The sequence below is a fragment of the Lucilia cuprina genome, chromosome 4, assembly GCF_022045245.1.
Source record: "Lucilia cuprina isolate Lc7/37 chromosome 4, ASM2204524v1, whole genome shotgun sequence".
Taxonomy (NCBI): domain Eukaryota; kingdom Metazoa; phylum Arthropoda; class Insecta; order Diptera; family Calliphoridae; genus Lucilia; species Lucilia cuprina.
The window spans coordinates 14,040,897-14,107,620 of NC_060952.1; the positions used below are offsets into that span (position 1 = coordinate 14,040,897).

The following is a 66,724-nucleotide window of genomic DNA, read 5'->3' on the forward strand; positions in this document are numbered from 1 at the left end:
GTTTAAACATACATACAAAAGTTTACTTGGACCTTGTATTTGTTTATTTACATTAGAGAGAGAGAAAGGAAACAACTACTATCATGTGTAATGATTTGATATTTGTACACAAACACAAACTAAAGTACACTTATTGTTAATATTGGCCACACATCTGTACATGTATATGTATGTAGATGAAACCTTAAAATTCGGTTATGTAAATAGAATAATGAGTGGAAGTTTAAGTTTAATATGACCAAGTAAGCATGTAGTATGTTTTGTCTGCTTAATACTGACACATTTACAGATGTTTTAGTTTTCCCGATAATAGAACAATATATGTACATATATGTATACATTTCGATTGAACATTTACTAGATAACCAAATTATTTTAATTTACATTTGATTTAAGTATAATGTACTCGTTTGTGCCTGTGAGTGTAAAATAATAATTTTAAGGCGTTGATAGTGTTATGTATTTGAGGCTGTTTTACAGATATATGCGTGTTGTATCAATGATGGTTGCCACAAAAATTACAACAATGCATGTTTTATGTTATAATGTAAGCAATTGAAAAATTCTGAGACTGTCTTTACTTTTGTCCAAATAACTTGAATTTTGGATTGCACCATCTTTATAGTAAATAAGCTTTTTGATAATTTTACAGAAAAATCGTTAGTTTTTAAACGTTTTACACAGAAATATTCCATGTAAATATTGAATTTTTGCTGTGGGGTACCATACAGTCCACCATAACCGACTATACTTTACTACTTGTTTTAATTTAAAGTTCAAAATAGTAAATTAAAATATCAAGAAAAACTACAATAATTCTATTTCAACGTCTAACAACTCTCAATTTTGTAATCCTTTAGTTTAATTTATTATCATTTCTCAATTTTTTAAACTATTTATACCCCAACACTATCGCAAATTTCTAATAATTAATGAAACATACATATGTATACATACACATTTCCCAAACTCCCACAAATCAAGTTTGACAGCTAAGCATTTTCATCTTCAATGCCTTCATTTGTTCAAAATGTTCTCATTTGTAGTTAGGAATATGTCTATGTGACAAATACAACTATCATTCTAGATTGATTCTATGACTAACAAGTACAAAACATTTCACTCAGTACACATTTCGCGTACGTTTATGTATTGAACAATAATTTTCTTTGACATTTACAATACATTTGGGACATTTTTTGTACGACATAGCAAAATAGAAAATATTTCACTGGAGTTTTCCTCTCTATTGTTTTTTTTTTCAAACATTTAAGTGTTTTCTATGTACTAGTTTCAATTTCATTGCATTTGACCAAAATGAGACTTACTTCATAATGAATGGTTTGAACAATATAAGAATAGAGAAAAGAAAATGGAATGTACTATGATGACATTCTATTATCTATCAACTATCGTTTGCAACTTTTGTCCACAATTTTTGGAGTAAAATTGGTAAAGTCATTGATAATATGTTTAACACCTTCATCAGGGGGTATTTTTTTATGCTCGTTAGCTAATATTTCAATACATACATATGTATGTAGAAGTTGTTTATTTTTGAATATGTATGAATATATTTCGAATCATGTATTGCATTTGTATTGCTCACTTCTATTTTGTAATTGAGACTAGCAATTTGGGGATAATAGAGATCAGATCATTTAATTAACTTTTGAAATTACAAGGTTTTGTTGATTAAAGTTGAAGTTCTTTAACATTTTGTGTTGTATTTTTCTTTTCCCACACAATAGTTTCAGTTATATGTAAATATGTGTATGTATTTAACATCACAAAATACTGCACATACTTATATACATATATGTCAATGTGTATATTTGAATACATATGTATATGTTAAAAGTACATATTTTTACATTCATATGTACATATACACATATTAAATTAGTGTGGAAATTACTTCCTGAGAATGGCTCAGATGTAATGAATTTGAAATAAAAAAACGGACATCCCTTCTGTGAGAAACCTGTGTAAAAATCATAACTTCATCTCTTTTTCAGTACTTCCATGGAATAAATTCTTTTCTTTTTCGTTTTTTGGTCAAATTTGAGCACATTCATTTATTTTCTCAGGACAATTATTTATGGGCGTAAGAATCATATAACGCTCATTCATTACTTATACTTATGCACTTTTGGACGGTTTAAGTCATTTTTAACAATTAAAAAAAATGCTTAAGAATTAAATTTATGGAAATATATAGAGAATTCCGATCGAAGTCTGATTAAATGGACGGACTGAAATGGTTAAATCTGAGTACATGGTAAACTTTAATGTAGATGTATATCAACGTTTTTATGATTTACTAATATCACTACAAATGCATAACATCCTCCTTATTTGATAAAAATTTATTCGTTAAATACTAATTTTTTTAACATTCCACATAACATTTCCCTTTAATTTTATCTTTACTATAAATTTTTGCTTAATTTTTTCTTCATACAAATATTTGATTTTCACTCTTAAAAAAATGTTTGATTCATTTTATTTTCTCTTTATAGAAAATTTTCGATTAATTATTTTTAAAGAAAATTTCGCTTTAATTTTACTTTATATATTTTTAATTATAATTTCGATTAACTGTCTCTGAACCGAAAATTTTCGATTAATATTCTCTTTATAGAAAATGTTTGATTAATTTATTTTTAAAGACAATTTTCTATTATTTTTTATAGAAAATTTTCTCTTTATAGAGAATTTTCTCTTTGTAGAAAACTTTCGATTAACTTCCTCTTTATAGACAATTTTTGTAAAATTTTTTTCTGTATAGAAAATTTTCCATAAATTTTGTCTTTCTAAAATATTTCCATATTTTTTTTATAAAAAATATTTGAAAATATATATCAACTCATCAAAAATGATATTCCTTAAATTTGCAATTTTAAACAAAAATATATATTTCTTTAAACACATACATACATACGAAAATTCTACCTAGCGTTAGTTATGGAAAATTGTGTTAAAAAACAATAGCAAATAGCGTTTAACTGAATTGTTTACTTGTTGTCATAAAGTTTCAAAAATGTACAAAACTTTCAGTGCTAAAGAGTGTAAGAAAATGTTTCTATTTAAAGTTTTTTGTTTTATTTTTATTTAATTTTTTGTTTATTCTACTGCTGGTTTAAGTGAATGGTTGAAAAATAATAAAAAAATAGAAACAACACTTGTAAATTCTTTCCATTTAATAATATTAATATCAAGTTGAATGCATTTAAACAGGTTTAAGTATATAAACTTTCGTTTAGTTTTTCACCACGTTAGATGCATAACATCGTTAATAAACATGTTTTTTTATAAAATGGAATAATATGCCTTCGTAGATTTTTACTAGGCATAAATTTTGTAAAAATAAACACCATACCATCGAATAGGTCCAAAAGCTTAGTCTTTATGGAAATCCTTTTCTAGGCTAGTTATATGAGTCTTGGCTTTTAAGTCATATTTTATTTTATTGTTTTGTTTGCTGCCATTTCTCATATAATTTTTTGTAAGATTTCTTTGAAAACATCTTTGATACTTTGTTATTACAACTTGAAAGTTTTGACACCTTTTTCTTATTTCTATTTTTCTGATTGTTTTGTTTCTATTTAAGTAAAAGTTGAAAATGTTGTTTATCCCGGCTTAAGTGTCTAGAAACGAATAGAAAACATCAACAATAGTTTTAGTGTTAGTCGTTGCAGTTGTAGTTTTAGTTGTTTTTGTGTTTCGCTCCAGCAATACAAAAGTGTTGTTGTCATTATTTCTGTATTTATTATATTTTGCTGCTGTATTTTGTTTTTTTTTCCAGTTGCCAACATTGTTTATAGTTAAAAAAAAGAATAAAAAGTAAAAAGTTTTTGTTAAAGCGCATTTGTTGTTATCGCCTTTTAAACGCTTGAATTGTCCCCGACATCGTTGATGTTGTTGTGTACTTCGTTCGCGAAGACATAAAAACAGAAGATGAAGAAGGTATAGAAACATTGTTTTAGACTCATCTTGTAGTGGTAATGGTTATTTGGAGTTTTTAACTGCGTTGCCGATCGTTTTGTTTTAGTTGTTGTCCTTTCTGCTCGTGTATACTATCAATTATGAAAACAGTATACATTTACATTGGGTTAAATGAACCGATCTTAATCATTTTCAATAGGCAATAGGGACAATAGAAGATCATTTATCTAATTTCATTGAATTATCTTTAAAATTGTGGTTTGATTACAAGGAACGGAGGAACGGGTAAGTTCAAGGTTGTTGTTTAAGGATGTGAAGTTCTAAAATTTTTCCTGGGTAATAAAAAATTTAAACTGGAGTTGGGTGTCATATATTTAGCCGATTATTTTTTGAGAAAAATCAAAAAAGCACGAACCAGATGATATACGTCCAATGAAGAAAAACTGCGTTTTTAATATATTAGTTGTTCATTTCGTGATCCTGTGTCCTTTTTAAAGGACTTCAAAATTTTAAAAAGTGCAGTAAAAAATATTAAAAAATACTTCTAGTAATTAAATAATGCCAAATTTCATGTCAAGCGAACAAGAAGAGTTGTAAAATATTTTGCGTTGAGAGTATTTAAAATAATTGTTTAAAAATACACCATTTAAAACTTTGAAGTGCTTAAAAAAGGACACAGGATCATGACATGAAAAGCTAATATATTAAAAACGCAGTTTTTCTTCATTAAATTTATAGTTTCAGACGTATATCATCTATCTCCCGGTTCGTGTCAAACGAATTTTATCTCATTTCTTCAGACGTTGTAATCATTAAAAATTTCTATAAAAAACATAAATAATTGTTTTAAAGTAGATCAAAACAGCATTCTTTTTTGACACACATAATCTACAGTAGTTTCAAAATATTATTAGACCCTATATAAGAAATAGATGTTTGGGGTATATTTTTAAAATTGTTATTGAAATGAAAATATTTTTACTCCCACCCAGTTGATATTATATTGCTCTCACCATGATTTTAGTGAAAATTTTCTATTCATATTGTTACACTACCTCATTCATGTCTCTTTCTTTTCATGTTGCAAATATTTTTGTTGAAATTTTAGTTATTGTTGCTATCGTTGCCTATGTTGTAGTTGTTGTTCTTGTGTAAATGACATTTATGTACGCTTTGAAATTTCACTTAAGTGGATTTATGAAGATTGCACTTTTGTAATTGAATTTAGAACAGAAAGAGAGATACGAGTGAGAATGTGGAAAAACAAAGGATAAATGGACACAAAATATTATTATACATATTTGGTGCTGGAAGTGTTGTTGTTTTATTACTTTCATACTGAAACTTATTGTAAAAATTTTAAAGTTGTAAACAAATACAGACAAAAAATTCGTTCAGAAGTTTTCAAATAAATAGTTATTTTTTTAATATCTCTTAAAAGGTAAAGTAGTTTTCGTTGTAAACAAACGAATAAAAGTAACTTTTATTTGTAAGATGTTTACTTGGAAATCCTTAAAATTTAATTATATTTGTGATACTTCTTAGTATTTTTGAAAATAAATTTTGTATTATGTTGTCATAGCAACAGAAAGGTTGACAATGATGTTGATCCTTTAAATGTCTTATTTATGTACTATATTAAAACACCATTACAAAAACGACATGTTAAAAAGTAATTGTGACAAATAAGTAAAGCACAAAAATAAGATTTTTGTTTTGATGTTATGTAAGACATACTTGAGTTATTAATCAGAAAGTGAGATATATAAAAAAATAAGATAAAATTATTCCTGTTATGAACAGTTTTTTAATTACTTTCTATTTTAACACTAAACTAGGAATTTTAAATTTAAACTCTAATTTTTTTATAACTAAGATTTTAAAAATTAAAAAAAAAAAATATTAAATTATCTCAAGCCTATTTAATGAATAGAAAATACTTGATGCCAAAAAATAATAAACATTTTATATTTTGATGTTGAGCAAAATTTTAGCATACCAATAACTAATTAGTTAAAGTACTTTGGCTACAGTGCCAAATAATAATCATTATGGAAACAGCTGAAGAATGATAACGGCGTCAAAATATGTTGGTGTTAGAGTGTTCCGAGGAAAAGTATCTAGAAATACTTTTAAATCGATCTATCGATGAAATGAACATGAAAAAATGAACATATATTTTTTTTGAAATGGTCTCTAGTTCCTTACCAGCGATTTAAAATTTAAAATTAAAATTTTTTACGATTGTGCAGATGTTTGTAAAGCACAAAAATATTGGTTCTGCATCCACCTTAAGGAATACCGATACACTCAGAATCACTCCCAGACGATTAAGACATTTAAAATTGGGTAAATAATATGATTTTTTTTTACCAAAGCAGAGAGACTCCAAAAACATTTTTTAAGTATTAAAAAAAATCGGAAAATTTGAGACCCATTTCGAAAAGATTTTGAATTAGGTTCTTAAAAAAATATTGTTTATTGTTCTCATTCTTAGTACATTAATATGCATCATTGGTGAGATATTCCTAAAAAAAAGTAGTAAACGAGACACCCTAATATTTATGTATGTATGTGGTACTAAAAACAAAAACAGTATTACCTGTATAGAAAACTACATAAATTTTGTTAAACTCTACTCTAGTACGATTTTTAAAATTTCCATAAAGCGTCGAACTAAAATAGTGCCAAAACGAAAAAAGGAACAAAAATATGCAAAAAAAGATTACAATTGATAGAATTAATGAATAAAGTAAAGTTGAACGTATAAAACAGACATAAATGAGTCTCTGATGAATTTTAACATTTTGCTGGCGTTGCTGTGCTGTGTGCCATGCTTCCTCATTGAAACATTTCGACTAAGTCTAATTAACGTGGAATGAGCCAATGTAAGATCTGAAAATAACTGCAATAGGAAGTTCCTATTGCATTGTTTAAATAATTGGTTGTGTCATCAGGTGAGAATAATGGCTGGTAAATAGCAGAAAATGTAGAATGTGTTTCAAATTCAAATCTTATACAAGAAAAAAAAAACAGTTTAAAGAACATCATCAGAACAATTAGCAGCAGTTAAGTGAACAATGTTCTTAAAATGAGGTTGCTTGTTTCATTCTTCTTCAATAATATAAAGTAAATACTAGAAAATTGTAATCAGCTTAAGAAAAATGAGATTAAGTGGTAAAGAAATTAGTTAAATGTTAATTTGATTTTTGTTTTATAATTAAATATTTGTGTGTTTGTGTTTTTTTGGGATAATTAAACCTTCATTCTTTAATTATGTATTTGAATAAATTCATTAAATAAACATTTGCCACAGTGACATCGAGTAGTTATTTAATATCGTGGCATATTTTTAGGCATGTTATCAGTAAAAATTAAATGTGCAGATGTGTTTTAATGGCAATCGTTGGTGGTATCGTTTTTATCAAAGACTCTTTAAGTTTTTATATTTATTTAATACTTTAAATTATAATAGATGGCGCTTAATAGTATGTTTTTACAGTTGTGGTAAAAGAATACGATCATGTCGAAAATGTGTTAAAAAAAAATATTGAAAGTAGTTCCAACTAAGTTCTTTTTTTCTCAATAACTTACTTTATAATTTCTACTTTCTAACACAGTGGCAAAGTGGTACAATAAAGCAACTAAGTATAGATGTTGTGATTAATACAGCAGGCTAATAAACATGAGTACTAAGTTCGCATCCTTGTCGGCTTTTTTAATACCAACATATTTGTATAAAACAATATATAATTTTCACAGCAAATATAAAATGACGCTTTCATGATGTTGACTGGAAGGTAAAGAAAATTTGTTTGTAATACTTATATATTGCTCACAAATTATGTTAAATAACAAAAAATTCTCTACTAAATTTTAAGATTATAAAATCAAAACATTTTTTAAATTAGTTTTAATTAATGAACAATAATATTTCATATTTTACACCTGCATGAACAATTTACATAACCAAATAAAGAGATACCAAATTTAAAGATAAAAAACATTTTAACACTTTTATTTGTTTACTTACTTGTGTATATGTTATTATAACATCTGCATTTAACTATGTGTGTATGTTCGTACATACATATAAAACTGATACAATAATTGGTTAAAGATTAAAAATACCAAAAAAGTATACTTAAAATATTTAATTAAATTCAATGAACACTTTAGTGGTATCAAATTGTTTAAACACTTAAATAAAAACTTACGAATACTACATAATATTAAAAATTTAAGTGATTCACAATTATGTTGGCATTCTTGTTGTTATTATTGTTACTTATATAGATTGTTTGTAATTAAATTTAATTGTTTTGTATTGTTTGTTGTTGTTCGTTCATAAATGTTTGTTTGTCTAACGGATTTGTAAATGTAAATGCTGTAGATCTTAAATGTTTAACTTGACACTTTGCAATGGCTCGTGCTTTCTTACCACTCACACTTTCAATGTATACCCAGCAAAACATATGTACAGACATTGAAAAGAAATAAGTTTGTTGAAATTTTTATTATTATTATTATTATTTGTAAACCAAATATCTCTATTCATTTTGGTTCACAAATAGATTTTTATCGGATTTGTTCTGACGTTTGTGACACCCAAAAGTATTAGTCCTACCTACATTGGTCCTTAAAGTATACCAATAGGCTCAGAATCACTTTCTGTGTATCTGCTCACATAATATGGCTTTTGAGCTCACAATTATGTGAAATGTTCTAGCATGTCAACAAAAAAACGCCACTTAAAACTAAATTTTATAAAAGTCTTAATTAAGGCAAAAAAAAAAAAATCAAATTAAATGCATAATAATTTAAAAATAAAAATTATTATATTGTCGACCGTGCCCGAGTATGCATTCATACTTGTTTTTAGCATACATTCGGTTCATTTCGGATTTTTTTAGAATTTACGTTTTTCGGACCAAGAATGGTGAAATTTATGTTAATTTTGCTGCGATTCGTTTAAAATTACGAAATTTTTTGACCCATTTGAAAAGACAACTAAAAACGTTTTGGATCAATCGTATTGAGAGCAAGAATTTCAATAAACTTCAAACAAGTGGTCGATAGGACATCTTAATATATACGCATATATTACAATTATGATTATATGTAAGTCATTATTAGAGCAATTGAAAAGGAAGTGGATGATACATTGGTCCTTAAAGTATAGTAAGAATGTAAGTATATACGACTCATTACGAAAATTTTGCTGGATATATGTATATGTTCATACATACATATGTCTGTACATAAACAATATATACAAAAATAAAGAGTAGTTTTAGATTGATAGTATATCCAAGAAGTATTATGACAATTCTCCTTTAAAATTTCTCCTTAAAATTTTGAAAATATTGAAATAAAACCCATAAATTATACAAAAAATATATAAAATTGGGCTAGGTTGATAATATGATACTCTACACTTGTAGTGAATTTATTTAAAATGTGATTTGTAAAATATGTATTTTAAAATTAACTTGAATTACGATATTTATATAATATAAATAGTTATTTATTGATAAAATAAAATATGGAAATATGGACCTATTTCTTCGGGAGCTAGTTTAAATAATAACCTGATTTCAATCATTGTCCTTTGGTCATAAGGTTAGGTTATCACAGGTAGCCGATTTCGGCTTTATTTCGGCTAATTGAGTATTTGACAATCCGGATAGATCACCAAAATAGACCAATCTAAGCATCTGAAAACGGGTCTCCGCCAAAGCAGGACAATCGTAGTAATAGTCTCTTCATCATCCTTGTTTTGACAACTGCTAATCTTTAAACGGGAGACCAATGCGTTTAGCATGGTTACCAAATTTACAATGACCAGTGATGACCGACATCAGCCCACTTAGCTGCAGGTCTTTGGAGACCAAGAAGATATTTAGACCTGTGTGGATCCATTTGTGGCTACAGCGCTTTGAATATTGAGCACATCTGTTTACGCGACTATTTTTCGCGAGCAGTGCAGAGGCAGATTTTGGTCATAAGAAACATATGTGCAAATTTCTAACTTGTAGTTTAATACAAAATTTTGTTGACTAATTTGATTTAGAAAATTATTCTGTGTCAATATGCTAACCTCCTCACTTTGTATATTAAACGAGAATCTAAAAAAAACTATGTAGGCAAAAAAGAGAAAATGTTTGGGTTGATCTATCCTTCTCTGGAAATTGAGAAATACCTACTTAAATAGTAGCTGCTAATCAAAAATATATAATATATACTGAAAAACAGGCTAACTAGTGCTGCCATTAAAATGTTAAGAGTAATAGTATTATTTGGTTAAAGTTCTGCCAACATATGTATATCCTTAAAAATAAATGTTTTTTTTATGACAAAACATTTTCATATCAAGCTGTACTTGTATTTAATGAATATATGTATATGTTTGTATACATATATTCATGTACAAAATTGAATCAGATTTATGGACCTATGTCATATACATACATAGGTATTAATATATAATTAAATACATACATACTTACATCTACATGTTTGTGACTTTGTGCATATAACAAATGAACTTTAATAACATAAGAAATCATTATGATGTGTGGTTTGTTTAGTAATTTGTATTGTATCGTTGCATATGTTACGTACACGATTGTGGTTATCAAAAGTGTTATACATACACATCCCTACAAACATTTCTTTCGCAGAAGTCATGCAAAAGTCCTCTTTAAGATACGTAGATTTGACTTCTTGATGACACTTCTATGTATAGTTGTTGTAGCTTTTATACAAAACGTTGCATTTACACATATATTTTACTTTTGCAACTATTATTTTTATGTCAATATTAAAAAAGATGGGGGTATATTGATTCGTCATTCCGTTTGTACAACATCAAAATATTAGTCATATACCCACAAAAGTATATATGTATTCTGGGCTCTTAGTAAATTCTAAAACGTCGCCATATCCGTCAGTCTGTCTGTTAAAAGCACGATAAAGTATGACAGAACCGATAATTAATAGCTTACAAATACGAGTATAGCGACACAATTCCACATAAAAAAATTTTCTATGAACCCAAGTCGCTCCATTAGATTTTATGAGAGTTGGTCCATGATTGACCCTTTATATAATGTCTCCTTCAGAAACTTAACCTCTCATAGCTTAAAAATACGATAGTCATGAAATTCAAAATGTGCAAATTCTATACAAAACAGAATCTATGTACAAAATTTTATAAGTAATGGTCCATAATTGATCCCAATCCCCATCCCTTTAGAACAACCATAACGACCATATAGCATTTTTTACAGAAGACCTGTTTATGGTTATAGCAATTGGGCAAAATTGGCTGAACCTATTTTATAAGTCTAGTAATAGTTGTGTATGTTACATTCTTCTTTGTTCTAAATTTAAAAATTTTTTATTTACCAAAGACGTAAATTTTAAAAAATTATAGTTTTGATATTTAAAAGTTTGAAGGGTTATATTATATACACAAACATACATACATATATATGTATCTATTTATAAAGTTATGTCTTTGTTTATTTATGAATTTGGTTTTCTTTGACTTCTATTGGATTTATGTAATAATTGTAACACAAAATTTAAAATAAATGATCTTTATACGTCTGTATAATAGACCGACTCTCAAAAAAAAAAAAAAAATGTCTTCTCGAAATGTACATTTATTTGATATGTTGATATCCTAATATTTTGTTTTTAGTATTATGTGATCATGGTATGGAACGTTTTCAATTTACGTGTTTCCAAGAGTACATGATTGACTGTTCGTTTTAAAAACGGCACTTTTAGATAATTATTAAAATTGTATACATTTTATTTTCCTACAGAGTGAGGCATCCTAATAAACAATAACAAAACATATGTATAAATAGTATGAAATGAGAAATTTTCAATTTAAATTTAACATTAATATAAGGAAATTGCTTATAATAAGATTTTGTTGAAAATTTAATTTAAAAAAATTTTTAAATTCTTCTTTCTTGTACATAATTAAAATTTTCTATTTAGTTTGTTTATAAATAATTTTAAAACTTAAAGTCATTATATTTAGATATGTAAGTGTTAGTAAAACTTAAACGTATACTTTTTTCCCAATTGAATAAATTTCACATAAATACATGGTGTTATTTTAAGAATATCATTAAAAAAGAGATCTTGACAACGAAATTTCTTTCATTTCATTAGTCGCAAAATTAGCAAATTATATTTAAATTTATTTTAATATTTTTTCTTTCATAAGTTTAAAAAAATAATTATGACTACTTGCACAAAAACCTTGAACTTTTTAAAAAACAGCAACAAGAAACAAAAAACAAACTGGACAAAGATTTTCGCCTAAAGGAGCCTATTTGAATCAACACAAACTTTTAAAAAGATAATAAGCCAACGTTGTAAGAAAAAATAAAAATATAAACTAAAAATTGTTTGCAGTAACGAACGCCTCATACAAATTTAAGTACTTTTAACTGGATAACAATGTATTTGTACTTCCAAGCGATTTCATAATTCATATAGGAAAGACAAAGCGGGAGGAGGAAAAAAAAAACGATTTCTTTCAGCCAAATTGCCATGAATCATTCTGTTATTTTGTTGGTATATGGTTGAAAACACTCATATTTAACTATCTGTAAGGATTGTACAGTGATTTTAAAAATTTGGTCTTCTAAATATTTTAAAGGAAACCATTTTCTTAAACAGTATTTAGCAAAAAATTTCAAACATTTGTAAAAAATTAAAACTTACCAAAAATGCTCAGGACATTTAAAGTTTGCAAAAAATTTCCATACAATGATAATTTTCCAAAAATACACATAAAATGAAAATTAGGCAAAGATTTATTATAAAATTAAAATTTATCAAAATTTCTATAAAAAGAGAAATTTTCAAAAAGTTTTTTAAAAAATAAAATTTTAAATAAAAACACGTAAAAATTCTATATTCGGGTCTTTATTGCAAATGAAAGTTAATTACTGTCTGCTAAGATAGATTTTTTGTAAGACTTGTTTTAAGTAGTTAATTATGTTTGAAGGTCCCCTTCAATTCCTGAAGGGGACCTAATGTTAAATTAAGGACCGATTCTCATTAAATGTGATTTCTATTCCAAGAAAATTTGTTTGTGCTGTTCTACTAATATTATTAAGCCAGTTATTAGCAAAAAGGTGATTCTCTGAAGGCGGCTTTAATACTACTTAATTTCAACAGATAGACGGACGGATATAACCTAGCATATAGTAGAACAACATTTCGATGTATTAAAAACAGAATCAAATATTTTATATAAAAGGAAAATTATCGAAAGTTTTTTTAAAGGAAAATTTATCAAAAATATCTTATTAAAACGAACATAATCCAAATTAAAAAAATAAAAATTTATCAAAAAAAAAAAAAAAAAAATAAATAAATAAAATAAAAAGAAATTTTTATAAAAAGATATTAAAAAGTGTTCAAAAATATCAGATCAACATTATTCTTGTAATGTTTACTTAATATTACGGTTTACTATAAAACATACATACATATAACAAAAATTACATAAAACATAAAGAATAAGACAACATCATATTTCCTTAAATACAAATCAGCACGTTGGCAATGTCAAGTGTTATTCTTCCGAACACGAAACATCATTGACGGTTTCACTGATACTTCATAAAAACAACGCTCCATAACTCAACACTTATAATGAATAAAAAATATGCATATCTTTATACCTTTGAAAACACACAATGAAAAGTATTTCATCAAGGCTCTGAAGAATTTAAAAAAAATATACCAAATTATGAATACATAAAAATACTACATACACTTATGCAATTTTTTTTATATACATATGTACAATAAAACGAAAGATATAATAACGAGTAAAAGTAAGTTATTCGGTTGTAATGAATTTTTTGTACCCATTATTTAAGATTTTTTTGTAGATCAGAGAATTTCGGAAAGTTGTCCTATATATGGATTTTCACATGTCTTTATCAATATATTTGTTTATTTTGCTATCTATTTACAACGATAAAAATAAAAATAATATGGCAAAATTGTATATAGAATTGAAGTATATAATTTAATGGCTCAAATTCTTGAGATGTTAATTTAGTAAAAATAGTAATTTTTATCAAATTCGATCATTCATCTAATGTCACCTAATTTACATGATTCGTTCGTAAAACTTATATGCTGCGAAAGATATTGTATGGGGTGATATCAACAATGGTCGTAACATTTTTTCAGATTATAACAGTTATGAAGATATGTCTGTGCTTCTATCTTCATATATGTTATGATCATCTTTGAGTCTAATATGGTTACAGAAAAATTTATGTTAAATTGTAGGTTTAGAACACTATAACGATGTGTTGCAAACAAAACAACAGACTTAATATACCTCAGGTATTTTTTTAAGGTGATTATAAAAAATGGCTTGAAACATTTAAAGAAAAAAAATAAGTATGAAAATAAACAGACATTTAGTCAATTTAGAAGAATTAAAAACATTATTTCAACAGATTTGCATGTAGAGCGCGGCAAGGTAAAGATTTGTATTTGAATTTGTTTCCCTCGAGTTTTTTTGCTTTTCTTCGTTTCTGGCTAAAATACTTTGTATCTGTTATTCTAGATAAAAGACAAGACAACGAGCAAAAAAAATATTAAAAGCATACAGAAACAAATCACTTAAGAAACAGTTAAGAATTGTTGTTACTTTTGCCAGAATATACCTACAACCACCAACTTAACTACCGTTGCAACGTGACAACAATGAACTCTTTTGGCCTCATTCATGTTGGCTAAAGAACAGCAAAAAAACATGGTTTTAAAATTTTATATAAAAGCCGCCTTAACAAACAGTACCTCATAATATTAATAAACAGCAAATTAAAAAAATAAGTAACATTTTTGTACGAGACTTCCTATTGTTTGACTTGGATCGGTTTAATGTTCTTGGCTGGCACATACATATCTACTCAAATGACAATTGTTTACGAAAAAAATAATTGTTAGGAAAAATTAAACAACAATCTAGAAATAAAACATCGCAAATACATTCTTATGTCATAATGTTAAGAAAGAAAAATTTTAAATATAAAAAAACTTAGCTTTAATTTAAATAATTTAATGCATTCCTAAACATATGTACGTATGTATGCATTTTAGTGCAGTTTACTAAAACATATCAATTATAACTGGTAGACATTATGAGAGAACAAAACGTTTTAGGTTATATAATATATTCTAAAGTATTTGTTTGTATATTGCTAGAAAACTTAAAATAAATTCTTTAAAAGAGCAATTCAAATTTAATTATTTTCACTATTCTAACCTTAATTTTATTTGTTTAATAAACATTTTCTATCTAACTTACCTTTTAGAATATTATCTATTGATATTCATCTTCACACAAAAAGTATTATTTTAAAGAAAGTGTAATCTATTTATGGTTATTGGCCCGGTGACCTTTTTTTATTTGTTTTTTTTTTGTTTATTTTTAATGTTTATTGAAAGCAATTAATATTTAATTGTTTATTTATTGTTAACCATACAAATATAGGTTGTTTTGAATTTATAATTATTTTACTCACAATGATGAGTGGCTAGTATTATGAATATGATAAATGCACAGTGGGATAGTCGCAAATCTTTGTGAAAAATTATCAATTATCAAAATGTACACACATACATATAAGTGAGATTTCGATAAAATATTATAAATCATATAAAGTCTCCACAGATTTATTATCCGAAAACAATGCATGTTTCCCTCATTCACAAATTGAAGATCATGTACCAAATTTCATTGAATTATTTTCAAAACTGCGACCTGTAGTTTGATTACAAGGTTTAGATGGACGGAAATATGGACGGACATAGCTAAATTAACTCAGAAAATGATTCTGTTTTCTTTTTACTTCTTTTTATTATATTAGTTGTACCCTGTGTACTTTGCTACCCAAAAATCAACATAACTTAAAATCATACTTTAAGACCTTTGAAGATTCCAGCTATTCCAGTTTCCCAGATATACCAATTTTTATATTAAATTTTAATGGTGCGAGCCTAATATTTAAAGTCCACCAATTTATTACCTAAATATTCACATTATTGTCAGAGTTCTTCGTGCAAAATTTGATGATTCTAGTTCTAACAGTTTCCTAGATATACGAATTTTTGTGCGTAACCCAAATAGTAGGTGTCAATCCTTCCTAACGATAGTCCGTTAATTTTTCTCCCAAATATTCACATAGATGATAAAGTTCTTCATAGAAAATTTGAAGATTCTTGCTCTAATGGTTTTGTAGAAAAACTAAATTTTGTATTTAATTTATTACGCAAATATTGGCATGGATGTCAAAGTTGTTTGTGCCAAATTTTAGAATTTTAGCTCTAATATTTTCTGAGATAAAAGATTTTTTATATTTAATTAATATGGGCGGTGCCAAGCTTATTCAAATCCTGATATATTCAAATGAATGTCAAATAAATTCTTGCAAAGTTTTAAAATTCTAACTCGAAGAGTTTCCCATATAATTTTAGTATGTAATTCCTATTAAAGTGCCACCGACCCGATTGCTAGTCAGCAAATTTTTGTCCTAAATATTCACGTGGATATTAAAGAGACTCCGAAAAAATTTGAGAACTCTAGTTGTTATACCTTTTTCAGATATACTTATTAAAGATTTGTTTATATGAGATGTACCACGCCCACTGTAGCTAAGCTGCCCATTTTGTCAACATGTATTCATATGGATGTAAAAGTTGTTCATACAAAATTTGGGGACTCTGGCTGTTGTACTTTCTGAGAAATGTGAATTTTAATACATATTAGGTTATTGGGCGTGGCACCTAGCCTACTTGAATTTCCAAAACAAAAGATGCATATAGTTCCTTCCAGACGTACCAGAAGACAGTGTGAAAATTTCGAGAATTCGTTTCATCTGCTTAGCCGTCTATAAAGTCCAAACAAACACACATTCATTTTTATATATAACATATAAAGGTTGATGGTTTTAAATTTGTTCATCCTTTTCTATTTGCCTGTAGCCATAAACATTGGTGCAATAATTGAGGAATGATTTTATTTCCATATTATCGGGACGAAATGGGTTCACCAGGTGATTAAACATTAATCTTCGTTAACTGATGCAGTGACTCCTTGTTGAACAGCTGGTTATTAAAACATACTGGATATTAAATAAACTGGATATTAAATGACATACTTAAAAAACTCAACTTATATATACACATAATTAGCACATTATTTAAACAATATTGACCCAGTGAATTTATACTTCCATTTCTATACCTGTATTGACCAATAAATTGATATTAGTTATAATTTATTCGCCTAACGAAAACAATGAATATATTTAACATACATATACTTATATTTCGTATGCCAAATGAAAGTACAAACTATGAGAATTAGGGTTTGTATGGAACTCTAGTCTTTAACATCTATAAAGGTATAGGAAACTCTAAGTATGTCTACCACAACTGTTGAACAAAAAAAACTTAGAAATTATGAAATATATTGAACATTTATATTTTGCGTATATGTAGACTATAAAAATTTGAAATGAAAATATCCTCTTAATACAACATGTATACGAAATTCATACTTGTCTATATCATTTATATTAGAATGTTGTTTGTAAACCGAAAAATATACAAATTTGGTAAATATATGCATATATATTGCTGATTTATGATTTTTTAATGTTGACTCCAACCACTGGTACCACCAACAGCAGCATCAGCAATATGCCACCATTACCATCGTTACCAATATTTGTTAGATATATTTTTGGTATTATAATATTTTGACCACCGCCCTCTCACTCACTTTCAATTCTAACTAATCCATTCGTTTTAAATATAAACAAACATACATAAGTAGATATACAGCTCTCACACTTCTATACGACTTCTACCAAATGTTTTTGTGGTTGTGGTATATTTTTTGTAGCAAATTTTGAATAATCATCGTAATTATTGTTTGATTTTAAATTAATATTTGATTTTCAATTTATTAGGTTTTGTAGTGTTGTTATTGTTGTTGTTGGTAAGTACTGTTTATTCAATTTTATTTGCAGTTATCCTTTAATTTAAAATGTTAGAATTTCCAATTTGTTGATTGTTTTTATTTTTTTGTATTTTCCTTTTGTTGGAGGAGATCATATTTTTTGTCACCGACTGTTTAATTACTTGTTTGTTTTTTCGTTCGTACTTTCCAATACCCTTAATGTTGTTGTTATTAATACTGCGTCTGTTAATGAGTGTATTATTGTTAGTGCAAATTTTTGTCATTCTTCTTTCTGTCGTGTACGTACATGCATTTGTTATTTATTTAAATATAAGTAAGCATAATGTGTGTACCAACAATAGTTGAATATTTTTGTTTTTGGATAACGGACCACTTGATATTTATAATTTGTAAATTCTTTGTGGTCCATAAACATTATTTTTTAATTTTAAAGACAGTAGTAATCGAACCTGCACATGAGCAACATCATATGTACGGCAAATCTCTCGCGCATTATTAAAATATTTATTTTTGTAATAGGTATTTTATTATATTGCGACATTTTTGGCGACCGTGACAGGACACGGCACTTAAGTTTTAAATAAAACTCAATTATTTAATTTGGTTTTGAGGATTTCCTGGCCCGTAGAGCCACATCTTTGTAGAATTTGTGTATACCAGTTGCACGAATATTGCCTTTTCGCTCCAGCAGAACCAATTTGTGGTACTGTTGCAAATACTTTCGAGAAATTCTTAGAGCCAACTTAAGAGCTGTTGTTCTCCTAAGTAGAACAGAAAAAATTGTTTTTCTGTAATTTCAAAACCAATTTGTAGTCCAAATAAATAATTAAATTTATTTGATTTCACATTTTTTAGTAGAACAAAATAAATTCCTTTATTTTGTAATTACAATAATTTGTGGCTCAAATAAATTAAATTTATTTCCTAAACAAAATTTTGTAGAAGAAAACAAGTTAATTTTTGTGTTTCAATATTTTTTGTGGCTCAAGAAATACTTGGTACAAATAAAAGATACAAGATTTGTAATAGGTATTTTTTGAAGATTTCCTATAAAACATTTTGTTATAAATTTTCGAAAAGTTTATATAAAAAATGGCCAACAAGGACAAAGATATGCCAGAATTAAATGATTCTGGAAGTCCAGAATTGGCCTCTTTGAAACAACAAAGGGCCACAATGAAAAGAAACATTACTTGTTTAGAAAAGAAAATCGATAAGGATGGAGATACTGCTGATACAACAATTTTGCAATGTCGGCTCGAAATTTTAGAGTCCTACTTCAAACAGATTTCCCATATTCAAGGGCAAATTGAAAAAATAAGTCCTTCCGATGTCACTAGGAGTGACTTAGAAGAAATATATATTGCAGCCAAGGCAAAATTGTTGTCCATCTTAAACAAAACTCGTAGTTCGACTTCAATGGAACAAAGTTTCTTCAACACTTCGATCGGACTTTCCAATCAAACTCGTTTGCCCTCGTTAAAATTGCCTCGCTTCGATGGAAAGTACGCAGATTATAAACGATTTATCACTACTTTCAATAATATGGTTCATGATAATTCGTCAATTACGCCAGTAGATAAATTCAATTATCTGTTAAATTGTCTTTCTGGTCCAGCCCTATCAGTTGTGGAACCTTTCCAAGTGACTGATGAGAATTACCCGAAGGCCCTTGATAGGTTGAGGGAGCGGTACGACAACAAAGTACTAATTTTCTTGGAACACATTACAACACTTTTCAACATTCCTGAAATGTCCAAAGGCGACAGTGTTTCATTACGTTATATCATAGATACCGTTTCTGCAATTCGTGGTTCACTATTATCGCTTGGATCGGAATTAGACATTATGAATGCTATTATAATTCATATTGTTTTATCGAAGCTGGATGATAGTTCTAAACAGAATTACGATGAAAAACTAGATTTTAGATCATTGCCCTCATGGGACACCTGTTATGACATCTTGAGTCATCGATGTCAATTTTTGGAAAGTCATGGAAAGAAAAGTGAACAAAAAAGTAGTTCTACTGGCACAAAGCCAAAATCAAACTTTTCTCGTAATGCAAATACTTTTCTTAGTTCGAATACAAACACAACTTGTTCGTATTGTAACAGCTCTGGTCATCATCTCGCCATCTGTTCATCATTTTTGTCGCTCGTAGTTTCGGAACGTTTTAATTTCGTAAAACGTAATGGGCATTGCATAAACTGCCTTCGAAAGGGTCATTTAGTTTCGAAATGTCCTTCTAGTAGTCGTTGTAGGGTTTGTCAGTCCGCTCATCATACTTCGTTACATATTTTCGTTCAACCGGAATCAGCACCAGTTAATCCAGCTCCTCCTGAAACATCTACAAATAATGCAACATCGTTAGTAGCTCGTTCGTTCAAAAGAGCCATAATACCAACTGCGGTGGTTCTTATCAAAGATAGTTTCGGTTGTTATCAACCTGTAAGAGTTCTTCTGGATTCCTGTTCTGAAATTAACTTCATTACAGAAGAAACTGCCAAGAAACTTAAACTACGTTTTCTACCAAATTGTCAAGATGTTTCTGGAATAAGTGAAATTCAAACAAAAATAAGATATTCTGTCGCTGCTACCATAAAATCCCGAATTGGCTCATTTCAGTGGTCATCAACATTTGCTGTAACGAAATCTATATCAGCCCAACAGCCTGGTGAAAAAATAGATACAACAAGGTTCACAATTCCAGAAACCATACAACTCGCAGACCCGCTTTTCTATAAGCCCCAACGCATTGATTTGTTAATTAGTACGGAAATATTTTTCGATTTGTTGCTCGAAGGACGCATTTCGTTAGGACATGGCATGCCTTGCCTTGTTAATACAGTTTTTGGATGGATTGTCGGTGGAAAATTCAACGATCAAAAAAATCCCTCGACCCTTACATGTAATTTGGCCCTAGATTCTTCAACTTCAATTCTTGATAACACATTGAGAAAATTTTGGGAAGTTGAGGAATATGTAAGTGGTCCTCAAACATTTACCAATGAGGAACAAGCGTGTGAGAAACATTTCACCGAAAATGTCCAAATTAACTCGGACCGAAGAATTCAAGTTCGGTTACCATTTAAACAAAATCCTAATTGTTTAGGTGAGTCTTTCGAAATTAGTAAACGAAGATTTTTGTCGCTCGAACGTAAATTGGAACGTGATCCCACTTTAAAATCTATGTATGTCGATTTTGTGAACGAATATTTGGCACTTGGTCATATGTCGCTCTATAATCGTCCTCTTTCGCATCCACATTACATAATACCTCATCATTGTGTTCTCAAGCCTGAGAGTACAACAACAAAGCTTCGTGTCGTTTTCGATGGGTCAGCTCGCACAACTTCGAATCATTCCTTGAATGATATACTCATGGTTGGCCCAACTATACAACAAGATTTAGTTACCACACTCTTTTCGTTTCGTTTGAATAGATTTGCTCTCACTGCAGACATATCTAAAATGTACCGCCAATTTTTAGTCGATGAACGTGATCGTAAATTTCAATTGGTTCTTTGGAGATCCAATTCAAAAGACAAACTATGCGTGTTTCAACTAAACACCGTTACGTATGGGCTCTCAGCAGCACCGTTTTTGGCTATTCGAAGTTTGTTTTTTATCGCCGATCAGCACAGTTCAACTTTTCCCATTGGTTCAAAGGTACTTCGTGAGGATTTATACGTAGATGATGTTCTCACTGGCTCTGATAGTCTCGAAATCTTAGAACTCAAGAAATCTGAAATTATTAAAATTCTCAGTATTCATGGTCTTCAGCTCGCAAAGTGGAATAGCAATTGTCCAGACTTCGTAACCAACAACGACGAAGAAGTTGCCATTAAAACCACTGAAGAAAATATTACAAAAACACTTGGAATGTCCTGGAATCCTACTCAGGATATATTTTTGTTTCGCTTTAACTTGCCCGATGTAAGTAATCCCACAAAACGTTCAATTTTATCGATAGTAGCAAAAATTTTCGATTTGCTTGGTCTCTTGAGCCCTATTGTAGTTCGTTGTAAAATGCTGCTCCAAGAGATGTGGGTCCAGAACATTGGTTGGGATGATCCCCTCAACAATAGTTTGACATTGATGTGGCTCCAAATTAAAGCAGATTTGGAACATATTCATGAAATCACAATACCTCGATATGTTTTTACTTCGGAAAACATACTCGGCGAAATACATGGCTTCGCCGACGCTTCGCAACGCGCATTTGGATGCTGTATTTACTATCGCGTCTTAGAAAATGGTTCTTATAAAACTACCTTGTTAATCGCCAAATCGAAGGTGGCTCCAATAAAAGCACAGTCTTTACCTCGTCTCGAACTATGCGCGTGCGTATTACTTAGTAGAACTTGGTCAAAAATAAAACCAAAAATCGGAAAATTTGTATCTTCTATATTCTTTTGGACGGATTCTAAAATTGTTTTGCAATGGCTCAAGATACATTCATCAACCCTTAATTGTTTTGTAGCAAATCGTGTCTCAGAGTTACAAGAACAAGCTCAAGACGTTATATGGCGGCATGTGCCATCAAAAAGTAATCCAGCCGATATTGTGTCTCGTGGTTGTAGCGCTACAGACTTGCCTAGTACAATTTGGTTTAATGGTCCCAAATTTATTTTCGAAGATGTTAGTAACTGGCCCGCAAACATAACTGATGAATCCGATGAAATTTTGGAAAGAAGAAAAACGGCTCTTAAATGCACTACAAATGACATCACCGAGTCCGTCATAGATGAAATTATAGATAAGCATTCGTCATACTATAAAATTCTTCGGATACTTACATACATTTTTCGAATTTGTAATAGGTGCAAGGTAGACCCTTTGTTGAAAGCCAATAACATCATTCATCTCCCACCCCAGGAGTTGGAGAACACATTTTGGAAATTAGTAGCACATATACAAAGTAAAAACTTCGTCGTGGAGTTAAACGCCATTTTAAACAATAATTTGGTACAACCGTCCTTGCAAAAACTGGCTCCATTTGTACATCAAATGGAAACTGACAACAAAACTATTAATTTGATTCGAGTGGGTGGAAGTTTTTGTGTGCTTTAGCTCAAAGGCAACTCACTTGGAGCTCGTTTCCGATTTGTCCACAAACAATTTTATACTTTGTTTAAATCGCTTTGTTAGTCGACGTGGCCTACCGCAACGCATTTTTTGCGATAACGCGACAAATTTTACAGGTGCCCACAATAAACTCAAAGAGTTAAAAGATAAATTGCTCTCTAATAAAATCGTATCAGAAATCAAGACGCATTGTACTCAAAATGGCTTCGAATTTTGTTTCATCCCTCCTCGTGGCCCACATTTTGGTGGATTGTGGGAGGCCGCTGTTAAATCTGCTAAAACCCTATTAGTAAAAAATCTTGCTCAAGCTCGCCTTACATTTGAAGAACTACAAACTTTAATTGTCGAAATAGAAGCTATATTGAACTCTCGTCCTATAGCTCCAATGTCAGATGACCCTAATGATGGAGAAGCACTTACTCCCGGTCATCTGCTAATTGGTTCATCGTTGGTGTCCATACCTCAGGAAACTTTTGATTCTTCAAAGTTATCCGCATTAAATCGATGGCAACAAATTTCGTATCTCAAAAATCAATTTTGGCAACTGTGGTCCCGAGATTATCTTTTATCGCTACAACAACGTTCGAAATGGTCTAAAACACAACCAAATATCAATATTGGACAACTAGTCATTATCCATGAAGATAATACTCCACCACAGAATTGGCTCCTTGCAAGAGTCACAAAAACAATTTTTGGTACTGATGGACATGTACGAGTAGTCGAATTAAAATCTGCTAATGGTTTTTGTCGGCGACCTATACACAAGGTGGCCCCTTTACCTAATTTATAGGATCTTGAAACGCAGACCGTTCAACGGGGGGAGAATGTTGGAGGAGATCATATTTTTTGTCACCGACTGTTTAATTACTTGTTTGTTTTTTCGTTCGTACTTTCCAATACCCTTAATGTTGTTGTTATTAATACTGCGTCTGTTAATGAGTGTATTATTGTTAGTGCAAATTTTTGTCATTCTTCTTTCTGTCGTGTACGTACATGCATTTGTTATTTATTTAAATATAAGTAGGCATAATGTGTGTACCAACAATAGTTGAATATTTTTGTTTTTGGATAACGGACCACTTGATATTTATAATTTGTAAATTCTTTGTGGTCCATAAACATTATTTTTTAATTTTAAAGACAGTAGTAATCGAACCTGCACATGAGCAACATCATATGTACGGCAAATCTCTCGCGCATTATTAAAATATTTATTTTTGTAATAGGTATTTTATTATATTGCGACACCTTTAATTACAGGCATTTTTCATTTGAGTGCTTATTAAATTTAAAACCCAAGTATATTTATATGAATTTGCTGTGTACAAAGTATGTATGTATTTTGCATGTAAGATCTATTTATAAAATTGATGGAAATGTTAAGTGTAAAGCTTTGAAGTATGTAGAAAAAATTTTTATATTTTTAGTTAATATTAAAATTTTAATAACAATTTGAAATTATACAAATTTTTAAATATTAACTTTACTGTGATGAATGATCTGCTATATTCTGTGATGAACGCGGTTAATGTTAAAAGCTTAAGTCATTTTCTGAAGAAGACCTTATATGGCCTATAGGGAGAGTTATAGACAGGTCTTAGGGGGAGTTATAGACAGGTCTTTAAAAGATTTCAGTTTCTAGCAAACTTATTTATGTTAAGGTATATTTAAGGCTAAAAGTCATCATTAAATGTTTACAGACTTATTAGTTCGTATAATATTATTTTTTATATCAGGTTTCATCACTAATACTAGCTGTATTCTGTTTGTACTATATACATACATATATCTGGGTTTCAACTTATAGACAAACATACAGGCAGATCGTCTTATAATTTAATAGAGACCCAGGACTGAATTGGACTTATTTACTTTGCATTTTTTAAGGAAATAATATTATATCAAATTACTTAAAAAACATATATCTTTCTTTCAATGTTTTGATTGAAATTGATAAAAAAGGATTTTAAGAAGATCGTTAGACTTTAAGATTACTATAGGATCAATATTTAGTTCGTGAAGGTAAGCAAATGTATTTCTACAAATCTTCGATCAACTGAAAGATTTTAAAGAATCTTCTTTAAAGATTCAATTAGTTTATTTTTTTTATAATCTTCATTCTTGTTGGGGCTAAATGCTTTTGACAGTAATGTTTATAGCAGATGCTAGTGAATTGATAATATTTTTTAACCGATTATAATAACGTTGACATTTATATGCAGAAAAGATAAGGAAATAATAAGCACAAAAAATAAACCATAAGATATTCACTCCCATATTCATAAACATATTACATAAACTACAACAAACAATTTTATTAAGCATTTATGAATATGGGTGTAAATGTAGAACATCAATGGGAATAACAGTTGTTAGTTGCATTATAAAAACAAATGTTGGCAATGGCCGTCCTTACAATACCCTTATAAAGTGAGCATGTTTATAATCATACCCCCTAAAATGAACTACAGTTCTATACTGTTCGATTTCAAACATTTTCAACAGGGTTCGTCTTTGGATCAAAAAAAGCAATAATGACACAGAAAGTGATTGTAAGTCAATATTAGCAAGTAAGCTATAAGCTGGTAAGATTTTGGCTTTAAAGCATCTTATAAATCCATCACCAATAAATGTGTTGTAAATATAAAGTTAAAATCGAAAGACGGCCCTAAACATTCACTAAAACCGGTTTGAATCAATCCATTCTAAAATTATGATCATGCTTTACCCATTTCTGACAGATTGAGAATTGAAAAGATTTTTAATATAATTTAATTTCTATGACGATCATTTAAGCACTGATCATCAAATAATTCACATCAATTATACATGAAGAAGACAACAGTTGACTAAAATTAAATTCTAAGCATAATATTACAAGATGGACGTGAGACTTCCTTTTTGATATTACAAATAAATTCGTTTTTATAGAGGTGTAGGGTATAAAAATCATATACATGCATGAATGAACGAATGTATGAATGAGTTGTAATAAAGTAAAATTAAACTGTTAAGTGTATGTTTTTTGTTGTGTTTAAGAATGTGTGTGTATATTCCACTGTTTGTTGAATGTATGTGATTAATAGGTTTTATGTCTAGACACCTTGCAATGGAGTTGGTTCAAAATTAATGGTGGTAATGACACATGTATGAATAACTGACAGGCAGTCCGACATATCTCTACATGAACTGACTGATTTGCTGTATTTTAATTACATCCAAAGTTTTTTTTATTAAAATGTTAATTTAGTTTTTATTGTAAACGAAATACAAATTTTGTCATGTTTACAATGAAAAGAAATTTAACCAGATTTTTGAAAATAAAATCTCAAATGAGAAAATAGCCATTGTAATTTCTTGCAATGACCTTATAAAGTTATGTAATTATTATTCAGCGAATGTCAAATTTTTCTGCAAGTAAAACCTATTTGCATTAAATTTTAATATTCTGTGTTTCAAACAAATATTTAAGTTTATTAATGAACTCATGCGAATTTAATAATACATATCTCTAATATTGATTTATTTACTTGTATGAATTGCTCATAACGTTATTTCATATTATTGCACGCATTTCTTTAGCAATTGTTGTTGCTATTAGGAGACCACTGATGTCATGATGTGAGTTTAAATTTTTGTCATTGTTAGCATTGCGTCAAATGTTATTTAAGAACATTGTATTGGACTTAATGAAAATTTTACCTTGTATGGTATTCATGATTTGAATATTTGTGTTTATTGCACAAGCACATCATACTTATGTATGTGTAAAATTATATTTATTTATGTAAATATGTATATACCGATTATATAAGACTTTTGAATTCTGATTTGAAGTAGGAATACTACTTCAAATCAGAATTCAAAAGTACCGGTGATGTAGGTATCTATAGTAAATATACATTTGCTATAGTTTAATCTATTGTAGTTTATAATATTATAAATTAAAGTCTAAATAGTTAAGACCGTAATTAAGTCTACAGTCAATACTGTAATTTAGTTTTTTCTATATGAATATTGTTTATTCTTTGGTATTTAGTTAAGATTAGAGCATAGCCTTCAGTTACCCTACAGTCTACGCTTTAATGTAGAGGATAATTCAACACTTATATTTTAGATTAAATTATAGTCACTATAAGAAATACCTCTCAAACGATCCATATTAATATACTAAATTCGAGATAAATAAAAAATGTTTGTTTTGAAAAGGAATTCAGGTTCTTCCGGTTATAGAAAAATCTTTAACTCAATACAATATGTTAAAAATGTCAGACATTATTTATCAAATTCTGGTCCGCAAAATAAAGTTAATAATAATAATAATAATCTAAAAAACTATGAAATGGACCAATCGAAAAGTAAAACTAATTTTATAAACCAAAAACCAAAAAAATTAAAATTGTGTTTTCGTAATCAGATAATAATTAACTGATTACAAAATTAGGCCTATATCCAAGTAAAGAATCTCAATCGGGAACTAAAGCATGTTTAGTATTCCTAATGTACTATATTCATACATAAAATTTGAAAAAGCACAGATTTGTGTACATGTTTTTTCGAAAATCCACAAGAAATCGCAACCTCCCTAATTTGTATTTATACGTACGTACCTTAAAACACTTATCACAAATGAACCTGGAAATACAATTGTTCATGATGATAGAATTTACTGAATAATGGACAGGAACAATAGTTTATTGTATCATACATTACTTTAAGTTCAATACAGTGTGCATGTATTTGTTGGAATGTCTAGGCGCGAAATGCATATTGTATATGTAGGTACATATTATTTGGCATTTAGATCTCAGTTTAAGTCAAGCAAATGTGTATTCAAATAATTTTGAAAAGAGAAAGAGATGTAAATTATTTGAAGCCATCGCGAGAACACAAGTCCAGCAATGCAAAAATTGAAAAATTATTAGTAAATACAAGTCGTACCGCTTTTTTACACATTAAAAATTTCTGAAAGTTCTCAAAAACTAAAATTCAAAAAATATTGAAAATAATAATTTTACATAAATAATGAAAATGTTGAGATTTTTATTTCTTTATCCTCACGCATGTACACATAACTGCAAATAAACTGGATATTTATATTTAAACACACCAACTATTTACAAATTCCATTCATACAATAAATTTAACTCAAAGTATTTATATAAATTTATAAATAAATTTCGTTTATGGTACTTTACATACAATTTAACTAAAACACCATCAGTCAGTCATCCATCTATCGCATCAGCATGAAGTTGTTATGTTCAGTTTTATTGTTTTTCTTCAATACTCATACTTACATGTCAAATTGAATGGAAATGGCGTAACTGTCGCTTTGGGGTTTGTGCGTTTAGAATATTAAATATATGTCAAAATCAACAGTCCAAAAACAATATGCATATGTTTTTCTAGCTAACCAACAATATTAATTGAAGACTACAACATGTGTATACCGATTTTCGATATGATCGAGCCATATTTAATGCTAGCCCCATAAAAACTCTCCTTTAAAAAGTAACTCAAATGTCCATAATTGACTCATAAACATTAGTATCGCTATTGACTTAAGTATTTTTTATAAGATCTTAAAGCTTAGAGGAATGCTACTTCAAATCTGAATAAACACACTTAGGTCTCGATCGAGCCTATTGTGTTTGTTCTCTTTTTCATGGAAAATGTTGGTTAAAACAAAAAAAAAAAAAAAAATACTTATGTGAATACTATATAATGCATAAACATCCGATGTGTCGAATTTTCCAAATGGAGTTTTTGGGGAATGATTTATCCAGAATAATATCCCTCTCAACTTATTCGGATCTTGCTTTTACAGAAGTCTGCAGATTGCAGAGAAAGTGCTCCAGAACTTCATTGTCCTACTTACTTTATGTTGTGGAGGCCTCACTACCCGCTCTCGTTAGGATCATCCAATGGAATCATTGCTGTTATACGCACCGTTTTATACTCTAAGAGGTGTTATGGGATTCGAATGCTTTTGCGTTCGTATGGTAACTAACTTGAGCGCATTTCTATTTAAAAACATTATATTTGCTTTTTCGTTGCCGACTTTTCCCGCGTGGTCTGTTACCCATACTATGTAAATCTTACCTCTAGAAGAGTATTCGGTAAATCTTTTCCTATAATTCAATGCTGTTTTAGATTTAACTTTATCTTTTAACTTTATATCTAATTGCCTTCTGGTAAATATATTAAGCTATGTTTAATTATTATTCGGTTATCGCTTGGAAGCAAGTTATTTGGTAGACGGTAGTAAACTTTTATTCTTGGGTCGGCTTTCTTCGTTTTGTCCCCCAATTTCGAGCCATCCATTTACCAAGGAATTTCAACGGATATTTCCTCTAATGTTCGATATATTTTTAATAATGTTAGTTTTGTTAAAACGCATATGATCCGATATCAACAACTATGATCAATATGTATTTTAGTTAGCAAATTGTGTTGAAGGTACAAATACGAACATCAATAGTTAACTGGGTATTACTAGTAGTAATAGTTTTTACTGTTGCTGTATGGGTGATAGTGGTGCCAATAGTAAAGCTGTTGCTGCATGTGAATTTTAAAAACTATTCTATTTTTCAATGGATTTTATTATTCATATGTGAGTATTTGTTATTTCTCTTCTATTTTATTTGTGGTAATTACGTGACATTGTTTGTTAAATAGTTTTGATTTTAAAAAGCAAAAATAATTTCTATTTTATCTTCTTTAAAACTATTCATACGCATACAAAATTATTCACACTAGACTCCCACATGAGCTTGCACATGTGAGTACAAAATAAAAAAAAAAAACAAAAATAAAAACAAAAAACGATCCAAAGTACTTATTGTTATTTTAGAATAACTACAATTTCATTAATATTTTGAATTAATGTTCTGCGTGTGTGTGTGTATGAATATTAGTTTTTGTTTCTAATTTTATTATTGGTTACACATTTAGCGATTCGTACGTGCTGTAAAAGAAATTAGAACAAAAATGTTTATTTTCAAATTTATTTGATGACTACAACTCACTCACTGATGATTTTATAAGAGTTAAAATTTTTTCGGTTTTCGAAATTAACGGTGTTTTAATGGCAAATGTGTACAACAGTTGTTGACAATTCAAAATTCATACATAAATTCTATGGTGTGTTTTCGTCGTACTTTAGTTTCAATGAGAATTTGATTTTTATATAATTGCCAAGAATTTTTTTTGTGAACTTTTAAAATAAATTTTGTATTCATATCTTTGCTGTGTCGTATGTTGCTGTAATAGTTTATAAGATTTGAATATTAATTCCAAACCCAAAATTAAATTTGTAATAAATTAGATGAGACCATTTAGTTTAATGGTTGCCTTGTAGAAAAAAGTATATTTATGTCTTATACTTACAGCATAAAATGTGAAATGTATAAACTAAATCGTAAATAAAATAGTAAATATTATATTTGAAGGTAATTTAGGAATGTTTTGTTTACTAAGGAGAAAGTATTGCATACCTGGATCATGGAGTTTCAATACACAAATGAACGTTTCATAAACTAATATAAACAAAACCTTACGTTTTCTGTAAAGGTTTTGTTTTCTCAAAATTTTTACTAATAATAGTTCAATTCCTATTTGTTTGTTTAAAAAAATCGTTTTAAAAATACACAAGAAATCATTTATATAATTTTTTGTGTTTTTTCGAAAGTACCGAAATTTTATTATTGTACAGATGCAAAAATATGTTTTACTTTATTAAAAAACTGTACACGTTTAAATTAATTTTAGTTTTTGCTTTAACTAAAATTAAATCAGTGCAAATTATGCATTTGTTCGTGTTTAACTTTAATATTCATTAGCAATTTATAAACAAAACATCTCCTTAGTAGCAGATTTGAGAAAGCTTATTTTATGTATAGGCATATTTTTAACTAAACTTTTAAAAATTGAGAATCAAAACATACCCATGTATGTTTGTTTAAGAAAATCATAAGAATTTTGTAGAATTACATACTTTTTGTATGATTATTTATATTTCGAAATAATTGTAAAATTAGCGGCTAATATACATATGACAACAAACTTGTTAGGGTATATAATACATACTTTTAATTGGGATTTTATTTAGAAATTTTCTTATTATTTAAGAACAAATTAATATAAAAGATTTGACTTAAAACTGATCACAACAAATCGAGCGTTATATAGCCATGATGCACACTTTATAGATTAAAATAAAGATTTGAACAAGGATAACGCATAATGCTATGTGTATACACATAAAAACGATACAACGATGTATATAAAACATAGTACAGTTTACATTATCAATAGTTTTAATGTCGATGTTTATCATCCAAACATCAATATTTTTAAACGTCGGTGTTTGCATCTCTAGCCATATCTAACCCAAGCCCCATAAAATCTCTGCTTTAGAAAATAACTTATTCATTATTTTTATGGACATTATATCGTTAGAGGAATACTACATCAAATTTGAATAAATAATCATAATTTTTCTCATTTTCAAACCGAGTCGAAAGTAAATTGAATTAAATAATTACATTGCAGGTAAAATTTCAATTTTCAAAAAGACACAGAAAAACGCCGAAACACGTGAACTTATTTTTCGGTCGTAGAATCTAGTGACATACTTCGTTTTGAAAAGTTAGGCCAAAATCGGGAGATATTGCATTCTGAAGTTTAAACTGTTTCTGATGTGTCATTTTGACATATTTACAGTTTTATTTTTTGGGTTTTTAATACAATTATAACTTATAATAAATTCTATGGACATTTTAAACTTTTTTCATTAAAAATATGTTTATTTTTCTAAATTTTACATTCAAATAAAATTTTGATTTACAGAACACCAAATTTTTAGAAGGTTCTCGGTTTTGAAACCGAATCGATATACAGAACAGACATAATTAGAAAATGTTATATTTCAGATAAATTTTCACCAAATGTTAATCTCTTTAAAGTACACGTGCATATTTCAGACATTCTCTTCATTTAACACATCTTTATTTTGCCAGTATTGACAATTTCATTTTTTTTTTCATTATTATTTTGATATTTGTGTCTTCTTTTTCTGACGTTGAACTGTTCATTTCGCCATGTTTATTTACGCTTCAGTATCAGATACTGGCCTTAACAATTGTTCAAGTACAGAGAATACACACATTTAGTAGACCGACATACATATACATACTTCTATAAATGCACTCAGTCAAAGCAAATTTTAATTCTTTGCAGCCTTGATAAAGATAATTGTACTATGTACAAGTACAAGTTGCAATAACAGCTTTAGAAATAGTTATAAGAACGATGACTCAATTGTTTTTAGGTTGTTATTGCACATATTGAAGAGCTCCATCATTATTAATAATGAATTTAAATTTAAAAAGCCTTTTTAACAGTACTACCCTATTTATATTGTCCCGATTGTAAGAACTTTTGATGTTTTAATATGCAACCAAATAGCCCTTGTACTAACAAAAATCAAGTTGAGTTTTTGTTAATTCATTTTTTTTAGATTTTAGTTGAATATAGCAAGATGTGCTTTTGTTTTGTGTTTTTGATTTAAGTCTACAAAATACTGAAACAAATAATGGTCATCGCCATTTTTATCCAGTTCTAGTAGTTTTTCTTCCCAATTGCTTTTTTTGTTCTATAAATTTTTTGTTTTGTTTTTAGAAATATGTTTTTGCTTAGTTGTCATGCAATTTGTATACAATGTGATGCATTTGAGAGTGGGGTATAAATAAAAAAACAAACATTGAATAAAGTTTTATTGAAGCAAAAAAGTGTTGAACCACAAAAAAAGTCAGCATTTGAACAATCTAAAATACAAATACTAGAAGATTTGCTTTTAACCAAAAACTCTTGGCCAAAAGTTGTTTAAAATTCATTCGTGAATTTTATAGTTTCCTACTATTTCTCTATGTTTCTTTTCATTTAGCTGGCGTCGATTTTTTGGTTTAATTCTGTTTTTATTGTTGCTGTATTTTGAGAGGAGGGTATTAAGAGGTAGGTTTGAGTGGTCGGTTTGGAAGAGTATTTAATATTCTTAAATTTTGTTTTTTTTTGTTATAGTTTTTTTGCTTTGATTGAACTATGTTTATTTCGCCTTAAATGAACTATTTGTTTTGAAAGTGATGTATATTGAAATTTAAAAAACTTTCAAGAATAGATATTTGGTTATGGCGAATATAATATTCCAACAAAAACATACTCTACCTAAAGACGGACATGGTTAGATCGTCTTATAATTGAATGAGGGCCAGAATATATGTCCAAATTTAGTAACAAAATCAGTTTTTGATGGGTGGTCATACAAATATTATTCATTTTTTATTTAAATACCCTACACCACTATACTGGGGATAGAAAATTAATAGCTTACTACATTGATATTGTGTTGCTTATTTCGTATTCGAAAGTGCTTACTAACTTACACACACTCTGGCTTACTTTACACAAGGTATGGCCGCTTGAAAATGACACACTAATAAAATACTTGATTTTTGATATTGTGTGTAGATTATACTTTTTTATAATATACTTGTGTGTGGAAAAGTAGCTATTTCTACTTTCTTACCGATATACCTAGTAAGTAAAATTGTTTCTACAGCACCTACAGTAGAAACAACTTTCTAGTTAAAAGAGACTTCATATGTGTGTATGTGGTATTTATTGACAGATCCTCACAAATTTCCTAACTTTTTAAACGAATTTTAGAGATTTAAGTTATTTTCTAAATTGGCTTCGTATTGGAACTGGATCATATAAGTCCCGATCATTACGAAATTCATCAGGCTCAGAATGTTTAGTATAAAACTTATATGTGGTGATTTTGTCGAGATACGAGAAGTAATGAGCTCACTTCTGATGTTAATAACTTAAATCAGGCTTAAGTATTAAGAATATGGGGGTTAGTCTTTGGTATAATAGAAGATCATGTACAAAATTTCATGAATTATCTTCAAAATTTGCGACATGTAGTTTAATTATAAAAGTTATATGAATTATTATATTTAAAGGTGTGGGACCTATGCTATTGTCTTTTCAAACATAAGAACAAGCCCAATAAACAGCAACCAAATGGAACTGAAAAATCTCTCTATTTCATTTATATTTTTTATAATTAGAATATAATCCTTACAGTTGCAAGTGCCAGGGCGTATATAAAATACACTTTTATCTTATTTTTTTGTTCAGTTTCGGATTTAAACGTGCTTAATCGATACGGATATACTTAAGAAAAATTATGTAAATAATATTAAATATTTTTTACCATATACCATTGTATTTAATATTGAATACAAACATTTATTCATAAAGATACAAACGGTATTTGTACCTTTATGTACATTTGTCTATACAAAATGAATTATCAATAATTTTATCAATCGTTTATGAATACTGGAGCAAGAATTTTAATCACAAAATTTACATATAATTCGATTAGCATTAATAAACTTTCGCTTCAATATTTTAGATTGTTGTCTTAGGAAAATTACGATTTTATGTCTCACATATTGTGGTTGTTTTTGTGACATGAAAACAAGATAACGCAGGCATAACGCATTTTATTACATTAAAAATGGTATACGTACACCTATCCATCGATTTTCTAGATAAATCGAATGTTCCCATCAGAACTTAAAATAAGATATCATAGCATAATATGTTTTATAGCATCAAAATGGTTTATGTGAATTTATCCCTAAATTTACCCGATAGATATGTACGTTCCAACGGAGTCACATAAATCAAATTCGAAAATTTTTTTATATAAAATCATATTTAAATTTATATTTTCGTTTTTTTATGTTTATGAAAAATCTTAAAATATAACGAGGGAATAATGTTTTTAAATATTTATTTTTGATTCTTTTTTCTTTTAATATTTTTTATATCAGTAAAATCAAATTCAAATTTGACACATGTTACAGCGTTTTTCCACCTGGTGTAACTGTTTAATAAAGACGACGATTATGACAGTGACTACAATATTATAAGCCACCCACCCACTACACAACACAAAATAATAAGTTGATTCTTACACTAAATATTTCATTTATACATTTATTTACATAACAGATGACTAAAATACCACTTTTATGGATGCTCCATATATCCAATATATGCATGCATAGTAGAGTAACCAAAAATCAAGAATAAATACACAACACGTTTTCAGATATTCAATTAAATTTTCTTTTATGAAACGCACATACATGTGTATGTTTGTACATACAGTCGCGTTCTTTAAAGGTATACTGACTAAAATAAGTTGACGAAATGTTAAAATTAGCTTAACGTGGTAAACACATTCACATACAGATTGACCTGCATAATGTAGTATAATTTTGATTCTATCTCACGCTTCAATCAATCAAAAAATATACGCAATCGATTACATATATACTTACGTTGAATATTTTCAATGTAATTCTTTCTGAATGTATTGGTATTTGTGGCAAAAATTCAACCATATAGTGATTTATATGTGTATTTATTCATACATTGATTCATAAGTACACACATTTTACACATATAAGTGCGTGTAACGTTTTAGGTAAACGTGTGTCTGTCTATGAATTTGTTGCACCCCTTATGTTATGCTAAATAAATAATAAAAAGGATGTTTATGCTTATAAGTTTGTATGTGTTGATTTCATTGTTGTTTTTAATATTTTTTGATCGTTGTTATTATTTGTACTACTTATGTAATCTCTAAAGTCGAAGAAAATTTAAATCTTAAACAGACATTTAAAGGGTTATTTTTTTTCTTTTTTTAACATACAATTTTTATTTAAAAAAAATTATTTTTATAATATATGAATTTTCATTAATAAATTAACTTTTTCACTTTTGAAGTTCTTTTTAAAAAAATAATTAATAATTTGATGACATTGAAGTCAAGTAGTTACCATGGTCGCTAAGAAATCACTTATTTAAGTACTTACAAATCAGGAGTTGTTGTTTTGTTTTAAATACAAAAAAAAAAATGCTGACACAGAATACAAACTTTTCATAATTTTTTCGTTGTTCATAAGCTATTGATATTTATTAAAAAACGGTTTTATTAAAATCAGACTTCAGCCATTTTTTATGGTAGAGCTATGTGATGTCGTATTCTGATGTTTAGTTGCTGTAATAAAAATAAGTGGATAAAGTCCTCTTACTTTGTAGATTATGTTCACTATTTTTTCAAATTAAATATATAGACGGTTAGACGGACTCTGTTAAGGTTGGTAGGGTATTGAATATTTTAATGCTAAAAATTATAACGCTAATGTACTATTTGAACTATTTTTGATAAATATTGGAAATAAAAAATATTTAATATTTAACAATTCACTCCTTATTGATTCTGTTATACTTTATTTAAATATACCGATACATTTATTTTACTTCGATTTACAAGCATTATATTTTTATACATGTGATATGCCTTAAAATAAAAGTTAGCCCCGTTTTACAATCGAGAACATAAATGAAAATTTTGTAGATGATTTAACTCTGTGACTGATTAAATTCAAATATTTACAGATGTCATAAATATTTACTAAACTCTTGTTGGGATTATCTTACTTACATGTAAGTATTTCACTTCAGCATTGTTTTGATTAAAAACAAACGTATTATATATTATAATATTATATATTTATGTACATTTGAAAAATATTCCATGACTAACTTTAGGAAGAAAAACTTAGATTTGTTTCTTTAGTATTTTATATACTATATAAATGATTTTAAATATTTCGAATTCAGCACAAAAGTTTTATATAAACACAGACGGACGGACATGTCTTATTCGAAATTGATTATGTGGCAATTGGTAACTTTAAGCTATAGAAGGAATATTTTATTGTGATAATGTGAATATGTCACAAAATCGTTATTATTTATACCCTACAGCACTATATAGTGGGGAGGGTAATATGCATTTGTGCTTATGTTTGTAACGCCCAAAAAGATTGGTCATACCCCACCTTAAAATATACATATGTCCGTCTGTTTGCCTGTCTATCTGTCTGTGTGTTTGGTGTGTATCCATGTGAAACTTTTGCGCACGCTACATGTCGAAATTTGCAAGATAATTTGATGAAATTTGGCACATACTTCTCTTGGTCTAAGCACAAACGTTATAAAAAATAGTTGAAAGCGGTCCTTTATTTCACCTAGCCCATATACAACAGTACCCCTCGAATAGGACCTTTGGCTTTATAATTACGTTAAATGTTTTGTTATGTCAACAAAAATTGGCAAAACTTAGTTTTATACAACTTTCAATGACACTACTGTTTTTGTAATAATAGGGCATCATTTGACCCTAGTCCCTATACAAACCCCCTTCAAAAATGACTTGAATGTCAAAACACATTCTTTTAAAGTTTCCTAAAATGTCTAAATTCATATCGGCTTAGATTTTATTTCAGTTCAAGATTTAATATCGTCTCCAATTTAGACCAAAATATTCTAGTTTTGTGTAAAATATTATAATTTTAATATAAATATAATTATATATAAAAAAACGTCCTTTAATTGAGGATATCTCAAAATAGATATATTCCATTTTCTGTAATCCTTCATCAAAAATAGCTTATTGTGCAAAATACAAAAAAAACTTAGTGATATCTTTGTGCAAAATATTCCATACGGTGTACAAAATGTATAAAAGAAATGCAGGTAAAGGTATAGATAACTTTCAGTGTAATAATGTAAAAAATAAAAGCTAATATATATTTATATAAAATTATTATGCAAGATTAAACTGATAAAGTTGCTTTTAATTAGCAGTAAAAAAGTTGTAAATACTCTGTCATGTTTATAAAATAAAAAATCCACCTCCTTTTCAAAGGACTTTTATATACACATGTATATAAAAAAGTTAAGTTTTTTAATTATAAAAAACTCTTTATTTTTAAGGCATTTTTTGTTAGAAAATTGGATTAGGTATAAATAATCTGACCAAATAAGTTTGTAAAATAAATTTTTGTACAGATTTAAATTTAATGTTAATTGGCGGAGTAGATCAAATGAAAATGGGGGGAAAATGGGGCAAAATTAAAATTAGAAATATTGTTAATAAAATGATTTTATATTTCTCTAGGTTATTTAAACATCATATACGTCACTCAGTTGTTTTCTTCATAAAATCGGTTGAGATTTAACTGAGTTAAAGAAATATAAGTGTTTTTTAACTATATCCTAAGATTTTAGAGGTGTTTGTCAAATTAAATTTTCCTAATTTCCCTTTTAATTTTTTATACATAGATTTTCGAATAAAATATTTCCTAAACTTTTAATCCATCTTTAGTTATTGTTAAATTCTTAAATAAAGCAGAAAATTGTTGCAAAATAAATAATAAAAAATATAAAAAAATAAAAGAAAAAAAAATAAATGAAATGAACACGAATAGATCATAATAAACCATCATTACCTCAACTTTATTACTTAAACACCATAATATACAATAATTTCAACAGTTCCACACATATTACCCCTTGAAATCCTTAAAAAAACCCACAATTTAATAATGATTTTTAGCCATCAACAATATCACGTTTCACATGCACAAATTGCAAGAGAATGTGCAAAAATCCTTTAAAAACGATATACACCTGAAGGGTGTTAACAGTTTGTGTGAGTTTTAATTGTACATAAATCGAATATTTTTTTATATTTTTAAATATTTTGTAATTTAATGTCCTAGTTAAGTAATGTTTTATTTATAAATTTTTCGAATTCGTTTATCCTTAAATATATGTAACTCACTGTAGTATTTGTAATGTTAAGGACGAAATTCAATAATTTCAAATTTATTTTATTTATTTTTAGTCTTGTTTTTCAGGTTTTTTATTTATTTAATTTTTTTTGGTAAAAAAGTTTTTATTTTCACGTTGAGAAAATCAAATAAGTATTGCACGCGATTTTTATGGTTCAATATTAACACACACAAATGTCCAGCAAAAACTTCCATTGTAAGTTGTTTAAGTGCTAAAATTTAGTTGCAAAAAAACATTTCAACACGGGAAGGAGTCCATTGCGTCTACTTTTGATTTTTGTTTTCAAAACATAGTTTGGAGACTGACATACTGAGTAATATAGACGGTATGTAGTATCCATTGAAAATGCATTATTGAGTAAGTACAAGTTATTGCGATGTTTATGCTGGGTGTATATAGATAGTATATTTCACAAACAAACACAATGTGGTAGTGGTTTATAGTTTCAATCAGTAAAATGTATTAGCCATATAATATAATACTTCCATTTACTTGATTACCCGGTAAGCAAATGATATGTATATATTATAGTGTATCAAAATTTTTAAGCAATTTTATAGTTGCATATAGTTTTTGTGCTGAGAAAAAGGCGAAAGTCTTTTAAAGTCTAGTATCTAAGCCGCATTATATTTTATGTATAACTCTAATAATACCCATCAGTTTTAGGACTTATTATATCTGGAATCAAAAGCAATATCATTTCATAAAGTAGTAACACTTAAACCGCTAAAGCGATTATATAAACATTTTCGGGATATGTAGACAATTACGTCTAGAATTAATATTTAAATAATTATTTTTGTAATTGCAAACTTTCCAACTAATTCAGAACAGTATACATTTTTGAAAAATGTTTGCTGGGTAGCGTGGTAATAACTTCTGCCGTTACTTAGTACATCCAGTAGTATGTAATATTAAGGTGCAACAAAACAAATGTTAGATTTTTTTTAAATGCTACATCTCTTTAAAATACATTTATACATATATTAAAAGCAAAACAATTTTAAGTTTACGAAAAAATTAATTTTTTTTTCAAACTTTTGTTAGATTTTTAAGGATATGTCTAATTTGGTTCGTGAATTTGTTTATATTATAGTTTTAAGACTTGAACATCTGCACACACATACAATCAAATGAATAACGGCTGTATTTGCACGATAATTACACAAATGCAAAAGTCTGATGCGACTGAGTGGTTGGTAATAAATAAATTCAATTGAATAATTTATTTAATTTGTTTACCAATTCGACACACGTGAGTATAAAAACCCTATCACATGGCAAATGATTTTTAACATATATGCACGTATACATATACATATAAACATTATTAACCCAGCAAGAAAATATAGAAGGGAAACTTCAGTGTTATTAACTACATACTTCTTAAATTGTGAAAATTTTATTTTATTAAAATGTCACTATTTTTGGGAATTGTTAGATAATAATAACAACTTCCGGTTTTAAAAAGGTGTTATCACTGTTTGTTTAAATTTAAATTCCTTCTTTACAAAACACATTTTTTGCTATGTTGCCCCTCTTATATGTACATATACATATATGTGTGACGATTTTAAAAATGTTTTGTACCATATATTTTTGTTGGTTTTATGGTTGTGTGTTTTTTTCTTTATTTTTACAATTTAAAGAGAGTCAAATTATTCTGTTATTTCGTCGATAACATTAAATGAATGTAAATGGCCAAAAATAAAGAAGAAAAAAATCTGCATGCTAAAAACGGAAGTTAAGAGATTGTTGTGATTTTAAAACCTTAACGAAATTTATTTGGATATTTAATTTTTTCGGTCATCTTATTGTTGTTAAAAAGTAAGCAATTTTAACACAACCAATTTTTTCAGTTGAGTGATGAGTCATAAAGCTGTTACAAGGTCTTTATTTTGACAAGGATTTTTAAATGACGAATTTTTGTGCAACATTGAAATCGAAATGCTTAAATGCTTTTTGGTGCTAACTTTTTTCTAATATATTTAATTTTATGCTTATTACGGGAAACATTTCCCGAACCAAATGACAAATAAATTAACGTTTATTACGATAAAAAGTAAAAATAATAATGAAATCATTCTGTGTACCAAAAAGTTTAAAATTTCGTTGTCTAATCAGTACAAATTTTGGTAATTTTTGAGACTGTGGTCAGGATTACATGTAATTAACTGGACTCATTCCAAAAAATCGGCAATATGTAAAAAATTTTCATTATTTTCTAATATTTAATTTCATTTTTACCATAATTCAGAAATATTTTAACAATTTGTTGAAACTTTTTTTCTAGGGATTAAATGGGGACAGAGATTTAATCCTTCAACTTTATAAATGTTGGTAAAGGGATTAATGTAAAGTTATTTATTTAGAATATCATCAAGATGTTAGTGTTTATAAGTTTTTACCATTAAGTATTTTTTTAAAGGGGACTTTCTATGGGTGATATGATCAAATGAAGTCAGATTAAGAAAATTTTAAAGACTTATATAAAACTAAGTCTTATCGATTTTTGTAGCGATACAGGAACATTTAATATATTTATCAGCACAAAAGTCATATTCAGGGACTACGATTATGTTGGGATAGGCTTAGTTTTACAATTTTTAATGGGTTTCGTCCTTGAATAAAAAGAAGTGATCAAATTATCTGGAAAATTAAGACCTAAGACCAGGCATAGCTAGATCGACTCAGAAATTCTTAAAAGTCTATTATTTGGGACACTTTACTCTACAAGCTAATTTTTTAAATTTATTACATTTTATTATTTAAACAATTTAAAAAAAATAATTTAGTTTATTGGCTTTATTTCATGATGAGATAGGTGTATTGAACAGTTTATGTCTGTTTTCTCTGTTATGTATCTTAAACAATTCAATAAGTGGTTATAATTTTTAATGTACATTAACTTTATTATTCATTTATCCGAATTTGTTTTCATGTTTTTCTCTTCTATTATGTTAATGAAATTTGTTTTGATTTTAGTTTATTTCATCTAAAGTGTTGCATGTTAACTTATTTTGAACAAAATTTACTTTCATTTTCCACTTGAATTAATTTTGCTTTAAATTCACAGTATTTGCCTAGAGAATTTTTAATGCATCATCTCGTCATTGGTTTTTTGTTTCTTTGTGCCCTTCTTTTGATGTTTCGTTGTTATTTTGTGCACACCCTCCAGCAAAAAATACTACTTAAAGTAGACATACACTACTTAATTCTGGATAAATGTGTGTACATTTCGGTAATGACTATTTTTAATTAATATTTAAAAAATCACATTCACTATTTGACCCTAATTAAATGATCAAATTTACATAAAATTTCCAATTTTGTTAAATTTAATTTATATACAAATATATTTTAACTAATCTCTTGTAGGTACCGAACATTTCGTTCGTTTTTGCTGCCTTTGTATTATTTTATAATTTCGTTTTTTTTAAGCTTTTGCTGAAAATAAATTTGTTTGTTTAAATATTTTGATTAAATAAAGATTTATGAGCATCTTTTAAACATTGAGATACGCGTAGAAAAATTTTACTTGCGAAAAATTCCAAACATGCATCATTTAATTATAAAGTTTACCAGAAAATTACAAACTAAATACTTTATTAAAACGCAATTATGTTGTTTAATAAGTGATCAAAAGCATAAAGTTACATTTGTATGTACAGATGAATATTTGATAATTATATATAATATAAATTTTACTCAACTTTTGAAACCATTATTTTCCAGTATGAAAGTTGCACCAAGGACAAATACATATAAAAGTTTAGACAAAATTTTGCAATAAGATCGGTCCTAAAACTTGTCTTTGTACAACTTATACATATATTAAATAAATTCTGAAGAGATGATAGTAAAAAGCTTTTTATATGGAGATTATTAACACTATTAACATCATAAGTTCAAGGCGAATTACAAAAACTAAAATTTTTTAACACTATTTTATATTTCCCAGCAAAAGTAATTGATGTCATACTTTACAAACCACATCTAAAAATGCGATTACATATTATTCACTTTTTTAAACCTAATATATCCTTACATATGAAAACCCCGACAAAAGTAATAAATTAAATGTAGAAAATTCATTACAAATAACATATTTGAAGTACATCAATGTTTGGTGAAAAACCAGTGAAATTTCTAATAAGAGTGTCTTTAAGAGAATGTATTTTATTTTCGACATCCAAATATCGGATTTTTACTGTTTCTAAAACTAAGATTAGATGTACTTTAGAGTTGCCAAAAATGAACAACATCCATCCAATGACACGCAAATGTAAAATTCATGGGGTTTTCACCCGAAATAAAACACTTCGGATTACTGGTTCTGATGAAATACTACATCTTTTTCCACACTTTTTTGCTGGGTTACTATTGATTAAAAAGCGAAAAAAATATTTTGCTCTTATGCATCCAGAATTTGCCAGAATCGCACACTTAAGTCAAATTTGATATATATTGAGCAATTTTTTCTATTGAAACTGTCGCCCATAATATTTTGGTTAAAATATACGCTATAATCCAATGCCAATTATATATATTATATCGATATTTTACAAACAAAATTCACTTTTAAAATATGATCCTGAGGTAACACTTTACTACAATATAACAATTCACCCTTAATTATTTTTACTATTGTAGGGTATCTTATCCTTACACAATACATTAAGTTTTTATGCAAAAACTTTTTAAGTCAATTATTCTTATTAACCGTCTGGTAGTTTCTAATATTATGATTTCTTGCAGCATGTTGATCTACTGACATTTAAAATTAAATAACTTAAATCAATTAAGAATCACATGTTTAAAATAATAATGTGGCGTTAAGTGAACTTATGTATATCCAAACACCTGGTATACGAGAGATGTTTTAAAAAACTGAAATTACCGGAATCTAATAAGAATATATTTGGTATCATAATGAATAGTTGGTATGTGTATGTATCTACATAGAGATACAAGAACTGTTGGAGTTAGATTTACGTCAAAGTTGGATATTATGGTCATTTAAGGATTTTCAAATCAGTGTAATCATAAATTGTACAGCTATTTCTTAAATATCACATTTTTGTTTGTTTTATTATTGTTTAATATTCAGGATAAGTAATTAATATTTCAAATTCTTAAAACTATTATACAATCCTCGTATAATGCTACCGTTTATAAAAAAGTAAAAAAAAAACGAAAACAAAAACAAACATATTTGTTTAATTTGATATGAAATAAAATATTATGCAAGTTTTTTTCTTAACCAGTTAATACCATCAACTTGGTTTTATTTACGACTATATTTGCATGGGACACCACAAATACAAAAAACCAGTTTAATGACTTTAAGAAAAACAAGAAATATCTTTTATATCGTAATATTTTAGCATCACTACGAAACAGTCTTGAATAAACCTTCGAGAAAACTACAACGGTCTTAATAGCAAATTGGTCCCGTGATAAAAAAAATAAACGAAATGAAATTGCAATTGATTATACTTTTAATTTCATTGGCTTTAGTAAGTTTATATTGATTTTAAATTAATAAAACAAAATTTAAATTCATTTTCTGTTTATAGGTCTCGGCCAAATTTGAATTACGCAATAGAGATGATGCCTTAAGAGCTCACGAAGAGTGTCGCGAGGACAATTATGTACCCGATGAGATCTATGAAAAGTTCTTGAATTATGAATTTCCCGATCATAAACGTACCAAGTGTTATGTTAAATGTTGGGTTGAAAAAATGGAATTATTCAAAGAAAGGAAAGGCTTCGATGAAAAGAGTATTGTTTATCAATTTACCCATGAACATCCTAATTATTTGGCTAATGTACGTCATGGTTTGGAAAAGTGTATCGATCACAATGAATCTGAATCTGATGTATGCACTTTCGCTCATCGTGTGTTCTCTTGCTGGATTAAGATTAATCGCCCTGCAGTTCGTAAAGTCTTTGGTGAAAACTAAAGTATTGCGTGATTAGAAAATAAATTTTTGTATATAAAAATTGTGATCAATATTAATTTTGTTGTAAAAATTATAAGAACATTATTAAAATTTTATTTTAAATAAAAGAAATATTGTTAAATGTTTAAAATTTATAATTTAAAAAATAAATTATTGTCATTCATCAGTTTACTTATAATTATGTCTGTTCCCGTACTCGTTTGATTTGCAAGTTTTTACAATAAGTCGTTCCCGTACTAAAATTTAAATTTTGTTGTTTCTCTGATTGCTTCTTTTTGACTGTATCTGGCTAAAAACTGAAAAAACTGACTAGTACTGGAACAGACATATTATAACTTAAAGTTAAACTTCAGGTAAATAAGTTTTTTCCTAGAAGCATTAATTCTTCTGCGGGAAATCAATAATTTTTTTCATTTTTTATATATAACCATAATTGATATTGTGTTAAAATGTAGAACTAAATAAGGTAAATAGGTCATTTTTAAAGATAGTTTTATTTAGGTTGTAGTCTAAGGTATTTTATGTCTTCTGTTTATGTTTTTTTCACATCCACCGCAAAAGAGAATACACATGTTTCAAACAATATACATATTTAATTATATATAATAGGAATTTTTAAAAATCTTATCTCTTCGAGTACGTACTAAACTTGAAGTGAACTTGACAATTGTCAATGCTGCTTTGATAAGCCTTAGCACTAAAGAGTCTAAGTGTCCGTTATCAGCTGGTAAATTTTGTGAATTAGAAAAGGGTACCTAATAGTAGTGTTTTTCGCTGATATGTTTTGCTAATAATATTTTTTTAAAATACCAAAAAATAGTTCCTACTTTAGCATAATTATGTCAGTTTATAATTATATTTCTTAATGACAACATTAGAAATTATTTTAAAATAAACCGGATCAAAATGAAAACATTTAATTTATTACTTTTAAATTTATGTTTAATAACAATAACGGTGGGAAATTTTGAGAAACATGTGTAACAATAGTATCCATCTTAAATTCACAAGTGTTTATTTATAGTCTTTGGCTTCAGCAGATCTTGATGCTAAAGAGGGGCGTGCTATAGCAGAATGCTTAGATCGTTTTGGTGGTCCCACATTGGAGAATGCCGAACGTTTACAGCGTTTTAAAGAGTGGTCTGATACGTATGAGGAAATTCCCTGTTTTACTCACTGTTATCTTAGTAAAATGTTTGATTTCTATAACGAAACCAAGGGCTTCAATGGTCCAAATGTTATCAAACAATTTGGTAAAGTTATTTACGAGGCCTGTAAACCAAAACTAGTAGAGGGCAATGATCAATGTGAGGTAGCCTACAGTGGTTTCCATTGCATGGTTAATGTAAGTATTCTGAAATCAAATAGAATTCAAACATTTTTAAATATGTTAAATTTTCAGCTCGAAAATGATCCGTTTGTAATAATTGAAAGCATGCAGGGCTTAAATGCCGATGCCAAATTGGCCATGAAAGACTGCTTGCACAAATTCGATCAATATGAATGGCAAAGATTTGGGGAATATAGCGATTATCCCGTTAAGGAACCCATACCTTGTTACACTCGTTGTTTTGTGGAAAAATTACAATTGTTCAATCATCGTTTACGCAAATGGAATACTCAGAGTATGCTTGATAAATTAGGTTTCCCAGATGAGAATGCCAATATTTCCGGTTGTTTAGCTATGGGTCAAAGACGTACACGTAACTCATGTGCCTGGATGTATAGAGAATTTATTTGCTTTTTAATGTCTAGAAATCAAAATAATGTCGAAAAGAAATTCTAATTTAGTGTTGTTTAATTTTAAATAAAATATAAGAGTAATCGTTGTGAAATGAATAAAGTGAAAAAATTGCTTTAATCCTTTTTTTAATTTTAAGATTTTTGTTTAAACTTGTATTAAAAATTGTCAAAAAGTAGACTGATATTTGGACATATCCTCCATATAAGTAAGATTCCCTACATAATATGATTCAACGTTCATAACTGGCTTAAGAATACGAGTAGTTTGAAAATTGAAAATTTTCTATTTTTAATTTAAATATCTAAAAATATGTCATGCAGATCGATTGACAATATTGACAATAAGGTAATATTCGGTAAAGAGTTATGGTTTAAAAGAATTCTTTAAAAAATAGAAGTGGGTCACTTTTGAATTTGAAATAGATTAATCATAATATACCTTAAATATCCAGAAGGGGTCTTTATCTGAAATTATAATTGAAGCTTTGAATATTACAATTACTTAAAATTGTGTTTTTTATTACAATTTAATAACAAGTAATTCTTATTGGCAAAAGTTTAATAACAAAATTATGTAATTTTAATTGTAAGTAATTGTAACGAATTACTTTATTAACTCCAAAGCTTGATGATTAGTCATTTTTTATTGTAACGATCAATTTCATACAAAAGCTATTTTAACCGGAAAAATATCGACTAGTTAAACAAAAACCGGAGGTTAAGGTAAAAGGCTTTAGAATATTTTTAGTTTAAATAGATATATATTTTTTTAATTTTCGAAATAGAAAGCCACCTAAAATCCTTTTTTTTATATTCACATGTATGTTCACACAAGTCTTAAAAATGAATACAATTTATTTAGAATATTAAAATGTAAAATTTATTTATTTTTAAGCAAATTGTTATATGAAATCAATGACCTAGTATATATTTTTTTTTTGCAGTCAGTGACTTACAATGGATTTTATTTATTTTTATTTCTCATTTATTGTTTATTTTTCTTTTATAATATTATAGTAATTCTTAATTAAAAATTGATAACCTTTTGATTTTAATTAAAAATATTGTACATAGAAAAAGAATGAGTCGCTTCTCACTGATAACACAGAGATACGATGTTTTTGTTGAATGTAGTGAGTTCTTAGAAGAAGCATATGCTGCACAGACATTAAATATTATATACAGTTCATATAAAGCACTTCCAAGGAGAACAATCAAATATAGATTTATTTTCATCATGAAATTTTATATATTTTTCGTCATTTATATATTCTTAATAAAACAAGTGAGTTTTGAAGAAATTATTAAATATTTCGAGAATTCGAAAAGAATAGAAGAAAAAAAATTTCCATTTATTTATATTTGTTTCATACCTATACACAAATAAAAAATTGTATATAATTTTAGTCATTGTGCAATTTAGAAAATGACAAAAATAGTGATATATTGCGACAATGTTTGCAAGACAACAATCATAATCCAGAAATTAGCACCAATGAATTGCTAGAAAAATTTAAAAATTATGCCAACTGGACATATGAAGAAATACCTTGTTTTGCGCGATGTGTGGTAGCTGAGAAGGGTTGGTTTGATATCGATCATCATCGTTGGAATAAACAAAAAATTGTTGATGATTTGGGTGAAAATCTATACAACTATTGTCGTTATGAGTTTAGTCGCCCATTTAAGAATGTATGTACTTATGCTTTTAAGGGTCTGAAATGTTTAAAGGATGTGAGTCTACACTTCTTTTTGTAAATATTAAAAAAATGCAAATAACAATTCAAATTGCAGGCCGAACTTAATGTCATTGTCACCTACTCCCATCTACTGGAGTGCATCAACGAGAAAGCAACTAGTATGTCACAACTCTTGGAATACTATCACTTTCCTAAAGGTGAACGCATACCCTGCCTCTTCAATTGTTTTGCCAATCGTGCTCAACTTTACGATAATAACAACGAATGGATTATTAAAAATTGGCTAAAAGCATTTGGTCCACCTCGTAATGTGAATATGTCAAATGTTGCAGTATGTCGTGTGCCGGATGAGAGAAGAAAAACTATGAATGTTTGTGCTTGGATGTATGAAGAGTACAATTGCTGGGAACGTTTTAATTACAATACAAATGGTTCAGTAGCTTATCGAAAGGCGTTGAGAAAGAGCAATGGCCAGAAAATGCTTTAAGCGTGTTTCTACTATTGCGATTACTTAGTTAGTATGAGCGCATACGAAAATGCGAACAAAACCGAAAACAAAAGATATTTTTTAATCTAAAACAGTATTGGCATCAAAAGCAAAACAAATAAAGGTAAAATATTCATAATTCATCTCAAATTAAATGTAAGATTATAATTTTAGCGCAAAAGTAAATGCATCGCAGTAATTATTGTGTTAAAAACACAGCAGGTGTAATTATTTCTAAAATTTTATTTAATCTTGACCTCTCTAAGAAATTGTGTTGGAGGAAAAAAAAAATACAGGTTATTCATATACATTACATTGTTATTAAAAATAATAAAAATCCCGTTTGAAAATCAAAAATTAATTATTTCAAAAACTTATGTTTTAGTTATTTATTTAAGAAAAAATTGTAATAACAGTTTTTGGTATTAATAGTCCACAAAATAAGTTGTTTTTGTAATTAGATATAAAACTTTGACATTCATGGTTATATTTGGGTAATAAATTGGCTCTCTAACCAATTTAAGTTTACTAAAAAAGGGGTCGTGGATCTTTTAAAATTTATATTCCAAAGATATCTGGGGTCTTACGAAAATTGATTTCAATAGAAACTTGATGCTGCTACTATGAGGATCCTGAAAACATATACTTTTTAGAGAATTATATTGTGAAAAATTACAAACGGAATAAAAAACTTATATATACCCCTTTTACGAGGGTGAAGGGTATATAAATAACCTATATTGGTCAAACAAGAATTCTACTCAAAAACTATTTTCTTCATTTACGTAGGTAGATTTGGATATTATAATGTTAAATTAGAGCTACTACTGTGTTAATTGATCTCGGTCAAACACTTTTAGTGATTAATATATATTTTATATAATATACCTACATATATAGTCCCAAGTCTTAATTCATCATCACCTTCTATAGAGTACCCACTTACTATAATCTTTATGCATATTTTATATAAATAAAAAAAAAACAAGAAAAAACCTGATTTATAAAAACTTTATAAACGAGAGTAAAAAAAAAATAAATTCATCATGCAAGAAATATAACCAAGGTCATTACAAAAATAAAAAAAAAACATAAAGAAAGAAGTAAAACTATTTTTTCTCACGAAGAGGTAATTTGATTTGATTTTTTTATTTCAAATTATTTGCACCAATAAAAGAAAGAAAGAAAAAAACGCCGCATTTTTAAGCTAAAATGTGAATGAACGCATATCATATTATGACGGATTAATATGAAGTAGAGCTGTATGATACATGACATGTGTACAATTTGAACAGAGGCAGATATTGCAAAAATATTAATATTATGACTATTTCATAATTTGTTAATAATTGAAATCAACATGAATACCAAACTACAAATATAAGTTAAAATGCTAATTTTTTAACATCATTGAAGGAAACCTCTACATCATCCGAATAGTTCAAACATTAATTATCAGAAAAAACTTGGTATTGTCTTGTACTTATTCAACAACTTCCTTTTAATGACATCTAAATTGCTTGAAAGTAGTAAATACTTATTTTATTTAAACACTACCTCGTTGTTTTCTGCATGAAACAACTTACTCAACTGTCCATTTGTAAGTTAACATAGTAATAACTTATTTAACACCTTATTTGTAAGCAAGCATGATAAATACTTGCCTTTAGTAACGTCAAATCAACGTCTTCAAATCTTTAAATAGAAAAAAACGGTTTATATATGTTCTTGATTAGTTGTTTTCTTATCAAAACTTAACATGCTTTAAACATTTATTGTTAATTTTCAAAAACATAAAATTTCTAGGCGAAACAAAAATCTACGCAATTGCATGAACAAAATTACTTTGCTCAAACAACAATGACAAATATAGTTCTAGTAACAACGTCAACGAAACACAGCATAAAACTAACAAAACTGACCTATGACAATTATGATGGACTACAAAGTTATAAAAGAGATACTAAATGTAAAGAAAACGACATTAAAACAAACTGGTCTTCCAATGGATTTGTTGGAAGTCTTAAAACAAAAAAAAAAAAAATAATAAAATTTTTGAAAACCGACCATTCTTGCTGTCACTCAACATTAATTTAAGACAATTTATCTCTCTTTTATGGTTGCTTTCAAAACGTTCAACACACACACCCAAATAAATGAGCATCTCAAATCAGTTAAAACTACATGTTTGGATTGATGTTATGTGTAAAAGATGTGACGTCTTTTAATCTTTCACATTTGTTTTGATTTGTTTTGGGATGTTGCAATCATTTGGAATAGATGCTTCTTTGATTTGGGAAAAACAAGTAATTTATGTGCCAATTCAATTTCACACATTTCTGTTTTTGAATCCAATTCAAAATTAAGTATTAACAATTTTTCAGATAGTTTGTAACATATTGATATTTTCGACCACTGAACACCAAGAACTGTAATGCTCTCAAAAAGTACCTTAAAAAATGTTGAAATCAAATTATTACATTAACATTTATATTTTAAAAGAATTCTTACAATATTTTGCAACATAATTTATTTATAAACATTTTATAAAAATTATTAATTTATTTGAAATATTTTTTTCTTGTACCATACGAAATTTTAAAATATTTAGTTTTAGTATCAACAACAAAATAAAAAATTAAACGTCACAGTTTTATTTCTTGGAGTTCAGTATATTCGAATATAAAATAATCGCCAGAAAAAGAAAATCGAACAAAAACACACTAAACGGTAATTTTATCGAAAATTTTTCATAAAGAGAAAACTGATCTAAAATTTATAGAAAAACAGTAAAATTATTTAAAATATCTCTAAATATTTTAATTTCCTAAAAAAAATTAATGAGTTTTCTATAAATGGCCTCAGACGGGTTAATATGTAGTGTTTTAGTCCCGAAGGTGGTGGATTCAAATCCCATGTGAGGAATTAATTAAGGAGCGCACGACACCTTTCTTCGGATTTGATTTATATAGGTAGGTACATATTTCTCTCCTCCTCTCAAACTAACTAACTGAGTAGAAAATTTATAAAAAAAAATCAAAAAGAGAAAATGAATAAAATTATTTTAATTTATTGTTCGAAACAAGAAAAAATAATCAAGCATTGAAAATATTGTTTAGAGAGTATTAAACATATATATAGTTTATTAATGCATTTCGTAAAATTTGTCCCATCTATTTTAATATAGAATTATTAAAAATATTTAATCTGAACCTCTAGTGAGCATTATATTCGATATTATCGAAGGCTTAACATTTTAACTTAATATACTTAAAATTTTATTTGTTTTTCATTTAGTACAAAAATTCACATTTAAATAATTTTATATATTTTTTTTAATTTTGTCCAAACAACAGCAGTAATAAATAAATGCTAATTTGACCCAATTTAAGCATGATTTTTTTCTTCTTTTCAAAAACAAATTAAATATTCAAAATAAATTATGAGATTTCTTTTGTATGGCTTCAAGGTTAAATTTTGAATGCACACACTATAATAATAAAACAATAAATGTCCAAATAAAATTTATCTATGTATATGTAGTTTTATTTATCAATGAAATTTGTAACACTGATTTTGATAAAATTCACATTATTAATTATAAAAAATTAATTAACATATTTAAATTAAGCATGTAAATAAATTTATATGCTATTGTCTTGTTAAACAATAAATAGTAATAAAAAAATATGATTTATAAATTAACTTCTGAAAAAATTTGATTAGGGTGGGTAATGTCCATAAACTATATCTGTCAAGGCGTTGTCTTAAAGTGATTCAGTTTTATTATTTTCACATTTTCTGGCTAATAAAATATAAATTTTGCAATTTATTTATTGAGTGCTTTAACATTGTTTTCAATTTGTTTATTTTAATAATTTAATTTTCTTCTAAATTATTAGATATTGACATATTTCTAAAAAAAGAGGGTCAAACAATGATTTTTGGCTCTTGATATAAAGTAAAAAACTCAGTTCCGGATAACCCAGAAAACTTGAAGAATTGCATGATCTGCATAGATGTAGAAAAATTATAATACTTTATTCAAGAGAGCTGTATGTTTTCACAGTGACTCAGCAAAAACTCGGTAATGTCTCGTATTTATATAAGCACTTACTTTTCAATGACTTCTACTTTCCGTATGCATTACTTTTAAGTACTCTGACTTACATATAATTAAACACGTAATTACTTTATTTTGAGTTTTGCCGTTTTGTTTGCATATTTTTTTATTTTTTTATTTTTTTTTTAAGGCGCGAAGCCTTAGCAGCCGGTATTCTGTGTGAAATATTTCTATCAAAACAACAATTTTCAGTAGTGATTTGTAAGTCTGTGTGGTAAGTACTTGCTTGCAATGAAATTGTCGTGTTAAAATAATGAATTAATATGCTAATGAATAAGTAGCGAAAAGTAGCTTGATAAACTTTTTAGCACATTAATGGTAATGGTAACTAACCGAAGCTGACCGCTGTCAAGGTTCATCATCTATTTTTTACTTAATACATAGCTTTAACATTTTGCCAAAACTTTATATATATAAGGTAATTATGCTTTTGCCTAAAAATACTTAAAAACTTAAAAAAAACATTTCCCTAAGTTTGACAAAATTTATAGACAATAAACCAAGTTTCTTTACAACTCGTTTCAATCGACAATTTTTATTCATTATAAAGAAAATATACAAAGATTTTTATCATTATTTTGTTACTTTGACATTTTGTATAATTGAAATTCCTCTTTAACAAAAAAAAAATATTTAAATAAAACCTCAGAAGAAAATGGCATTTTAAGAAATTTACAAAAGTTAAAATTTACATATGTACATTCCTAACGCTTAACTTGCTTATATAACAGTATGCATGATATTGTAGATGATTTCATAGCGTCTAGATAAATATTCATTTACTCAGGTGAATATATGCGAAAGTAATTTTATACATAAAAAAATTCTCAGAAGACTATAAAACAACTAATAGACATTTATTTATGAGATTTCTTTACATAAACTACGCAAAACAATAAACTAGTAAGCCTATAGTTAAATATAAAATACATGTTGCTGATGTGAATGAATTTCATAGATAAAAACAAATATATTACGTATTATCATAACGCTCCGATCATTAGAACAACTTTCAAGTTTGTAACTTTTTTTTCCAAATTTTTTTGCCACAAATAGATTTTTATAAATATTTAACATTCACATAACATACAGCCATAATGAAGATGTTTTGTTGCCACGGTAAGTAAATTCTTATGAAAATTTTTTGTCTAACAACAAACTGACAGAACTACTCATACTCTTATACACATTAACAAATCTCTATAGACACCATTAAAATTGAATTGTAAACGTGTTACCCATAAATTTTGTTCGTATTTGTTTTGTTGTTGAAATAACAACTTTTTTTTGGTAAATTTTTGCAAACACCATCATCTGGCCAAAAAGAAATAAAGAAGAAAAAATAACTTTTGAAAGGTAAAAGATAAATTGAAAAATATTAAATGTTTTACACCGACCATTTGGTTCCCTTCACTATTTAATGTCAAATAAATTTAAGTGTCACATAAATATTATAAATTTTTGTTCATAAAAAAATTAAGTTGAAAAAAAATCTATGTGCTGTTATACCTAAAGGGCTTAATAATATATTTTGTGTGAAAAATAAAAAAATATATATTTTTTTATTATACTTAAAATCAGCTTAAAGAAGAATATGACCATAATTTAAATCATTTTAGATAATGTTAAGAAATTCTAGTATTTTATGTTCTTAACTAAAGAATACGAGTAAGAAAGTTTAGGCAATTGGCAGCACAAACACATGGTATCCTCGCCACTATTGAGAAGTAGGGTATAAATGCTTATCTTTGTATAAAAAATATGTACAAAGTGAACATTTGTAGAACATTTTTTTTTTTTTTAAGATGAAGTAAATTTTTCCACAAAGAATTTATAGATTTTTTTATAAAGTGAGAAGTAAGATATTCTGTTATGACAACTTTTTAATTTTGCGGATAAATTAATTGTTTTTAATTTTTTTGAGCTTTACTAAATTACTTCCAAACGTAAATGTGGTTAAGTCATTATTGTTTCACAAAAATCATGTAAAATTTGATATATGAATTTCAAAGACCTTTCACAAGATAGCAAATATCATATGATTCCTTTGCGTAAAATATGAAAAAGAATATTTTTTAGCGTTGACTCACAAAATACAGACCCAAGGACAAATATTTTGAGAAACATTATCTTAAGATAAATTACACTTTCATTTTCTGTGGGAACAGCAGAACTTTAATTCAAAACTTGACAAAACTTGACAAACATACTAGTATTTGTTTGTACAAATGCTTGCGGTTTGCTTGTACAAAATTAAAAAAATTTTGATTTTTACACAAACATATTGAATGTTTGTCAAACCGTTTATTTTGTTTATATTCATAAATAACCAATTTTGTGTTTGTACTCGCAATGTTTGTGTAGTGTGTGTTGAAATTAAAAAAGTATGTTTGTCAAGCCGCTTGTATAGTCTATTTGGGCCTTAATTAAAAAAAAATAAGGAAAAGGAAAGAAATTAAATTTTTATTTATATAGTATTCTTAAAAACGTTAGTTTTACTTTTAATTTCTACAACAAAGAGTCGATCTCAAACCGAAAGTAATAGAAATATTTCAAATTTTATAAAACTATATAAAAGACTTTAGTATGAAGCATGTTTTATAGCACTCAATTAAAAAAAACTGAATTTTGGATTATGTCAGTAGTGTAGTAAATAAGCGATATGCATGTGTATTTCACGTGGTCAAATGAACTACCCAGCAAAAACTTACATTAAAAAGTAAGGAGTTAATTTACTTACACAGTAGTATTTTATGTCATTATTTTAACATGAGAATAACATTGAAGGCAAGTTCTTACAATGGTCGCTTACGAATAGGAAGTTTAATAAGTAGTTTTATTTCGGAGAAAAAATTTCTACGAGGATACGACCCAATTGGTTTTCAAATTGGTTTTCACAAAACATTTTTTTCATTTGTGTTAAAAACAAACTTTGAAAACCATGTGTAAAAGCCGAAAAATAAGTACTTATATATGTTATTTGTAAGTTATTACCAGACTCCGGAGTAAGTACAAGTTAGTAAGGTGTTGAGTAAGTACAAGTCATTACTATGTTTTGTTGGGTATTTATAATTTTTGCTGGGTATATGTCATTTTTATGCAATTACTTATGTATTATTTTCTTTATGTCTAGTCACGTTCTGAACTCTTTCTATGGTATGTACTCTCTACGTTTGTCTAGTTCAATTGGCAGTTACTAAAATCATTTGCAGACTACAAAATTATTACTACATTTGTTATATTATGCCTAAGAAATAGTTATTTTATGATTTAATATATGAAAATTTAAATATTAAAGACTTACTAACAAGAAATTCAAGAAATTCTTTTAATACTTATTTGCTTCTAAGAATTCACAGGTACACACGTTTCAATTATCACTTAGCGGCATTTTCCACATATGGTAACACACCTATTAGTTTTTTGGAACAAAAGTTAATAACCCTTTGTTTAAAAGAAAAACATTTAAACAAATCTACAATGACGGGTATAAACATACATACAACATAGTTAAAGAAAATTAATCAATTCATTATGCATTTTAAAATTGTAAATGAATGAGTAGTGTAAAAATAAACCTACAAACATACACCCATATCAATACAATTAATTAATGTCCGTCTGTTTTGACTGTTAATATGTCTATGTAACTGTCATTGAATGCAAACAAAATTTTACACACATACACACACAGGAAAATACTTTATTTACAGTCATATTAAAACGACAAAATATTTATTATTAAATGTTAAACGTAATATGTAATATATATGTACGTTAGAGTGTCCCGAGGAACAGTATTTTTAAAAATTTTATGTAGGATGTGTAGTAATGTACCAAACATAAAAAAGAATATTTCTTTTGGAATGATTCATAGTTACCCACCAGTGATTGAAAATCTTAACCTCAGTGTAATATTTGAAAACACAAAATATTTTATATTTTTTCGAAATAGGTATTAAAACTTCCGCAATTTTGGGCTGTCTACGACAAAAATAATTTTTAAATTTTTGTAGAATATTTTTGGTCACACAGAAAAACATTTTAAACATAGTTTGGCATTTGGTTTTGGCGTTAGGTTTGGGTTTAGATTTAGAATTTTTGGAAATTGATGTGCCTCTTATAATACAGTAAATACAAAAATACACTAACAAAAATTTTAATTATTTTTACCGCAATAAGCTCAAATATACGGAATTTTTACACCAAATTTTAAAAGATTGCAGAAAACTTTTTATAATTTTTTTTTAATATCCTCGTGCTTAGTATTTAAAAACGCATCGTTGTAGAGGTATTTATCCTAAAAAGTGGTCCACGGGACACCCTAATGTACATACATAATATGTATGTATATGAATGTCTATACATTTGTTTAACGTCATTTAAACGTTATAAATTTCCAACTGTTACAGCGGTTATTTTAACGTTAAAGGGCATATGATGCATATTAATGGCAAAATTTAAACCGCTAAAATACTTTTGCCAAAATGCATTTGCGAAAAAAGTCCCATCAGCACACGTAATAATTCAAATGAAGGTCTGTTAGAATTACAAAAACAAACAAGTGTATGAACAAAATGTAATTAAAATTCAATTAAAATTAACAAATTTTATTTTACAAAGATTTATTAGCAAAATATATCTTTTGGCTGTATTTTTTGTTACAAATTAATACTTGTTAAGAAATTTAAATTGGTAACATTAACTTTTTTTTGTTTTAAAGACATACATACATAAAATATATTTGCATCATCTTTTTTTTTGTTTGTTTATTTTTTTATTTGTTTTTAAGATGAGACAATTAAATATAATGAAAATACAAATTTAAGTTGTACGAGTACATCATTAAATAACCATTAAAATAAATTTAAACTTAAATAGTATTTCAAAATTAAAAAGTTTCGTAAAAGTACCAAAAAAAATTTGTACTAAAAATAAATATTTATTTTTGGTAAATTACACCGTTTAACAGTAAGAAAAGACATATTTACAATGGAATTAACTTCGGAAGAATACTTTCAAGTAGAAACCAACATCTATCGGTTTGGATAGATGTTGTTATCCGAGGACATAGAGGCGTATGAATAATGTTAATAAATAACTAACAAACAAACAAACTAACTAACTAACTAACTAACTAACTAACTAACTAGCTAACTAACTAATTAACTAACTAACTAACTAGCTAACTAACTAATTAACTAACTAACTAACTAACTAACTAACTAACTTACTACCTAACTAACTAACTAACTAACTAACTAACTAACTAACTAACTAACTAACTAACTAACTAACTAACTAACTAACTAACTAACTAAATAACTAACTAACTAAATAACTAACTAACTAACTAACTAACTAACTAACTAACTAACTAACTAACTAACTAACTAACTAACTAACTAACTAACTAACTAACTAACTAACTACCTAACTAACTAACTTTCAACAAACACTTAAATTTGTATACCTTGATTGCAAATATCGACATTTACAGGTTTTATTTTGTCGAACAGTGTTGTTGCGTTATTTGCGTTAATGGAGAAGAAGACGTGCAATGTGTATTAAAAGATATGATCTAAGCAATAATAGCCACTCAAGGTTGTAATAATATAATAATAAAGTCAATATTGGTCTTAAAAAAGAGATTAGAGTTTTTAACTCGATATGAGGCATTGACGCAGCAAAATATGATGCTTCCTCAGATGCAAATTTATAAGGCCAAAAGCAGCTGTTACTGCTTGCACTTGTTATGAAAGATTACATGATTGAGGAATCCAAGATATGAAGGAAAGGTTTTAAAATGCTAAAATTTACTTGCACAGTAGCGTTTAAAATATTTTTATTTTAACACGATGATGTCATTGCAGACAAGTACTTACCACAATCGCTTACAAGTTAGTGGGAAAAATCTGTCAATATAAATCGCTTGCAAAAACATATAGAAACTTTTGTATTTTATCGGTGAAGCTGACTAATAAATTAAAAAGTATTTATATAGCACATTATAAAACTAGTTCTATGTGATCAGCAAGATATTGTAGTCATTGAAAAGTATACTAATAAGCAAGTGAGATTTTTAGAAAGGTGCCAAAATTAAAGCTATTACATTTAACATTTTAGAAATATACCAAAATTAATTGATTTTAGAGCAGCTGAGAAGCAAATTTCTACATTTCAAGCAATATTTACTGAGTATAAGATTTCCAAAATATTTTGTGTAATGTAATACTTTTAAGAATTGCTTCCAAATCAAGAACATTTTTTCTAGATATATTTTTATATTGTTTATAATTTATACATGCATTTATTAAGATTTGAAACTTATCACACAACCTTCGCTTTATCTTTCATATCGTTAAACTTGACTATTATCATCTTAAAATGCGATTACATCAATCATAAGTATTTTTTTCGGGGAGTATGAAGTAATGTTAAAATTGAAAAGCGCAATATATGAATTAATTTGGTAATATTTGGTATTTTAACTTTTCAAAATCATTATCTCTCAACATTCCATATTTAATGAAATTTTAATGGTAAACATACATAATTAAATATAAAACCAAAACGAAAATAAAAATGAAAATAAGTAACTTAAACTAAAAAGGCAAATAAAGTCAATAACCTCTGGCAAAATTATAAGTTAACAACATTTGCCTTCAAAAAATTTAATGAAAATAAAAGTTTTTACAAAATTTGTTTTCTGTGTTATTGCTATTTTCTTATCTACACATCTAAAAAAAAGAAAAGAAAAAAGATGCAGCCTCTGTTCATAACAATAATTTGGCAGTAGTGGGAAGTATATATGTATATAAATGAATATTTTATGAAAATTTAACAATTTTTTTGTGGTTAAGATTCATTGTGACAACTGCAATTTAAAGACACATGTTTCTATTTATGTGAAGTTTATTTTTTTTACTTAAATTAAATTCACTCATCACTTTATTGTTTGGCAGAAGAGGAGGTTTAATGAAACTTATATGCTTTTTATTTATTTTTAAGAAGCTTTTTTAGTATTTTGCCATGTATCATTGCCAAAAATAGTTATTTCATTTTGGGTTTGCCAAAGGGGTGCATACGTGCCACGCAAATATTTTATAAGTGAATTGCAAAAACACTCGTATAAATAAACAAACACATACATATATATATGTATATATTTATGTATGATTGTATTTTAACTGGCAAAAGATGAATTTAATATTAATGAGCTTTTGGTAGGGATTAAAATTAATTTCATGTATAATTTTCTGAGTCAACAGTAATAATTATTAATTGTTTTACACTTTTAAACAAATAAATAATTCAAAAAAAAACTACGTGGTATATCAAGTGTTTTTAAATATAAATTTATTCGTTTTTTATTATATTTTAAATGACGACAAAATATTTTAATTGCTTAATGAGTTGGATTACATCACAAGAATTATGTGTAAATACTTAATTATGTAATAAAAAATGGTTTAAAAATATTTTATAAATAGGGGTAAACAATTAAAAAACAAATTTGATAATTTGGCATAAATCTTTTAAATTACAAAAGTCTGAATTGTTGAGAGTTTGATGTGTTTGAGATGTCGTATATTAAATTCAAATATTTTACACCTTTAAAATATTTTCATGATTAATTTGATAGATCAAAATTCGATTGATAATTTATCAAAAGTCATTAAAACTATAATTCAAAATCTAGACAGCTGAATCTTATATTGTCACCTCGGTCCACGTGGACTATATATAAAGTAATTATTTTCTAATATTAAACAATTTTTTGACTAATTGGAGGCTTTTTTGGACTAAGACTTAATACCAATTACGAAAACTTTTTAATTAACTTAAAATGGGCATTACAAATTTCAAGTGCATTGGTACATAATGGAAAAACTATATTCCGAAGATATCAGTCTATGGTGATTTTAGTCTACATATAAAAACAACAAATATTATGAGTAAATCCAACACTTACTTATGTTTTTATTATATCATTAAACTAATCATTTTTAATAGAAAATTTGTATGCTGAATTCCAACCACAAATAAATCTTATTTATATTCTTAAAACCCACAATTACCCGGAAGAAATATTTCATCATTATAAACATTTTTTAAATAGCAAAACATGTATCAAATAAATATTTTATGAATGAACTTAAGTGAAATATTTTTAAAGTTAATGTCACAACGAAAAAACAATAGAATTAATATGGTAGATGGTTCTCGTTAAGTGATGAATGTTTAAATATAAACATGTTTAAATCAATATAATTGCAATATATGGTATTATCTAAAATTTATTTGAAAATAATCAAAAATAAATATTAAATGAAGACCTACCTTTATGAAGTTATCTCAGACTTTTTGTGTAATATTTATTTAATTTTTTTAGCAATTTCTATGAAAAAATTTTTCTTTTGTAGCAAATGAAATAAATTTGAACTGCACATTTTTGTCTTCCGTCTAGCTTAATCAATTAATCTTACAAAACCCGCCACATAAAATGAACATAAAGTGTCATAATATTTATTTACTATATATACATAGGTATGATAAATTATTTAACACACTAACACCTCTAATATAAACTCAATAAAAATAAACAAAAAACTAAAACAATTATTGACCAGAAGCCAAAACCACAAATATAGCAGTGGTAATAGCAGCAAGTGATGCAAAACAAAAGACTTAAGATACAAACTCTATAACATTTATGTTTAATTAACTCCCACTTTGTTACAACAAATAGCTTGTCTAACAATAAAACTAAAATTTACTAAGAAAAAATTTTAAATTATTTTACAAAGACTTGAAATTAAATAAAACTCTAACAAGTTAACAGTTAATGTTGTATTATTTTTATTTTACTTAATATATGAAAATAAAGCTAAAACAAAGCATTGTCTAGAAAAATAAAAAAACAACTTTCTTCACATTTTTTTAAATTAAACCATAGTATTAATTTTACTATGTATATATTTCTATATGTTAGTATATACAATATTCCATTGTAATCAAATTGTTTGTTTGTATTTATATGTAGTAAAACATTACAATAGACACACCCGCCTAACACTACAAATACAACAAAGGCAACAAAAACATTTTCAACAGCAGCGGTAAACTGGTATTTATTGCACATTTGATCACTAGTTTCAACTGATGTAATTCACTGAATATTTCAAATAGTTTTCTTGTTTGCTATTCAAACTGAACAAAAACAATAACAACAGATATAGCAACAGAAAAAGTAGAAAAAAATCTAATCGTGTTTCTTTCAAAAGAATCGAAATAATACTTTTTATATTGTTTACACTAACTTTTATTATTTCTATACTATTGGAGGAGTTTCGTTTTTTGTTGGCTTAATTGTGCTGATTTTGTCATTATTTCTGCAATACATCAATATATCTTAGTTTCCTAAAGTATACAGGAAAATCCGGTAATGACTTGTACTTACATTACTATTTAATTTTTAATGACTAAACTTATGGTCTACATTATAAGTATTTGAGTTCTCTTGGATGAATTGGCCGATAGCAACTGTTTTCCACAAACAAATAAAAAAAATAGCTTTTCTTTAAAAAAAAAACATTATTGGACGCACAATAAAATAATTAAGCAGTTATTTTGTAAGAAGACAGCGTATTACTTATATAAGTAATGATTTGTAAGCGGGCGTTGCATGTACTTGCATCCAATGTCATTACCGTGTTTAAATAATTTGCTGACGAATAAGTAAGGTCATTCACTTAAAATTACCAGAATAAAAAATATATATATAAATCCCTAAACCACAATTTTTGTTGAATAAAAAACTGCCCCTATTGTTATTTTGAACTTTTAAACAGAAGCTATTTTTGTTAATTTTTCTTTTATAAAACGGAGGGATTAAAATAAATTATAATTTATATTTATAATTATAATTTACATAATTTAGTTATTTAAATTTTGGTTAAATTAAACTTCGAAAAAAATAACGAAGGAACCGAGGTACGCTAGTATATATTTATGTATATAAAACTCCCCTCTTGTAATTGAAGCACAAAAAAGTTCAATTGTTCAAGCTTTCATGTTATTTTTCTGTTGCTGTTTCGATACCAGTTTGATTGAATATGTAAGTATTTTACTCTACTATATAAATATACGTACATACATTTAATCTATATGTATGTCTATGCATGTATATATCTATATATATGTATGTTGTTTGTTATTATTCATAGAATAACAGTTAAACTGCATTAATCTGAATTTGCTTAGCAATACTTTAAGAATTCTTAAACTCGTACATTTTTTACCTTCCCTATAAAAAAGTTGTCTTTTCTTACTTTTAATATAAAGTCTAGAGAACAAAAAATGTCAGTAAACAATCCGGTTTTATTTTATATATTAAAGGTAAATGTTGTAAAAAGAAATATTTTATACATTATTATAGAGTAAAAACAACATATGATATTTATTAATAAAAAAAATTGAATTTATATTTTTTGACAACAAAATAAAAAAATCTTTGCAAAATATGTTATGTATCAAATATTAGTTTGCTAAATTCAAATAAACATAAAACAATTTTTATTGATAAAGAACCCTATCTAACCTCTCCCAATTACTGCTGTTTTTTTTAAACAGATCTGAGTCAAGGTATGTTTTTTAATTTATTGAAGAAATAATATTATGCTCCAATTCAATACTTAATTATCTTTTTTATCCACCAACATTAAAAAACATAGAGTGTATATTTATTTTGTCATTCCGTTTGTAACACATCGTAATTTTTGACGTAAACGTACAAGGATTTATATTCTTTGTCTTTATAAAATTGTAAGACTATCTACAATGTCCGATTGTCTGTCTGTTGAAAACACTATAGGGTTTGAATGGAAGAAGATAGAGAGTAGAAATTTTCTACAGTTATTTCATATACGTATTGGTTCATGCATATAACCAATATTGCTCATTTGGGTTAGCTACCAAATATTACCCTGTTATTCATAACAATACCGATTCAACAAGGATTTTATAAATATGAGATTTCTTTTGGCATAAAATATAACACTCTTACTTGTTTTTTATTTTAATTGATTGCTTAGTTTACAGTTTATGACAAATTATTAAAATTTTTAACTGATATGCTTTGATATTGTAAACATATTTTTACCGAACACTAACACTGTATAGTGTTTTAAGTCTAAAAAATAATTTATATTACTGGTTTATAACTAATTTCATTGTAAATGAAATTAATTAAATGGGCTGTAAAAATTTTAGTTTAGAAAAAAAAATATTAATATACTGCATGGTTAAGATTTAGTAATAAATCAATTGCAGAATCAATGATATATTTGTAATTAAAAATATTTAGAAAAAATGTAAATTATTTAAGAAATAACATTGTTAGCATAAGATTATAGACTATAGTCTGTAGTCATTACTATATGGCTATATCACTATCTTACTTTTTAGTCTTTACTATTATCTAGCCTATATACTTGACTTCAGTCAAAATAGCTTTAGGATAGTCTAGAACCAAAGTATGGCATTTCATATCGATTTAAGTCTCATTGCAATTTCAATTTGGAAAAGGCAAGAGGAAAAGTAATTTTTCTTCCTTTATTCTGTCTGTTGAAAACGTTGTTCGATTTTATGTCCATTTATGTCCAATCCAATGCACGCTCAGCGAAATGAAGAAGATCTGTATGAATCAAAATGTCTTTATTAAGTTTCAAATTTATCAATGGGTAGCCTTTAAAAAAGTGCTTATCTATTCACTTTTTGTTTTTAACCTAGAAACATAAAATCGAACATTTAATATACTAATGGAATAAAAATTTACAAGATTAAACATTTTTGGTACTAAATTTTCAGTATGTGTTAGTAACTACGACTACGGCTGTATTTAAGTATAGTCCATTTTAATTAGTCCTAATTAATCATGAAAATAATGCTATTTTAGTAAATAACTTTAACTTGTAATTTGTTAATTTTGTTCATACAAAACCTATTGCTAAAACCTTGCAAAAACCTTTATTTTTAAATTTTTAAAATATGACGTTTCACTTGAAACATAATATCGTCAATGCTCTGGAATTTATTACAAATAACAATATTTAAGTCAATGCCTAACAAAAATAAACATAAATCACTAAATAAACATTTAGTTTAGAATATTCTAGTTGTTTTTCACATTTCACTTTTTACCTGATTCATAAGATTTAAATTTAAATATTTAAATAATAATAAACTAAAATAAAATTCATATATATAAAACAGCCTGTTAAACCAGTAATTTAAATTTAACAAAAATAAAATGAGAAACAAAAATATATTCTTTAAATTCACTTTTTGTCTATATGTTATTAATAAATTTATATTGCTTTACCAACATGAGTATGAAAGAAACAGCCAGTATTTTGATTATTATTTTAATTTGAATATTAAAGTATTAAAAGATAAAAAAGTTGTTAACACCTTGCTGTGGCTGGGGTATGCCAAAATATCTGATATCTAAAGATAGATTTGTATACATTTATAGTTACTTACCTATGAATATCGGTATGAATGTTTGTTTATAAGTGTTTTAGTTATTTACCGTGATATTTAGTTGTCAAGCCACATTTTTGTATCTATTATATTTATATAAAAAACATAAATATGAATGTACATTCATTTGTATTGTAAATACAATCAGCTTAATATTTATATGAACTTTTTTTATTAAAACAACAAATTGCTAAAAACAAATATTTATTTTTACACATTTCATAATAGTTATAGAAAAAATAGTAAAATGACATATAAAATAAAAACATTCCAAAAATCACCTACATTTTTTATGATTTTCTGTACAATTTACTTACTGTTAGTTAATCAATTTTATTGCAGTGACAGTGATATACATTCATACATTTATACCAGTAGGCAAAATTCCAAATACAATGATTAAATTATTTTTATTAATTTTTTTTTTTACTTTCGTTGATACAAAACCTAAATATAAACTGGGCTTGTAACGAAGTGGGTATATTGTTTATTGATTTGAACTATTTTTTTATTGTAGTGACTGATTTCGTTTGTATAGTGGTCAAACCAGCCGGGTTATTGAAAATATATTGGTTTCATAGTATCAAAACATTTATACATTTTTTTATGCACCCTACGTATGTTGATATCTTAATAATGAGGTTGTTAGCATATAAGATTCCGGAAATTACACAAGCACTAAAAAGTATACTTCACGGCGGAGTCCTCTCTTAATATAATTTTTCGAATTTTTTTAAATATTGTAGGAAATCTTCTATACGAACAGCATTACGTAATTGCCGTAATACTTAGTGAAAGCAACAAAATTTTTAAAAAATCTTCATTACTTAGAAGAAACTATATATATCACAATCTTAGAGTCATAGCGTTAGAAAAACTTTTTATTATTTAGAAGAAGAAAATAAATATATAGCAATATTAGCAACATAACGTCGATGGATCCCTAATTTCGATTATTGAAACATTCGGTATCGATCGAAATCTCAATATCATTTTAACGGAAATTTGAATCGATATCGAATGACTAACATGTATACATATGTAACATCTACATATGTTTTTAATTTTTTAACTTATGAACAAAATCGACAGATTGTAGAGTTTACCTTTGAGAGGAGAGCGAAAAAAAAAAATCAAAAATGCATAACAAAACAATTCAAACCGTTTATATTCAATGTGAATATTGAAAGCGAAAGCCAGCCACATCGACAAGGTAGGTGGGTTTTTTGCTTTATATATAATTTTTTTAATAAAACATAAAACTTTACACAAAATGCA

The 66,724-nt window shown here is 27.2% G+C and overlaps 2 protein-coding genes across 2 annotated transcripts; both read left to right on the top strand.

Annotated features, from left to right (window-relative positions):
• Positions 1-19,087: 19,087 nt before the first annotated feature.
• LOC124419733 lies at positions 19,088-23,879 on the top strand. The gene is made up of 2 exons (XM_046950250.1): positions 19,088-22,734; positions 23,150-23,879. Exons 1-2 carry the CDS (start codon positions 19,088-19,090, stop codon positions 23,877-23,879), a joined length of 4,377 nt encoding a protein of 1,458 aa, XP_046806206.1.
• Positions 23,880-44,244: 20,365 nt separating this feature from the next.
• LOC111681552 lies at positions 44,245-49,154 on the top strand. The gene is made up of 5 exons (XM_023443398.2): positions 44,245-44,400; positions 44,461-44,836; positions 45,885-45,932; positions 48,074-48,324; positions 48,385-49,154. Exons 1-5 carry the CDS (start codon positions 44,359-44,361, stop codon positions 48,775-48,777), a joined length of 1,110 nt encoding a protein of 369 aa, XP_023299166.2. The 5' UTR covers positions 44,245-44,358; the 3' UTR covers positions 48,778-49,154.
• Positions 49,155-66,724: the final 17,570 nt, after the last annotated feature.

Bases quoted from the DNA above. Each gene is read 5' to 3' on its own strand.
- LOC124419733 (XM_046950250.1), top strand. From the start codon at position 19,088: ATGGCCAACAAGGACAAAGATATGCCAGAATTAAATGATTCTGGAAGT. The intron at 22,735-23,149 runs GTCCGTCATAGA...TCGCTTTGTTAG, and splicing joins ACTACAAATGACATCACCGA to TCGACGTGGCCTACCGCAAC.
- LOC111681552 (XM_023443398.2), top strand. From the start codon at position 44,359: ATGAAATTGCAATTGATTATACTTTTAATTTCATTGGCTTTA. The intron at 45,933-48,073 runs GTTTTGGTGGTC...ATCATAATCCAG, and splicing joins TATAGCAGAATGCTTAGATC to AAATTAGCACCAATGAATTG. The intron at 48,325-48,384 runs GTGAGTCTACAC...TTCAAATTGCAG, and splicing joins GTCTGAAATGTTTAAAGGAT to GCCGAACTTAATGTCATTGT.